This window comes from Silene latifolia, chromosome 1, assembly GCF_048544455.1.
Source record: "Silene latifolia isolate original U9 population chromosome 1, ASM4854445v1, whole genome shotgun sequence".
Taxonomy (NCBI): Eukaryota; Viridiplantae; Streptophyta; class Magnoliopsida; order Caryophyllales; family Caryophyllaceae; genus Silene; species Silene latifolia.
The window spans coordinates 137341180-137413268 of record NC_133526.1 but is presented as its reverse complement, the minus strand read 5'-3'; the positions used below and the strand labels follow the sequence as shown (position 1 = coordinate 137413268).

General features: G+C 39.5%; 2 protein-coding genes and 1 non-coding gene across 3 annotated transcripts; 1 reads left to right on the top strand and 2 right to left on the bottom strand.

Moving 5' to 3' along the window:
* Positions 1-19277: 19277 nt before the first annotated feature.
* LOC141609686 (putative WRKY transcription factor 64) lies at positions 19278-21866 on the bottom strand. The gene is made up of 3 exons (XM_074428576.1): positions 21310-21866; positions 20919-21023; positions 19278-19888 (listed from the first exon to the last, which is right to left on the bottom strand). Exons 1-3 carry the CDS (start codon positions 21696-21698, stop codon positions 19432-19434), a joined length of 951 nt encoding a protein of 316 aa, XP_074284677.1. The 5' UTR covers positions 21699-21866; the 3' UTR covers positions 19278-19431.
* A 2664-nt stretch (positions 21867-24530) lies between these two features.
* Positions 24531-49527, bottom strand: LOC141656761 (uncharacterized). The gene is made up of 5 exons (XM_074463810.1): positions 49445-49527; positions 48841-48990; positions 48343-48751; positions 25442-26422; positions 24531-25349 (listed from the first exon to the last, which is right to left on the bottom strand). The coding sequence occupies exons 1-5, from the start codon at positions 49525-49527 to the stop codon at positions 24531-24533; spliced, it is 2442 nt and encodes an 813-aa protein (XP_074319911.1).
* Positions 49528-58189: 8662 nt separating this feature from the next.
* Positions 58190-58296, top strand: LOC141624537 (small nucleolar RNA R71). The gene has a single exon (XR_012534348.1). It is a non-coding gene; the product is annotated as a small nucleolar RNA R71 (small nucleolar RNA).
* Positions 58297-72089: the final 13793 nt, after the last annotated feature.

Here is a 72089-nt window from a genome sequence, read left to right as displayed (position 1 = left end):
TTTGGTTTTTCAGAAAACAAAGGGTGGAAAACAAGTCACAACGTGACAAGTTTTCACCAAAATGGCAAAAATCAAACCTTGTTTTATAAAAGACCAATGAGTCAAATTGGCATAAAGAGAAAACAATTTGAATTGGTAATTAGCTAAACTCTTTTCTAGAAACTCAATTCTTTGAAGAGAAATCTGAAAGTTTGTTTATAAAATCCGAGTTGCTTTAAAAGAATAAAAAGGATTTTCGAAAAGTGAAAAATGACTTTTAAGTGTTACGGATCATAGTGACAGTCCAGGCTATTGTCACTTTTAAGGATAACAGTAGTCTTAACTGTTACTATTGCTTTTAAGTACTCTACTCCCTAACTTGTACATTAGATGACACAAGTGACTCTATACTTTGGGTGACCAACGATTCAACACGTCTTAATCCAAGCTTGATTTGATCATAAATCCTGAAAAGGTAAACTAAGATAACACACATTAAATGGGCATGTTATCATCAATCAAAGGAACCCAACAAATTCCCCTTTGATGATGACAAGCCCTAAAACGAATGTAAGAAAAGAGAGACCAATTTCAAGATTAATCAAGCAAGATCATATGAGAGAAAGAACTATATTACTTTATGGAGCAAGAACTTATATCAAACTTACCAAGCAAGTTTACATTGCCCCAAAACAAGAGTAAAAGTTGTGAAGGTTAGGCCTAGTTATGAGTTAACCGAATTGCATGGAGATTAAGAACATGAGTTTACCTTTTTCCCCTCTTGACATCATCAAAATGGGCAGGGATGTCAATGGCATTCAAGAGCAAACACGCATAAGAAAACATGAAAAGACACAAACAAACGTGACAAGATAACAAGGTCAACATAAACATACGGTTTAAACATAGTCTAACCATAGTTCACCAAAGGTAAATAGAGTTTAACATACACTACCAACAAAGAAATTAAGAGTGATCATCCGGTAGAGAAACAAGAAAAGAGGCAAGGCAAAATAGGCAAGGGTTAAACGGGTAAAAGGGTTTAAGGACAGGAGGCTTGGTCACCATCTGATTCATCACCCAAGGGGTCCTCATCATCCAGCGGGTCAGCCACGCCATCATCACTATGCTCCTTAGTTGAGACAAGAGTGGAGATGATATCCACTTCACCACAAATCACATCCATAGTGGAGGCAAGAGCCGAGAGAGCCGCATCCTTTTGACTAGCATCTTGTTTCACCCAAGCACTCAAATCAGCAATGGCTTGAAGGATTTCCCATATACTACCCGTTCCAACTTGACTAGAAGACCCACCCTCTGGATCCGACTTGATTTTCACAGAAATTAATTCATCATTATCTACTTTGATAAGCATCTTTCCCATTTGACCGTCACTCAATATATCACACATGTCCAATGACCCCATACTAGAGCTAACTAACACCCCATGTGCCTTAAGCACACTAGTGGAGGGTTTACAGAGTTTGGTCGAGATAAGGTCAAAACGCTTGAACATTAACCCAATTAAATTAACATTTTTATGGGTTGCAATATGATATATGAGATATTGTTGGGCTATGGACAATTTTGCCCGGTCACCCGAAGGGTAAAGGGAACGACAAAGCATGTTAAAGATTAATCGAAGAGGAGGGGGTATGGAAGTATTACTAACAGGGCCACAAGTTCGGCTTTTGGACAGACAACTTTGGCAACAACCAGGGGTGAGGCATAAGGTAATAGGCAACCCAAGTTTCAGCAGGGAGATTGTCATAACCTCCGGTTGGGATTTTAAGAGCAGTAGCAAAATCAGATTGGAAAAGTTTGAGCGGCTTACCATTAAACTTAGCAGTGAGAAAATCACCCGACTTATCCACTCGTACCGTTGCGAAAAACTGAACCACTTCACTGACAAACACGGGTTCACGAAGCTCCAATAGATTTTCCCACCCTTGAGCAGTAATCATGTCTCTTACATTGTGAAATGCGGGAGACTCAAACCAGGACTGTTTATAGACCCGAGGAGAGTGAATTGCTTTAGGCGACATCAATCGTTCAGAATTTTTGTAGATTGAGGTGGGAAGATCCAAGTTTTCAAGTTGTTGCCAAACACGAGCCATATCCCATTTGGAGGTGAGGGACATGGAATCTGATGGTGAAAGGTACACCAGTTTTTTCTTTGAGGGTTTTGATTTTTTGGAAGGAGGTTCAAGAGATGGTTCAACTGGGGGATCAATTGTCGGATTTAGAGTAGCAGATCCGGGGTCAACTTCACTTTGTTCGACACTTTTAGAAATTGGGGGTAAAGATGATGAAGTAGATTTTTCTTTTCTCTTATTGACTTTCTTTGCCGGAGTCGGAGTGGGATCGACAGTCTCAGGCGGATTTTCACTAATATTGGATGGAGAGATTTCCTCGTTTCCATCATCGACCACGATGACTGTTTCAGTGGATGAGCTTGAGACGGCAGTATTCCTTTTACGACCCCCTCGGGTTCGACGCCCAACCATGGTGGAGATCGAAACGCCGTCAGATGGGACCGTGTTTGGGGGAATGACAGTGAGAGGAGTTGAGTGAGGGTTTACATGTTCTGGGTTAGGAGATGTTGATGGATTTGTAATTTTTGAGGTTTTGATGGGGATGGATGTGTTGAAAGAAGTTTTAACCATCTTGGGTAAAAGGGGTTATAAGGTAGGTGAGGGAGAGGAAGAGTGGAAGTGGGACGGTTTTTATGGATTGTGGAGTTTGGACGAAAGGTTTTAGGTGGTATAAAGGCCCAACATAAATGAGGTAAGTGGGAGGTAGTTGGCCAATAAATAGGATTGATCACTTCAAAATTAAAAGCAAGGTAGCATAATATAAACGTAAATTTAGATATGAGGTTGAGAGATTATCGACTCACGAGTATGGTATCAATTTTCGGTCAAAAGATGGTATGAATGCACATAGAACAAGCAATAACATATGCCCATTTTAGTTAATCATTTGGTGAAATTAGTAAGACTTATATTAGAAATCACAAGCAATTAATTAATCCAGTTTCTAGTCTAAATTTCTCAAAATGTTCTCTAGCAAGTGGCTTAGTAAAAATGTCGGCAATTTGATTTTCGGTTTTGCAAAAAACAAGTCTAACATGTCATTTCTCCACATGATCACGAATGAAGTGGTGACGGATGTCAATATGCTTGGTTTTAGAGTGTTGAATAGGATTTTTGGATATATTTATTGCACTCGTATTGTCACACATTATGGGAACGGAGTCATAAATGATACCAAAATCAAGGAGTTGTTGTCTTACCCAAAGGAGTTGAGAGCAACAATGTGCGGCACTAACATACTCACTTTCGGCCGTTGAAAGAGCTACCGTATTTTGTTTCTTTGAGCCCCATGAAATCAAGCAAGGATCCAAGAATGTTGCAATTCCGGAGGTGCTCTTTCGATCTATCGTGCATCCCGCATAGTCCGCATCCGAAAAGCCTATGAGATCAAAAGGACAATGTAAACGATACCATAAGTAGAGATCTTGTGTTCCAATTAAATACCGAAGAATTCGTTTGACGGCTTTAAAGTGGGATTCTTTCGGATTTGCTTGGAACCTATCACATAAACAAACACTAAAGAGAATGTCGGGACGACTTGCGGTTAAGTAGAGAAGTGAGCCTCTCATAGCTCTATACACCTTTTCACTAACGTTCTTAATGAGTTCATCTTTGTCTAACTTGGACCCGGCTACCATAGGTGTATCATGAGACCTACCATTTGTCATTCCAAATTTCTTAAGCATTTCCTTGGTGTACTTTTGTTGATGGATCATAATTCCATCCTTTGATTGTTTGATTTGGAGCCCAAGGAAAAATCCTAGCCCACCCATCATGCTCATTTCAAACTCCGATTTCATTAGTTCCGAAAAATACACATAAAGGAGTTCATTTGTTGCACCAAATATAATGTCATCAACATATACTTGGACAACCAACAGTTCAGCTGACTGTGACTTTAAGAACAAAGTTTTGTCAATGGAGCCTCTTTTAAAACCGTTTTCAATAAGGAATTTGGACAATCTATCATACCAACACCTAGGTGCTTGTTTTAAACCACAAAGGGCTTTGTCTAATTTGTAAACATGGTTAGGCAAATCATTGTCCTTAAATCCCGGTGGTTGCTCCACAAAGACATCCTCTTCCAAATATCCATTTAAGAAAGCGGTTTTAACATCCATTTGGAAAAGTTTAATGCCTTTGTGAGCCGCAAAAGCTATAAGTAATCGTATGGCTTCAAGTCTAGCTACCGGTGCATAGGTTTCATCGTAATCAATACCCTCTTGTTGATTATAACCTTGCACTACTAGTCTAGCCTTGTTCCTTACAATTTCTCCCGAGTCATCAAGCTTATTGCGAAAGACCCATCTAGTACCAATGACGGTACGATTAGATGGTCTAGGGACTAAGTGCCTCGTTTCTCTTGAATTGATTGAGTTCTTCTTACATTGCAAGCATCCAGTCAGCATCAGTCAGAGCGACTGTTATATTGGCAGGTTCGATTTGAGAAAGGAAGGCATTGTGGGAACAATATTTGTCAAGATGAGCAAGATTGTTGAGATATGACCTTGTTCGAATTCCAGAGTTGAGATCGCTTGTGTGATTTGAGAGTGGATGAGAGCTTTGATGTTTCCACTTCTTTGGAACAATGGTTTCTTGTTCCCCCTCAGAAGTATCAGTCTCGGTGACTGTTTCCTTTTGCTTAGAGTGGTCTTCATCAGCACTATTTTGAGTTGATTCAATTCTGGAGGCGGAAGCAAGAGTCGTTGGCCTGGGTCTGTTGCATCCTGAGAGGAAGTAGCAGGTGTACCACATGTTCCCCCTGAATTGTTGATTTCCTTTGAAGGTAACAGTCCATGAGACTGTTGCTGATCAGCGTCATTATTCGTTGCTTCCACTTCCTCAAACACAAAGTCCTTTCGAACAAGACCAATCTCGAACTCATCATCATCATCATCATCATCATCATCGTCTTCTTCCACGTTTTGTACCTGTCCAAGCATACTAGATTCATCAAAAATGACATGAATACTTTCTTCAATTAACATGGTTCGTTTATTATAAACTTTTAGGCCTTGCTATGGTCGGAGTAGCCAATAAACACCCCTTCATCACTACGTGGATCAAACTTACCCAAGTTGTCTTTACCATTGTTGTGAACAAAACATTTGCTTCCAAAGCATCTAAAATATGAAATGTTGGGTTTTCTTCCACGTAGTAATTCATAGGGAGTTTTATTTAAGAGACTCCTTATCATGACACGATTATGAATATAGCAAGCAGTATTTACCGCTTCGGCCCAAAAGTTCTTAGGCAACTTACTACATAATAACATTGTTATAGCCATACTTTCAAGGGTTCTATTCATCCTTTCAACCACACCATTTTGTTGTGGGGTTCTAGGAGCCGAGAAGTTATGATCTACACCATTGTCATCACAATAAGCACCAAATGAAGAGTTTTCGAATTCGGTTCCATGATCGGTTCTTATGGAAACAAGTTTTAAATTAAGTTTATTTTGAATCTTTCTTAACCAAATTAGAAACTCATCAAATGCCTCATTCTTAGAGCTTAAGAAGAGTGCCCAAACGAACCTAGAGTAATCATCAAAAATGACACACACATAACGACTACCACCTCTACTTCTAGTTCTCATAGGTCCACACAAGTCGATATGTAGAAGTTGTAAAGGTTGAAGTGTGCTCACAATTCTTTTGGATTTAAAGGAACTTTTAACATGTTTGCCTCTAGCACATTCATCACACATTCTATCAAAATCAAATTTCATATTGGGAAAACCTTCAACTAAGTCGAGTCTTTTAAGGGTGTTAAGAGTTTTAGTACTAACATGACCAAACCTTTTATGCCACAAGCAAGGATCATTATTCATTACACTTATGCAAGACATGGTATGACTGGATAGGGTGTTCAAATTAGTTAAATACACGTCTTTGACACGTCTTCCTTCGAGAATTAATTCATGAGTAGTGGCATCAATTATTCGACACAAATTAGTACTAAATTCTACAATATTACCCTTATCACAAAGTTGAGAAATACTAAGGAGATTATGCTTCAAACCTTTGATAAGCCACACGTTGTCGACACAAAGTAATGGTGACTTACCAACCTTTCCAATGCCAATTACTTCACCCTTTTTGTTATCACCAAACCTTACCGTGCCACCATTGTACGCTTTAAGTGAGAGAAATTGGCTTCTATCACCCGTCATGTGACGAGAGCATCCACTATCCAAGTACCAATTGCGGCCACCTCTCACCAAGCCCTACACAAGATTAGACTTTGAGTTTAGGAACCCAAACAAACTTGGGTCCCCTTTTGTGATCAACATATCTTACGGTGTCTTTCCTAATCCGTATTTGCTTTATCACTTTGGTATTTTTGTTAATGTCATTAAATCCTTTTCTACAAGTATTGAAGACATGACCATTCTTACCACAATAGTTTCAAATAATGTATTCGGGAAGACCAACGTATTTCCTTCTTCTAAATAAGTTTTACGCTTCTGGATGTAACAGTCTGTCTGACTGTTCCATTTGAAGCCCAAACCAGCAACTTTGCTACATCTCTCGGTTTGACTCGTGAGAAAGTTTAACATAGTTTGACTTTCTTCCCATTTCTCAGTGATGTTTTTGGCATTCACAAGTTCATTAGTCAAGTCATTGACTCTGGAGAGAAGATGCAAATTCTTTTCTTTTTCCCTTTTGAGTTCATCATTGTTCACACTTTCTATAGACAACCTTTTCTCAACTATGAAGTCGTGGGTGTGATTATTGAGTTTAGACACGAGATATCCGATCTTTTATTTGGACTCCTCATACTTAGATGTCACCTCATCGAGACGTTTGTTTAGATTAATGAATTCTTCGGATCATTGATGAGGAGTAGATCTAGAAGTGCTACACTTGGGCATACCCTTTTGAAGAAAGGTAAGCCTTTCATGAAGAACCTCTATTTCTTTCTTGAGACTAACTACCTCACCTTTTAGACACTCGTTTTCATTAACCAAACACTTAATTTTCTCATTGGACTCGTCTAAATATTTGTTGGAAGCAACAGTCCCAGACACTGTTTCTCTTAGGTCTACAATCTCAACCACAAGGTCATAGACTTCATTTTCGAGAGCATCTTTGTCCTTTAAAAGATCATCACGTTCCTTGGTTAGTGAGGAAACTTGCATCACCAAGGTAGTGTTGACATTTTCTAGGTCAGAGACGTTCGTGGGGGTTATCTTAAGATGCTCTAATTCTTTAGTCAAATGTTTGTTCAACTTGTTGACTCTTTTAACTTCATCATAAGCCTCAGAGGTGACAGTGACGTTGTCTGTTGCTTTTAGTTCATTTTTAAGGTTAAAGTTCTCTTGAGCAATTTCCTCAATCTCATTTTGCATTACCTCAAGTTTATCATTTTGAAACCGACACTTATCAAAAAGTTGGTCAAGAAGCTTACATACTTTCTCTTTGGAGTAAGTTCTAGCCTTGGCCTTTAGATGATTTACCTCATTGTCGAAATCGGATTCGGAATCATCGGGATTAGCCATGAGGCATCTTAGGTGTTCATTTTTTGAAGTTTTTGAGACTTTGTCCTTAAGATGACTTGTAAGACACATTTTAGCCTCTAGCTCCTCCTCGATGAGTTCCTCATCTTCCTCGGAGCCGGACATTCCCCAAATAGCACTCATGACTCTATGTTTATAGTCCTTTTTAACTTTATCTCGTCTTTCCTTGGATTTGATCTCCTCCCACTTGGGACATTCCTTAATTTGGTGAGTTTTTTCACCACATTTAAAGCATCCCACGGTGGAATTAGGTCGTTTCTTAGGAAAGCGTTTTTTCGAGTGATTATTAGTGAACCTTTTGTTTCCTTGACCATTGACTAACCCGGCTAGATTCCTTGAGAACATAGCAAACTCGTTTTTCTCCTCATCTTCTCCATCACTTGGAGAGGATGCGAGGGCGAGACTCTTTCCCTTTGAGGACTCACTAGAATGCTTGTCGAAATTAAACTCATGAGCAATTAGTGATCCCATTAGTTCATAATGAGACAGGGTTGACAAATCTTTAGCTTCCTCTATGGCGGTAACTTTGGGTTGCCACTTAGAGGTTAGACTACGAAGGATTTTTCGAATGATGTCCTCGGACTCGAAATTCCTTCCTAGACTCTTTAGCTCATTAATAATACAAGAGAAACGAGAAGAAAAGCTATTTATGGACTCGTCCTTTGACAATTTAAACATCTCATATTGTTGCATGAGAAGGTCAATACGGTGTTTTCTAACTTGGGAAGTTCCCTCATAAGCAAGTACAAGAGAGTCCCAAATAGACTTTGCCGTGGGACATCCAAAGATTCGACTAACTTCCCCATCACCAACACAACGTTGAAGAATCGACATTGCTTTGGAGTTCTTTTCGGCAAGTTTAAAGTCATTTTCATTGTAATCCTTTTCCTCTTTTGTTTTGGTGAAATCGTTTAATATATCGGTTTCCTCAATGACAAGAGGTCCATTTTGGATGATGGTCCAAAATTGATAGTCTATACTTTTAATGTAATGTTCCATTTTGAGTTTCCAGTATCCAAAATTCGCACCGGTAAAGACCGGGATCTTGGAGTGTTTCTCGGAATCCATTACCCACGAATCAAACTCTTAAGGTGATTAGCCTCGATCAAGAGCACGAGGCTCTGATACCAATTGAAGAGTTTATGGATTCAAGTATCTAAGAGGGGGAGGGGGTGAATTAGGTACTATTTAAAAATTTTAACTTAAACTTTATTGAATTAAAGTAAGTTGTTGGACGTAAAGAGACAGAAGAATACTTCGAATAATATTGAGAGATTAAACGAGTATTACAATGGACGTTTGCTAAAGTATAAAGGTAACAATAGTTCTAACTATTGTTATTTGTCTCAGTTTATGGAGTACAGACTGCAGACCAAATGTGAGAGTATGAGGAACTGTTACTTCAAGAGATAAGCAAAGGAAATGCAAACATACTAAAGAGCAGCGGAATAAACAAATAAAATCAAACACGAGATTTTTGAATTGGTTCGCAAGAACTCAAGTGCTTATGTCCAATCTACTTTTTATTGATTAATTTTAGTGATCTACTCCGACTACTAAAAACACGTACAATAAAAAGACCAACAACCTACTCCGGTTGTGACACAAGTTCAAGAACTACTCCGTCCTAGAACAAGGTGACTTGCAACCTACTCCGGTTGCCAAAGAGTTATAGACTACTCCGTCCTAAACTCTACACACTAACTTAGAACTTTATATGGATCAAGTTTCCACAAACTTATTCATGACAAGAATTGATATGGACAACTTTTACAAGATCAAACGGTTCATAAGTGAGAGAGTTTAGTACTTTAAAGTAACAGTGGCTATGATTGTAACCCTTGAAGACTTTTTAAGACTTTGCAAAACAATGACTCGGTTTTAAAACTTTGAAAACAATTTTTGCAAACTTGAATGAATTCTCAGGAAAAAGTCTTGAGGAAATGAAGGGATGAGGCACGCCTTTTATAGGGAGAGCAAGCAAGGTAGGTGTTAGGGTTTTTGAAAGTCAAAGATCATCACATGTGATGTGGTTCAACACTTTCCCAAACTTGCACAAAAGAAGGTACTTCTATTTAGAGGCAAAGCAAGAAAATGGAGTTTGTAATTATCCAAAAGGAGCCTTTGGTTTTTCAGAAAACAAAGGGTGGAAAACAAGTCACAAAGTGACAAGTTTTCACCAAAATGGCAAAAAGCAAACCTTGTTTTATAAAAGACCAAGGAGTCAAATTGGCACAAAGAGGAAACAATTGAATTGGTAATTAGCTAAACTCTTTTCTAGACACCCAATTCTTTGAAGAGAAATCTAAAAGTTTGTTTATAAAATCCGAGTTGCTTTAAAAGAATAAAAAGGATTTTCGAAAAGTGAAAAATGACTTTCAAGTGTTACGGATCATAGTGACAGTCCAGGCTATTGTCACTTTTAAGGATAACAGTAGTCTTAACTGTTACTATTTCTTTTAAGTATTCTACTCCCTAACTTGTACATTATATGACACAAGTGACTCTATACTTTGGGTGACCAACGATTCAACACGTCTTAATCCAAGCTTGATTTGATCATAAATCCTGAAAAGGTAAACTAAGATAACACACATTAAATGGGCATGTTATCATCAATCAAAGGAACCCAACACCTAATAATTTTAACAAAACATACTAATAATTGGTGAGCCGAAGTCATATGCTCCCTAAAATAAGTAATAAAGTCCTATTACCTTAACTATATAGTAGAGGTAAGTCGGGTGTCGAATCCACAGGGAAGGCGATTAATGTATAAAAAGTAAAGAGTACAAGTAACAATAATAAGGGGATTTTGTTGATTGAATAAGCTAATGACTAATAAGACAAAGTAATAAAGATGATTAATTCAGATGATTAAAGGTCTTGGGTCAACAAACATCCACTATCAACAAACCAATTGGTTTTCGACTGTCTGTAACTCAATTACTCTCAAGTACTTTATTGTGGAAATACAAGTTTCCCCTTCCTCTTAAATTTAGTCAACTAACTCGAAACGCGATATTAGAAGACCCTAATTATTGAATAATCTAAGCCAAGCGTCTAGATTTAATCCAACAACAGCATTAACAATCCAAGGAAGCAATAAAGATAACGATCTTTAACACACGCGGTTAATGATTTGAATTATATGTTTAGTCTCTACTTCGTCCTAATAACGATGAAACGCATACAAATTATTAGGGTAAAGTTTGCTACTTTAGTCTAGATTAATTGAACAATTACGGATTCAATTTCTAAACATGCAATAGATTAAAGCAAACAATTACCAATTGATCAGATTAGCAAGAGGAACAATGTGACACCCTCATTTATCGCGGAAAAGTAAACACGTAATTCTAGAATAAAGTTGCATGGATATGTTTGTAATAGGTTCAATTGGGTAAAAACCTGTAATTTTTAAAACCTGAACCTGTTATAAAAATATCCAAATGGGAAGGTGTCAAACATGCAAGGTCCAAAATAAATCTCATGAATGAAACATCGCTAAAGTCGCGAAACAAAGTTATACAACCCAAATATGAGAAAGGGAGACATATGTCCCTAAAATGTATGTGACATAAAAAGTGTTTAAGGGTCACAATAAAATAAAGCCAATCTAGGTTCCAAGGTTACTTTGCTCGTTAGCTCGTCCATGTACCCCATATATGCATCACCTACCTGTCAATCGCATTTTATACAAATACGAAAGCCACAGTCAGTGGGGAGTAACTCCGAGTTCTCCCAGCCACGAAATGTCATAATTAATATAACATGTAAACATAAGAATATGAATATGAATAACACATAGCCTTAGCATATAGATGCTAGACAATCGTGCTTATCATGTGAACAACAATATAACAACACATAGTCCTAGCCTGTGAATACTAGACCGACTCATACTACACTATCATGTGAATCACATAACATCCAGGAATCCAAACTCTATCAACCATAGCCGGCTTGCATCTCACCTTATATGATTCATAGAATCATCAAACAAGAAAGGACAATATATCTAGAGACAGACATAAGTTCTTAGCACGGTCAATAGTCACTTTGTAACTCGAGTCTATACCACGAGGTAGGGAAGGTAATCGGACCGGTATCCTGGCTCAGAGGTTCTATAAAAACATGGCCAAGACACAACACAACCCTAATCCTAAATCACAAGAGACCTAGACATGCGGATACACACCACCGCACCCAAGACCCACAATTTTATAAAACCATGTGAGTACCCTAAGGAGTCCACCAAAGGGTTGGCTAGTACTTAAGCTGACCACTTACTCTCAAAATAAGTAACGAGGTCATGCCCCAACTTGGATATAAACCCACCAAGTCAGGAACACAAAGGCTATTGAGCAGTGAACATTCACTCGTTAAAGGCTATAAAGACCTATCTATGATGAAGACCGAAATACTCACCTAGGACCTAGTCCCAGCTTGAATACTTTAGCCCGCACCACACAAGACAAGTAGGACACCCAATTAACCATAAAAGGGGCAAAGAGTCCAAACTTGTACACACAAAAGATCATACACACCCTAGTATATGAAAGGCTACGCAAGAGCATATTCAGCTGACAATCTAACAATATCTCCAATATCAATAATAACCCAAATTCCAGCTAACCGTTAATCTCATAATTCATGAGAACAAGCTAAAATGGCAACAAGACAAGAAGACTGAAGTATAAGGCAACCAATTCATCCAACAACCAACATGTGAAATGATAATTACAAATATCAAGGCATAACATGAAACCTTCAATAACAACCAATCTCACCTCAAAGACAAACCCTCGACCCGAGTCCCGCGACGGGTCATCGGTCAAATCGAGGCTAACTGGTTTAAACCTAGCTTGACCAAACTCATTTGGTCAATCTGGCCCAGCTCAGAGTCTTGGCCTACTTTGGCCCAAATCACAAATTTTATCGCAATATTATTCTCATGCTATTTCCAATTTCTATCATGTGAAAAACGAAAGTAACACATTAGCAATCACCTAAACACTTAACAAACAACAAGCACAACTTTAACTACTAATGTGACATTAATTCGTCGAGTAACTCGGAATAGTTACCTTACGCTAGCAAAGAGACAAGTAATAACTTGAGAAAGCTTCTAAAACCCAAAATTACTCTTCATCTTCAACCACATATGAGGCACCTAAAATAATTATGTGAAAGGACGATATTAACGAATTATCTTTATATAAAATATGAGACGGAAATTAATTTAATTATATTTTAAATAAACCAAACTAGCGTCAAAACAATTTATAGACACGGCTCTAAAATTATTATGACAACCTCAAACTCGGCCTAACCACCAACTACACATGGCCTCAAACTCGTGACTTAGCTAGGCCCTTTGCCTAGGCCACGGCCAAAGGCCATCGCTAAGCTACGCCCAAAGGCCACAACTAGGCCACTGCAGGCTACGACCAAAACAACCAGCTACTACTCCACCTAATGGACCACCCAACCATAAACAAAGGAAAGGAAGAAAGGGGAAAAACAGGGGTATGAGTACCCCGTGTCCAACCCTACACCACCCCGTTCAACTCTCCCTCCCCACGGGCGCTAAGCGCCCAAAGAACCATCCCTACCAACACCTATTATGGCTGACCTGACAGGCCATTTCTACCGCCTTCCACCATCCCAAAACAGTCCTAGCAATGTATACAACCATCTCCAAGTCTCAACCAATATTCATCCCAAAAAAATCCCTGCATGTCAGTATACACCGTCTTAAATATACCACTTACTAACTAGCATCCCAAATGATCCCTAGAGGTCAGTATACACCGTCTCAATCATCTCCACATATCAGTATACACCGTTTCAACTATACAACTGACTAATTAACATCCATAATGATCCCTATATATAATTATACACCGTCTCAACTATAAAACAGACTAACCAGCTTTCAAAATACACATATTTAACAAGTAACACTGAGTAACCTGTCATCGTTACCTTTTTCCGATTGAACTAATCATTTATGACTAACAAATCTTCTACAAGACCGTCTATCTTAGCATCTACAACCGTCTTATAATAAATAAAGCTGAAAATATAACTTGGGTTTGTAAAAATTCGTAATGAAAATGAATTTTACTTACAATGGATTGACAGGAACGATGGGAGCAGCAATATGGAACGAAAATCATTGATAACGGATGACAAACGGAGTGGCAGGATCAATTTAAAATCTGATAAAAATCAAAACAGAACGAAAAGAAGAAAAAGGAAGGGAGAAGAAGAAATGATACGTGAGAAATGAGGGAGCAGCTAGCTAGCTAGCTATTTATTATACGTACGTTTCTTCGTCGTTAAGAAACTTCGATAGTTATTAAAACCGTTTCGAGTTAAATTTAACGGGTTTAAGAAAGAGTCTCATAAATGAAACAGAATCAATAATAAATAAGTTTAAAGAATGAAAAATAAAATAAACTCAGATAGTTAACGGAAATAATAAGAAATCGGCTTGAAACGGAATTATTAGCGATTTTACTAAATTAGCGGATTTTAACGAAATTTGTTCATTTAGCAAAATAAATTCAAAATGGTTAACTCGATGACTTTTTCCCGGGTCCGAATAAATTAGCCTCATATATGAAAATGTGACGGTCAATAGTTAGACGGAAATTGAGATGGGAATTATTATTATTACGGTCATTATTATCGTCACTATTATTATCCGACCAAAAATACGTATATATATATTATTATATAAATCATGCCTTAAAGATATAATTTAATCGTACGTATTTTTATATAAACGAGCTTTTATATAATACGTTTATAAAAATCGTGTTTGACATAAAATTAATTAAATTGAATAATTCAAAAATATGAAATAAAGTAATTGAACAGTTTAATAAATTTAAAATGTCAAAATGGAAAATTCGCGGGTGTTACAAACAATAATCATAAAATATGAGCAAGAGACATAAACAATACTTGAGACATAAAAGAGAGAAAGAACAATCTCACAATTAATTAGTCAATAGCTTCAATCTGTCGATCCAAGAAAGGGAGGATTAGTTCCTCATAATTTCTAAGTAAAAGTAATTAGGGTTCAAGAGAGTTTTTTCCCAAAATTACACTTATTGAATCAATGAATGATATGAATGATAATATCAACTTAATACTTAACCTAATAATAAAAATAATAATAATAATATCCGTAGCTGAAAGTTGGAAACAAAGGAAATAAAACACGAGTAGAGCTGAGACACGGGCGACCCACGCCTGAACCCGCGACCCGCGCCACTTTCTGGTCCAATTCTCCGTGTTTCTTCTTTTCCTGTTAATTTGCTCTTCCTTTCTATTGTTGGGCCCAAAACATGTTGTCAACACCAAATGTCTTAAATCCAACTCATCACCAAATCACTCCTATGATCCATTACTCAACAATTCCACTTAATTATTCTCAATTATAATCAACATTAAAGCATGAGAATTTATACAATTACTTCTCTAAAACTCCACTTATTCCCAATAATAATCACCCAAATAGGCACTCATATACCGTAATAAACCCGTCTCATCAATAATTGAGAAACAACTAAATTACTTTAGTAATTGTACGATCCATTGTTCAAGTTGTTAGAGGAATTAGATTCGAATTTTAAGGAAAAGGGTAATATAAGAGTTAATTTATTTAGTTTTAGGAAAGAAGGGTATGGCAGATAAAATTAATGAAAAAATGTACGTGAAAGCCTAAAGCCCGTATGTGAAAATGTAACACCCCCATCTACCGGGCCAAGGCATTTGGAAGTATTACCATCTCGGTTTCCCGAGGCAGTAAATCAGAACTATAATTAAGTAACTCTTTATATAATTAACATGTTTAATGAATTACAAATGAATAATACAAGTGAGTCCTCTACACGACTACTACCACATCTACGCCAACTATCGTACGACTAAACAACTCGACTCCAACTCTGTGTCTCTGTAACACCCCCTTCTTACCCGGCCAAAGTAATTGAGAAATGTTATCATCTCGGTTTTCCGAGGCGGTGAAATCGGTGTTGCAATTAAGAAATAATTAATATAAATAAAGTATTCAGTGGATTACATAGCCATAAATGAATAAATGAAATAAAGTAAAGCTCATGACTACTATACTCTTTCTAATGAATATTATCTCATGCCGAGTCGACTCCAAATCTGAAGCTCGTCCCGTCTCCCACGTGAAATCAAAACAACTTGTACTCAACCTGCTCGCCATATGATCGGAAATATCATATGGATCGACACAGGCCACCCCGGAAATAGGCGACAATTACACAGACACACAAACGTCAGTTTCAATAAAAGAATATAGTGTGACTCAACTCAAAGTGTGTGAGTATGCAACATGACTATAACATGAATGAGATGCTATCAAAAAACAACCACTCCGGTACCGAGACACGCCCAGACGTACCCACAACCACCACGGTACCGGGACACGCCCAGACATACCGACAACCACACTGGTACCTGGACACGCCCAGACATACCAACAATCACAAATAGGTATCGGGACACGCCCAGACGTGCCGGGTCCGGAAGCTAACCGGATCCCCTGACAGACGTCGTGTCTCAACCACACGAGTCCCTCCGTAACTCAAGCCATTAATGTGCACATCCCTCTTGGAGTGGGAAGCTCCATGAGGCGACTCAAGCATAAGACGGTTTCCCAACCGTCTTACGTCTCCTCAATAACCAAGTAACACCACCAATGATCTCCAACACAACAAAACAATGACCATACATGAAAAATACAACACGACACCAATTACATGACTCATCATGAACTCAATCCCAACATATCATAGATAAAACTTCCTCAAATACCAACATGTTATATCCCAATTGACTCATACATAAAAATGATGATACAAGACACACAAATATGCACACAAAATATTGAAACCGAGTAGGATAAACCTACCTTTTAGCATTCTTCACAAACAATTCAATTAATAAGCTAGATCCGTCTCATAAGACCGTCTCATCCTACAATAACACACTATAACTATCACAAATCATCCTACACTATATCATACTCCCTCCATACCACACTAATGGTAACATTGAGAATCTTGGCACTATTTATGGTCGTAGGGAATCTTTGATATTATTCTTGATCTATAAAACAAAATATAGTCATGTGAGATCTTGTTTGATTTATCGTCATGAATGCTATAAGAATATCAAATTTTTATAATTTTTAATACTGTGTAACTAAAGATATTCACGTTGCAAAACATGTCTCGACAAGTGTGAAAAAGTCAATGTTACCATTGGTTTGGTATGGAGGGAATACTATGAAACCCCTTATTATTACCCACTAATTACCCTTATTATTCATATTAATTACTAACTAATTAACCCAAGTAGAAACCCCCAAAATTAGGGTTAAAACTTAAACAAAGAGTAATAGGATTCAACTTACAAAGTGTAGATGATGAAGAAAAAGATGAGAGATTACCCTAAAGCAAGATTGGATCCATTGAAGAAGGTGTTTATGGAGTTTTAGAGAGAAGGGAGAGGATTTAGAGTGAGAAGGAAGAAGATAGAATGAATGAGGATAAGATATCCTTATCCCGTGTTCTGATTCAGTGCCACTCGAGCGAGTGCCGAGTCCACTCGGTCGAGTGTCACTCACTCGATCGAGTGCCGAGTCCACTCGGTCGAGTGCAACGTAGTTCTCAACAATGATCAGTTTTCGTAAAACAGTCATATCTCACTCATTTCTTGGTCATTTTGGGCGTGTGACATATCGTTGGAATCGTAAGAGAACAAGCTATCACCTCCAATTGGAATCATATCAATACCATGTCTAGATCTAAAGTTATGACAATTTTAAGACGACCCTTCTATAGGCGTAAATTATAACTACTCCTCTAAGTCTAGTATTTATAGGTTATACTCGGTCCCCTTTATAGTTATAATTCACTCCCGAGTGGTCTCTTATCTAGCTTAAGATCTTTTCATGCATCCCAAGATTTCTTTGCGGGTCCCAAAATATACGGGTATTACAGTCTCGGTCCATGATCCCGCGCGCTACCATATGCAAACCTGTAATCAACTGCTCCACATATGATTGGAAATATCATATGGATCAACACAGACCACCCTGAAAATAGGTGACAATTTACACATAAGCTACACACGTCACTTTCAATATTGTAGCACTAAATATTGCAACTACCCTCCTATACTTGAGCAATGGTTATACACACGTGATTTAATAAGCAGCGCTAAATTACTTATATAATTTAGGGCGAATAATATAAATTTTTTTTTGGTGAAATGTGATTAGTATTATGTCATCAAAAAAATAGTTACATATAGGACTAAGAACTAACTCCTACAAGCAATAAAATCAAACATTACATTCCAAATTTTCTCAACCAACATTTTTATCCAGATTAGGACCAGCCATTAACTTGATTCTTCTTCTAGTTTCCTCTTCTATCTAATTTGCTACCAATTCAGGTCTAAGGAGCATCCCATTAATCCTAGACATGACAAAATTTCGAAAAATTACTATGGGTTTGAAGGGGGTTGTTAGAGAAGATCTCGGTATAGTCGTGATTACCGAGATCGGAATCGTATCTCAATATTAGGAATAATATATTACTCCCTCCATTCAACTCCACTTTGCAGGTTTCTATTTTACACACTATTCACAAGCGGACATTCAAATTCAATTTTCTCTCGATACATAAGTTAAAATATATTCATGTGGGATCTTATTTGATTCGTCTTTAAGAATACATTAAAAATATCTAACTTTTATAATTTTTGCAAATACGTAGCTGAAGATATTTACCGCGTAAAAGTCGCGTTAACAAACGTGATAAAGCTGTAAAGTGGAGTTGAATGGAGGGAGTATGTTATCAACATTAGAATATTCTAGGTTTATGTTTAGATCTACGAAATACTATATATACAGTACTATTATAATTGTCGGAACCAGAATGACTAATACTACTTGAATATTTCCCGAAACTCTCTCTTTTTATTCTTCTCTAACAGTGTTCTAATAGCTCTATTAAGATCATGGACACAAGACAACCCTGGGAGAAGGTTCCTTAAATGCAAGTTTTCAAACCAGAATCTAGTCGTGGATGTGGTTATTTATACTTGGTATTGTGAAGAACGAATGAAATGACAAAAAAATACAATTACTCAATTGATGTCAGAAAAGAGGGTACTCCAATAAGCGGTTATGCTAAAATACAATTACTCAATGCTCATAATAGTACGATATTGTTCGCTTTGGGCCAAGTCCTCACGAATTTATTCTTGGACTCCTTTCCAAAAAGTCTCGTACTATTATATTCTCTAGACACTCATAAAGATGATCTTCCATCTTTATTCTACCGATGTGGGACATGAGTTTGCACCCTAACAAACTTGATGGGCATTTTGATCATTTACACTCAATTTATTCTACTTGTCATTTACTAATTGGCACCCTTTGCTTTCCTTGGTCTTTGTGACAAAACCAAAGGACAGCAAATGACCGAACGGAGAGAGTATAAGGATAGCAGTTTTTTTATAAAAAAGAAAATCTTAGATTGCAGTTGTTAAAGTCGTGTTTATGTGTGGTAACCATTGTCGAACCTTAAAATGTGGGTCAGTGGAGTTTGGAAGAAAAAACATTCGTTAAAGATCAGAAAATTCATTAACAGTGAAGCTAACGCAGCTGTTATTATGTATCATGTACATGGCTGTTCCGCTTAATCTATAAATAAACCCTGGAGAATAAAGTATATGTCTATATGTTACGCACTATAAAATCCAAACTACGCATGTTCAACAATCAAACAGATCATGTAAGACTTCCAAGTCAGTCCACATGGAATCATCTTCAGCTTGATTTTCAGCAGTTGAAACCAAGTCACTTTGTTCAGAAACAATACTTGATGATGAATGTCCAGTTGTAACCGTTTGATCTTGAGATGTGGATTGGTCGGACAGCGGCGGAGAGTTATACTCTTGTTTCATTGCAGGGGAAGCTGAGTTTGGGAACAGTAAAGGGTTAACTTGATTTTTCTGATCAAATCTCAGAACAATGGTAGAAGGATGTTGAATTTCCGAGGAGATATTATGGTCGTCGATTACGATTGGAGATTGGATGAGAAGATTGTAGTTGCAAATGTGATTGCCATGGTAGATGATCCTGTATTTGGTGGGATTGTCTGAAATTTGTTGTACTTGTTTCGTAGCTGGGCATTTCTTGTCAAACTTGTGGGTGCATCTGTAGTAATTCCTGCAAACAAAACCGTTTTTGAATTTTGTAAGTTGATGTCACAAAATAGGTTTTTCGATTTTGTATTCTAGCAAGTTTACAACCTGATATTTGATTAGGTACAACTTTTGAACTGAGAGAGCTTAACATAAAAATAAGGAAAAAACGAAATCCAATCATTAAAATACTCCAGTTTATTATATAGGACGCGACCTGAATCTTATATACTCCGTAGTACGAGAAACATAAGAAACGGGATATCAAATTCCAACACAATGTTTCTATAATTGGTCTCCCTTGTGACGGGTTACCATTTGTGACGGATATTTTGTGAGATAAAATGGTAACAAAATGGGTTAGTGGAGAAAGGGGACCACATGAATAGTGTTGCAGAGAGAGAAAAAGTGAGTACATTGTGAGGTAAAATAGTATCCGTCTTCAGCTTGTGACGGATATGTCATGTCTTCAATGAGAATTTGTGATGTTTCTAAGATAACTATCTTCTTACCAACACAATAACTATGCCCTTCTAGCAGATAGTTATTGGTTTTATTCGATTTTCAGATTTATATTCCTTCAATTTTTGATTTCGTGGTAGACCTTGGACCCTTTAAAGATGATATACTTTCTTGGTGACTCCGTCAATCTTATACCAAGTTGTTCCATCACAAGTTTTGGTGATCTCTATCTATTCAATAAAGTCTCTCTGTCCCAAACATTTATTTACCTTTGACTAAAATACACATCGAATAAAAAGAAAAGTAAAGAAATGATTTGGACGGGTGGTGAACGTGGTGGAGGTGCGACGGCTTGATGGTGGTACGATTCGTGGGTCCCGTGGGTGTTGGGGATGATGAGAATTAAGTGAGGGAAGTAGATACAATAAACATAAAACAAAACAGAGGACATGAGTGATGGACCAATATGCATGTCTCAAAAGGCCAAAAGGTCCACAAACGCACCCAATTATTGTATGTGTACCAATATCCAACTAGTTTAGCCATTATGGGTGCATTAACTAAGTGTACAGATGAACATATGTAGTCCGTACCTTGGATGATTGGCATTAAGAATCACTTTTTGCCCATATTTCCTCCAACCGAATCCATCTTCTCTTAAATCTGTTACCTCCTCTATCCTCCCTTCGTTCATCTTCCTGTGACATCCAATGTTACTCAATTTAAATATCCAACTTATATCTAAATCCAATGCAATGAAAGGTAGGTCAGTTAATCTTGCTTAAGAGGTGAATATCCATCTTAAACTTACGGGTCAAATATCACCTAAGATGGGTATATAAGACAAACTTTTTACCTTTTTAAATGCATTTCGCTTTTGTCTTCATCCACATGGTTATATTTAACCCGTCTTAAACAAGAATTTTTGAAGGTAGAAAGGCTTAAAAAAAAAAAGAAAATCATATACAAGCTAAAAAAGATTACCTCCTTTTGTAGGATCCTCTACCACCCTTGGTATGAGTAGGGTGACTAGGTAGTTCCCCATATAAATGTTGATACTTAATTTGACCACCAACACAGTGATCATGATCTTCATCTACTAATAATTTACGCTTTCCAACAAAATCTCCATTAAAATCACAGCTTCTGATTAAAGAAAGAGAAGTAAGAAATGAGGTCAAAGTCACCCTACAATGATGATCTAATACTTTGAAATAATCATGATCATCACCATCAACATTCAATCTCGGCTTTTCAAGTAGGATATTTCTGAGTATGTCAGTACATTCTTTGCCCTTTTCCATTTCATCAATCACCTTCTCCATGATGGTATTTAATGAGAGTTTAGGAGTTATATTGAGTTGATTTTCCATTTTTGTATATTTCGTTTCCCTCTCTATCTCTAGAATTGTGTGCTTGAGTGAAGTGTTAAGAAGTGGAAGTAGTATGTATATATGGATATGTGTAGGCTTCTAGAGGTGGAATAGAGACAAAAGCTTCTACCAAGCAAATTCAAGGAACCTCGTAGGAAAAATCTCCCTAAAGCTTTGCCTTTCTTTTCTCATTATTTATTTATTTTATTTTGTGATTATTATTATTATTGTTGTTGTTGTTGTTGTTATTATTGTGCGCAAGCGTGAATGTCTTATGTTGAGCCTCTGCTGTATTGGTGTCCACTGTCCATAATAATACAATATTGTCCACTTTGGGTCAAGCCCTCACGGATTTACTCTTGGACTCCTTCCCAAAAAGTCTCGTACTATTATATTTTCTAGACACTTATAAAATGTTCTTTCGCCTTTACACTGACGACCTAGATATGAGTTTGCACTCTAACAATCACCCCTTCAAACAAAGGACCATCATCTTAACTCGGACCTTACCTCAACAGAGGACTCCCACAATCCTTGCAGCCCCAATTTCTAGGCACCTCAAGCATCACCAAGTCTTTATAACATCCCCTTAGCCGGCACACTATGCTACTGCTAGCCATGTCTAGCACTACATGTTACCGCCTGGTCAAGTGAGTGTCCCCACATGCTCGTGAACCTGCATGTCCATGTGCCCTTCTTGGGAACTTGCTACACATGCATATTGAACTTCCTCTACATCCAATATACCCTAGACTGGATCCGCCACTTTAGAAGTCCTAGAACACAAACGGTCTCTAGCATCCAACCTGGAAAGGACCCACCAGACCTGTGGTACCCAACTTGATAAGGGTCCACCTGATTAAAGTTCTAGTACACAAATGGTCTTTTGTCCCATAAGACTTATGATGCATTTTATCCATTTAGCCCTGGACCGGGTTTGCTCAAGGACTCACCCCTAGATAGAAGTTCAATGCCCTACAGTGTAGGTCACCTTCAAGTCTTAACTCGATGCTTCACCAACGTACCACCCATGGACTTCAGATTTGCAAACAGTCTACCGAATCAAGCTCACGTGTCCGTGACTCACGAATGCTATCTGTTCTGCTCTCCAATCTCCACCATTTGTACATTGTAGGACCTAGGCCCAAGTTTAACCTAAGGATCTAATACCAGTTGTTGTGCAGAAGCGTGAATACCTTCTGTTGAGCCTCGCGCCTCTTATAGCACCCCAGGCCAGAACTCAAATGTGTTTGAGTTCGTCTTTCCGCCATTTCATTTCTTATTTGCAATCAATTTTTACCATTTCAAATATTTCAAATCATTTTTATAACAAGTATTTTAACCATGAATTACACCCTTTGTATTTTTTTGGTGAAATGTAAGTTTCCATTAAGCTCAAACAAGGCTATTACAACCTATCCAATTTGCATACAAAACAATTTCATAGAACTAAAGTTCTACTTACATAAACCAGTACTACTCCACCAAATTCTATCAATATCCAGAATCTGATTGCTAACTCCATCTACCCTCATTTTTACAACCTGTTGAATTTGTTTAACAACTACATCAGGATGCAAGAGGACCTGCTCACAACGCACTCGATTCCGCTACTTCTAGATATAGTAATAGAAAGCCAAAAACGAGCATAGGATTACACCCTTCTTAGCTTGAGACCACTTCTGTTGCCATACCCATTGCAAGACATCTCCATTTGGTAAAGATATCTTGCAAAGTTTTGCCATCCCCATAAGGATACGCCTGCTATACAAACACTCCACAAACAGGTGCTTATGAGATTCAGAGGCATTGCCACAAAGTAAACATGTATCATCCTGACAAATACCTAGAGCACATAACTTTTCTTTAATCTGCATTGCCTCTCTAGCCATTAACCAACCCAGAAATCTGTGCTTAGGCACAATCCAAGAATGCCAGATGAACTTATGCCAAGCCACAGCCTGAAATCTTATTCTCAACAGATCATAGCCACTGCACACTGTATATCCTCTAGTATTCAGAGACCACTGTCCATGAGCATATCCTGAACTAAGTTTGTCTTTAGCTCGACAAACATTCTTCCAACCCCAGCTAACATCACCCCTGGGGTTATGATCAGTCCAGCTCTCATTCTTTAAGTAAACCTGGTTGATCCATTTAACCTAAAGCTTGTCAGGGCTACAATAAATCCACCAAACTAACTTACCCACTGTTGCAATACTCCACACTGAACTATCTTTGATCCCTAGACCACCTTAGAGCAAACACTGTCCTAGCTAACAAGAGGGACTCTCATAAACTCCACTTTACCATCCCACAAGAAGTTCCTGCAGATAGCATTAATCCTCTTCAGGACTCCCTTAGGGATAATAAAATGCTCATCCAGTAGTTATACAAGGTTGTAAGGACAAAATTAACCAACACAAGTCTTCCTGCATAAGATAAGTGTCTTGTCCCAAACTTTGTAATTCTAGTAATCACCTTTTCAACAAGAACTTGACGTTGAGCCTTTGTCAGTCTACCTGCAGTAATAGGAACTCCCAGATATTTAAAAGGGAGCCCCCCTTCATGGAAACCAGAAACAAGTAAAATCTCATCCTTTACCCAACCTAGAACCCCTCTGAAATATGCAGTGGTTTTAGAAGGGCTCATTTGCAGACCTGAAGCTTTGGAAAAGGTGGAAAATGCTCTTAATAAAACCATAATAGACCTCACACCCCCTTACTAAACAATAGTAAATCATCAACAAACATCAAATGTGATAATTTAAGCTTACCACACATAGGGTGAAATTTGAAGGGCATATTCTCAGTAACAAAAGCCAACACTCTATTAAGATATTCCATAGCAATGGTAAACAGAAGGAGGGGACAAGGGGTCCCCTTGTCCGAGTCCCTTTATCCCGAAAAAGAAACCAAATATATCACCATTGAGTAATAGAGAGTTGCTGGCACTTCTAACATACTCCATTAGAAGGGCAATAAACTGTGGTAAAGCACCCAACATCTGTTCTAAGAACTCCCAACTAACAGAGTCATACGCTTTCTTCAAGTCAACTTTCAGAAGGAACCTAAGTGAAATAGTTTTCCTGTTATAAAGCCTCATTATATCCTGGCAAATCAGGATATTTTCCACAATGCTCCTTCCCTTAATAAAACCTCCTTGAGTGTCACTTATCACATCAGGCAAGACCTCAGATAATCTGCTACATAGCAACTTAGAAATACACTTATAAAGCACATTGTAACATGAGATGGGTCTGAACTGTGTTACATTCTGAGGTAATGCACACTTAGGGACAAGGGTAATAAGGGTATGATTCAGCTGCTTTAATAGTTTTCTAGACTGGAAGAAATCTTGTATTGCAGAGCACACTGAGTCCCCCACCATATCCCAAGCATCTTTGAAGAAGGCACTGGAATAGCCATCAGGGCCTGCAGCCTTGTGACTAGGAATAGAAAACATGACCTTCTTAATCTCTTCTTTAGACACAGGAGCAAGGAGCAAATAGTGATGTTCACTGGTACACCCCTTCCCCAATTTAACAACAGAAGAGCTAATATTTAAAACAGGCTCAGATGTACCAAGAAGATTCTTATAAAACTCCAGGAAAGCCTCCAGAATAAGCTTTGGATCATCACAACACTTCCCCTTAATATCATCAATTCTGATAACCTTATTCCTGGACTGTCTTCCTTTTATAATATTATGAAAACACTTAAATTATCATCTCCCATATCCACCCAAGTCGCCTTAGACTTTTGAAGTAAGAATGCAGCACAGGCTTTCTCCAGGAATCTAACACTAGCCAAAGCTTCAATTTCTTGGTTAAGAAGATTAGGGTTTAAAAGGTCATGTCGGAGTTTATGTCGAATATAATCTAGATTCATAGTGGCCCTGGTCTTATTATTCACCACATCATCAAAGTTGTACTTGTTCAACTGCTTCAAAGGCCATTTAAGAGCTTTCAACTTCTTAACCACCTTAAACATAGGAGTACCAGGCACATTGTGACTCCAAACCTGTCTCACACAGTCTTTAAACTCCAGTGCCTGACTCCACATATTATAATACTTAAAAGCCCTCCTAGGTTTCTCCATATTATTCTGATCTTGAACTACACATGGAGTATGATCAAACACCCCTTCAGAATAAAAATGAGCATAAGCAAGAGGATTATCTTTCAACCATTCATCATTTACCAGCATTCTATCAAGCCTATTAAACACTCTTGAGGCAGGCTCTTGTTTATTAGTCCAGGTGTACAGGGACCCAATTGCAAGACAATCAGACACCCCACACTCATTAACACACTGCTGAAAATCATCCATTTCCTCAAAAGTAGATTGACCACCCAATCTCTTAGAAGGGACCAAAACAACATTAAAATCGCCACATATGACCCAAGGACCCTTAATATTTCTATTAAAAGCACCAAGCTTAGACCATAGAGCCTTCCTCTCAGTAACATCATTGAAGGCATAAATCATGGTAACATAGAACTGATAGCTTGTGCTTAAATCCTTAACCTCCATGTGGATATATTGAGCTCCATCATCCAAAAAATTAACACAATACATAAAGGGATTCCATAACACCCATATACGTCCTCCTTTATGATAAGTAGTATTAGTAGAAAGACAACAATTTGCACAGAGATTATTTCTGATACTATTTAGAGCCAAAGGTTTCACCTTTGTCTCAAGGAGACCAAATAGTCCAACCTGATAATGATATTACACCATTTGTTCCTTATACCATTGATACGTGCATTTTATATAGTCCTTTTTGGCCTATTTATGCACGTATTTCTATGCTATTATCGTAGTTTTATGCTACGAAATGCCCCGAATATGCTACTTTGGTTTATTTTGTCTTATTTGCAGGAATGGACCAGAAAGTAATGAAAACGAGCCATTTATCGTCCGTTTTGCTTGCATTTGGAGAAAGAGTGAATCTGGAGCGGAATTATAGCCGTCTTGGGATGCGTGAAGCTATTTCGGGAGCTAAAAAGGACAAGTCAAAGCTAAACTAACGGATTTGTGAGCTGCTGAAGTCAAGAAGAACTCGATCGAGTAAAATATTGGTCGATCGAGTGGTTTTAGGTCAAATAATCAGTCGATCGAGTACTTTAGTTGGTCGATCGAACAGTTGCATATATGGGTTTAGTCGATCGAGCGCTTTTACTGGTCGATCGAACGGTTTGAGCCAGGAATTGCTCGATCGAGTGGTTCTAAACCACTCGATCGAGTGGTTTATCCTATGGGCTTGGGCTTTTTAGTTTATTTCCGTCAATTAGGTTAAATAAATCCTATTTTCTTATAAATAGGAAGTTAGGACGTCATTGCAACTCTCTCCTTCTTTTTCCTCTGAACCTCGTCCGGGGGAATCACACGTTACTTTCCTCTGGTTACTGTTTGAATGCTACTTTCTGTTCTGCCTCTTGTTTCCGAATCCTTACTCTGTAACTTTTTCTTCCCTTTTATTCTTCCTTGTTTCTTTATTGCTTTTATTATTTCTCTTTTTAGTTGCCATGTATTATGTTATTAGATTAGCAATTGCTAGTGTAGTATCCCGAGCCATGCGTAGCTAATTCCTTTAATATGTTAGGATTAAGGAAACCGTGGTAGCAATACGTTAGGATCGACATGATTAGATTAGTTTTGCGACAAGAATTGTATTAAGCAATATAATTGTGGTTAGGTTGAATGAATGCATGTAGGAGACCGATTAATTAGTTACCCCCGACCTGGATCGAAAGATTGGAAGGGAAGGCTTGCTTAATTACAATAGGTGATACCTAATTAGGACGAAAGCTAAGTTAGGGAGACCCTAGGGCGATTAGAGACCGAAAGGGTATAATCGTAGGTTTAAGGACCGAAAGGTGACGACCTCGCTCTTCTTATCAATAATTTAATCGACTCAGTTGACCCGATAGTGTAGCTGCCACGGTAGACCGATTCCTAGCATATTTCTCTCTTTTATCTGATTTACCCTTGTATTTCTTCATTATTTTCTCTTATTCATTTCCCTCTTGCTTTAATCTCTTTAGTCTAGTCAAAACATTTCAAACCCCCAATTGTGACATTAGACAGATAGAATAGACAAGTAGATAGTAAACCGCCTCCCTGTGGAGATCGACCCTACTTACCGCTGATTTCTGTTAGTAGTAGCTAGGTATTTATTTTTGGTACAGAAACGACCGTATCAAATTTTGGCGCCGTTGCCGAGGAGGCAACTATTTATTTATTTGTTTAATTCTGTCTGTTTTTAGCCTCAAGGGATTTTTCCCTTGAGGCCGTTCTAATCTTTTCCTTTAGTGCTGTTTTGATAGGCCTTACAGGTTCTACCTAGACAGTTCTAGGTGAAAGATCGTCAAAGGAAAGGCTTGAGTACCTTTGACCCGTCACCTATGTCCCATTATATGGCACAGCAGGTGATTTATTGCGGGAGATGTGGTGCTGCTGAGCACAGTGCAGTTCTTTGTATGGCAGAAAATGACGCGGTCTACGAGTTCAAGCTTTGGGGACGAGTTAGCCATTCCTCTGTAGTTGTGCCGCCACATCCACCCTATCAATGGCCACCGCAACAAGACCCTTCCGATATACAGAAAGAAGAGATTGCGGAGCTGAAGTCTTTATTGGAAACACTTGCATTCCAAGTGCAAGATGATGATAGACGCACTTGTGCGCGATTTGATAAGCTCGAGTCTGAAATTGCTCAGTTAGCTGCTGAGTCGGATAGTTGGCAACCAGAAGAGGTACACTTTACTGAGAGCGGTTTTTCCCCTGAAGAAACCGTGTTGCCCAATGCTGAGGATGATTTTTATGACTCGGATGACGAATTTCTATCATATTTCAATAATTTACACGAGGATTTCAGCACTGTACAGGAAGAATCACTCGATCGAGTGACCTATATTAGTCGATCGAGTGAATTTCCAGAAAAACCGTTCGATCGAGTAGTTCAAATCACTCGATCGAGTGAAAATCAGGAGGAAAGTCCTCGATCGAGTAATAATTCTGCTCGATCGAGTGAGTTGGCCAGTGGGAGCTTTGATTCGTCACTTGGGTTCATTCTAGATGACGATTTTGATGATGATAATGGTTACGGTGAATCACCCCTTTTCAAGGCCGAGTTGGATGCACTTGAGGCTGAGATTTACGGGATGAAATCCACTGAGGAGGTAGACAAAGAAGCAACTGAGTCGGTAATTGCTCCTAGCACGGAAGAGGTAATAAATTCTTTTATCTATGATTCCATCGTTGAGAACAACCAACCGGAGGTAGTTAACGATAATTCCATTATTGTTTGTTTGAATAATATAATGCCTCATACTACTCATGCTTCGTATTTCAATAATATACCCCCTCCCAGATGGTTAATTAATTTAACTGTCTTTCACCGTACTTGTCATGTCAAAATTGCTAATCTGAATCGGGACCTTAATTTATCGTCTATTGCTCCCGCGCTCCTATATTTTGTGGATAAATTTAGGAGCTCTCATAGAAAATTTGTTAGACTTAAACAGTTGAACACTTTTATTTCCTATGCTTGTATTCCACTGTGGTGCTACTTACATTTTTGTGTAGCACATGCGCAGTCGTATGATCTCATGCTGCGCGCTTTGAGCTGTTTTGATTGTAACTAATTAGGGAGCCTCGAAGAAAAGAAGGTCGAGCTGGGACCTGACTGAAGCTAGCGCTACCCGGAAGGAAATCCGGAGATTTATTTTTATTTGTTTTGCATTTTATTTCAATTTAAGTTGTAATAAATGGTCCTCGTACCATAGACTATATCAGCTAGGCTTATTTTTGTTAGTTTGCGGGCTGTTTTCTTTGCGTTTTGCAGGAACACACTGAGGATCACTCGATCGAGTACTTTTTGTACTCGATCAAGCACTTTTGCTGCTAAATCCTCTCGATCGAGCATTTATTTTACTCGATCGAGCACCTGCAAAGAGAGAACTACTCGATCGACCTAATTTCCTTTCGATCGAGCAGTTTTAGACGCCCAGTTCACTCGATCGACTACTGTTCGACTGCTATCGAGTGTTATTGACTTGGATTTGCTTCCTCTGACGATATTTGGGCTATTTAGCGACCTCCCACGTTGCTGGCTGGTTTGGGGAGGTCCCTTATTCGCGCAATCTTGTAAGCTTTCCGTATTTACTCCCTTTCTCTTTTAGTTTGCATTTCCTTTCCACGTTTTGGTACAATGGGGGCATTGTACGGTTTGGTTTGGGGAGGTTATGCATCCATATCTGTGTCTGCATCTTATTTTTATTGCATTTCTGTTGTCACGTTTCATTTCTGTTGTCACGTTTCATTTCTGTTTGTATTGTTGTTTATTTTCTATAAAATCAAAAAATTCTATAAAAATTAGAAAATTGAAAAATTAGAGAATTTCAAAAAAATTTCACGTTTATTTTAGCATGTAGGTTGAGTCGGAACGGTCGATTTCGATGATGAAATTGCACTACTTTTGTCTTTTTGCTTAAGCCTTGCTTTGAACTATATATCCTTTTAGCTTTGTCTTTTGCATATCTACGAGTTAGTGTTGAAATTTAGCTCAACGAATAGACTTGACCTGAAATTTTGGCAACCTACTTATAATTTCTAAGGATTAGAGCCTTATAAACTGGTGTCATTTATGACCGATTTCATGTAGGATTGTGAGTAGTTACTCCTTGCATAGCATGTATCATCAATTTGCACATATATGAAATTCAATTGCTTTTTGCCGTCATACATTCGGGTTAGTGGTTGGTGTCACATGCAGGGAAGTGCTTACAATTTCCCTTTCTTTCATTTTTACCCATTTAACTCCACATTAGCCAAATTTGCCTGTTGAGCCTTAGCTACATTCCAAATTTAGCCTGCCTTGTCAAGCTAGTTTAGTGTATGTTTTGCGGTACATATTTTATTGTGCCAAGTTTGGTTCGTATTCTGTTGATTCGGAGTTGGTAATCTAAGAAGAAAGGGAGGATGATGAAAAAGACGTGAAATAGAAAAAAAAAGAAAAAAAACGGAAAAAAAGGAAGTCGGAAAAGAAAAGAAAAGAAAAAAGAAACCGAAAAAAAATAGAAAGTAAAGAAAAAAAAGAGTTTGTATTGTTGACGGTTTCGCTCCTATGCTTTATTACATTTATTGAGGAGTATTTTCAGCCAGGTTTGGCGAGTTTTGTGCCAATTAAAGGACATTGTGTTTAATTCTATAATTGAGTTGGAAACGGATGTTGTCATATGGTTTTGTTTAGGTATTAGCTTGATCACCTATACCTCCACATTCCCATAAATGTTTTGCCTTTACTTACCCATTGCCTCACTTTACCATATTTTTGTAAGCCCTCGGCTGTGACGGACCTTGTTTGGTTGGAATGTGTGTACGGTAGCTAGAATTGTCTATCATATTAGCTGCATGCATGTTTATGTGGGTCGTAGTCTAGGTGAGCGACTATTTTTCTTTCTCTCTTACATATATATGTTCACCCTTTGCTTCATGAGAGAAGAGTGACCCGAGAGAGTCCATTATTAAAGGTCTTGCAAGGTCGACGGTTCAGCTTTATTATAAACATCTTACAACTCGTTTGCATTCGACTGTTTTGCTATAAGCGTTAGTTGTTTCCATTAAATTGGTTTAAGTGGGCATTTGTAGTTAGCTCTGAGTTATCTTTTCCGTTCCATTAGTTTGCATTTAGTTTACTCGAGGACGAGTAAAGGTTTGGTTTGGGGAGATTTGATACGTGCATTTTATATAGTCCTTTTTGGCCTATTTATGCACGTATTTCTATGCTATTATCGTAGTTTTATGCTACGAAATGCCCCGAATATGCTGCTTTGGTTTATTTTGTCTTATTTGCAGGAATGGACCAGAAAGTAGTGAAAACGAGCCATTTATTGTCCGTTTTGCTTGCATTTGGAGGAAGAGTGAATCTGGAGCGGAATTATAGCCGTCTTGGGATGCGTGAAGCTGTTTCGGGAGCTAAAAAGGACAAGTCAAAGCTAAACTAACGGATTTGTGAGCTGTTGAAGTCAAGAAGCACTCGATCGAGTAAAATATTGGTCGATCGAGTGGTTTTAGGTCAAATAATCAGTCGATCGAGTACTTTAGTTGGTCGATCGAACAGTTGCATATATGGGTTTAGTCGATCGAGCGCTTTTACTGGTCGATCGAACGGTTTGAGCCAGGAATTGCTCGATCGAGTGGTTCTAAACCACTCGATCGAGTGGTTTATCCTACGGGCTTGGGCTTTTTAGTTTATTTCCGTCAATTAGGTTAAATAAATCCTATTTTCTTATAAATAGGAAGTTAGGACATCATTGTAACTCTCTCCTTCTTTTTCCTCTGAACCTCGTCCGGGGGAATCACACGTTACTTTCCTCTGGTTACTGTTTTAATGCTACTTTCTGTTCTGCCTCTTGTTTCCGAATCCTTACTCTGTAACTTTTTCTTCCCTTTTATTCTTCCTTGTTTCTTTATTGCTTTTATTATTTCTCTTTTTAGTTGCCATGTCTTATGTTATTAGATTAGCAATTGCTAGTGTAGTATCCCGAGCCATGCGTAGCTAATTCCTTTAATATGTTAGGATTAGGGAAACCGTGGTAGCAATACGTTAGGATCGACATGATTAGATTAGTTTTGCGACAAAAATTGTATTAAGCAATATAATTGTGGTTAGGTTGAATGAATGCATGCAGGAGACCGATTAATTAGTTACCCCCGACCTGGATCAAAAGATTGGAAGGGAAGGCTTGCTTAATTACAATAGGTGATACCTAATTAGGGCGAAAGCTAAGTTAGGGAGACCCTAGGGCGATTAGAGACCGAAAGGGTATAATCGTAGGTTTAAGGACCGAAAGGTGACGACCTCGCTCTTCTTATCAATAATTTAATCGACTCAATTGACCCGATAGTGTAGCTGCCACGATAGACCGATTCCTAGCATATTTCTCTCTTTTATCTGATTTACCCTTGTATTTCTTCATTATTTTCTCTTATTCATTTCCCTCTTGCTTTAATCTCTTTAGTCTAGTCAAAACATTTCAACCCCCCAGTTGTGACATTAGACAGATAGAATAGACAAGTAGATAGTAAACTGCCTCCCTGTGGAGATCGACCCTAGTTACCGCTGACTTCTGTTAGTAGTAGCTAGGTATTTATTTTTGGTACAGAAACGACCGTATCAACCATGACGGTTTAATCCGTAACTCGTTGATAATATTTGGTTAATTACATTTTTAAAAGATATTTTAAAGCCTTTTTATTCATTTGTTTACATTTGCAAAAGACTATATTAGTCACATGGATAATCATCCTTCGTTCCATATACCATGTCGATTTAACCCGAGTACGATGATAAACTTTGACTAATTACAAAGCAATGAACTTAATATAATTAGTTCATATCAAGCACTTTTTTACACTTTTTCTTACAAAGCAATGTACTTAATATAATTAGTTTATATCAAGCATTTCTACACCCTTTTTACAAAACTATCAATGTCAAGCTTGCAAAACCGAACCCAACATCGAATATTATCAAAACAATGATAATTATTCCGAGTCCCGTTCTTCATATTAGCACAAAGGCGGTCTTAACGATCTTTTCAACAAAGGCGTGTTTTAACACCCTTTTACAAACGATTTTACAAACACTTTCAACAACTAGGGGACACCCCTTTGGGTCGTCACCTAACTCGTGCCTAGATAAGCTCTCTGTTTTCTACATTTTAAACCAGGGCAGGCTCCCTTGCATCGCCAAAAGGCTCGCGCCTCAATGGCTGCATGGCACTGATCATGTCCTATATTCAGCACTCGTCAAGGACGATCCCGACTTCGGTTAATCCGAATACAAGACGGATCAGATTGATGAGTTTGCATTTTACACTTTTCATTCTAAACACCCTTTTTTTAAGACAAATGGATCATGTTAAGCACCATAAACCTAACTTGGTAAGATGTTTAATTTCCGTCTTACATGCAAATCAACATTAAATCCAATTCGACATCAGTTACTTGATACTTGGATAAACAACCGACATAGTAAATCTCACATGTTAGGTTTAAACTTGTGGATGCACATTCATGCATTTATCCGTTTTATCAATTTCTGCACTTAACCAACCAAGATCGATCAGTAGAGGCCGCTACCGCGGACGGGATTGGGTGTTTGATTAAAGTGCTTCCCAATACGTACCCTCACCTCTTACTCAGAAACTTTGGATAGTGGACGACCTTATCCAGGGCGAACGAGAGTCTTCTAGCGATAGGATGCTAAAGAGGGACGATTCCGTATCTTTAGTCCCTATGTCAAGCACCGCTTTTTGCCTTGATTGACCGAGGTATAAAGTGGATTCGAACGGTTTCCAGGAATCCCATAATTGCTTGGTGGCGACTCCGAACATGTCTGCATCATTTTGAGACCTTCACCAAGAGGAAACCGACCGATCTAAAGCGATCCGATCGAAAGCATTTCTACGCCACCGAGCGTGTTTTTCCGACTGCTGCACGTCTACAGATTGGCTTGACGTGTAGGTGGCCCATCCCTAGATGGTGAAACTCGAATGAGGTCTTGGTTGAAGTGCATTAATTGATATTACGGTCATAAGTCGGGTTCCTTGCCCGGGCCCACAACCTAACCTTTATCGACTAATTGGCTCGTCCCGTCGGCGTGAGGCTTCTCATCCCCGCGTTTTGAATCCCAATTGCGTCAAGCATACCATTGGCGTTACACTATTTTATTTCACCAAAGAGCATTCACTTCCCACGTGCACAAGGCTAGGGCACCAACCTTACACAGTTTGTTTGGATTGGCACCCCTTTTGTAATACGGGGATTGATCGTTTCGTGTGTAACCACCCTTACTAAGCCAAAACCCGTGTCAGCATTATGCATAATATAATGAACTGTGAGTGCTTATGTGCTATGTGATCATAAGTCCTTCCGTGTCTTTTGAAAACTTTCAAAAACACCTTTTTGCGCCGTCATAATAGCTATTTCAAGCCTCAATTTTCGCCGACCATTGCAAACCTTTTCCATGCCGTCGTAATGACGATTTTCAAACCCTGTTTTACAACCGTTTCAAAACACCTTTTTGCGCCGTTATAATGGCAATTTTAAACCTCGGTCTTTCGCCGACCGTTGCAAACCTTTTCCAGGCCGTCGTAATGACGATTTTCAAACCCGATTTTTACAACCGTTTTAACAAAAAAATAACCTTTTCATGCCGTCGTAATGACGATTTTGAAACACGGATTTTAAACCGTTTTGCGCCGACATAATGGACTTTTGCGCTGACATACCGGACTTTTGCGCCGGCATAATGGCCCTTTTAAAACCCGTAAATGACACACCATTTTCGAGGACTTTCCAAATACCGAGGACAACACACCGTTCTCGAGACAACAACAATTTCAACCCTTTTTAAATCTCGATATTCAAAACACTTGATTTTGAATTTCAAAAAAACCATCTACGGAAACAACGCATCGTTTACAAAGTCACCGCATTTTTAACTTAAACCGTGTTTTTAAAACAAACCTAGGACGACCCTTTTCAACTAGCCGACTTTTTGAAGATCCCTACTCTTCAAAAGCCGTCCATAAAGCAACAAATGTATCCTTTTGAAAAATTTTATTTTCGAAAATCTCAGTTCATCCCTCCAATTCCGCCTCGTGTCTACAGAGTCAAAGCAAACGTATTTGAAAGATCATAGATCCATATTAGGCTCTCTAATAAAAATTAAATTATCTCATAATATATCATTTAGGTGATCTATATAACATGCATGCTAATATGAAAGCATAAAAATGAAAGTATAAGGAAAAACAATTTCCTTACATTGATTTTGTGGTAAAAAGGGCACAAACTAGTTCACCTTACTAGCTTGTTCTTGAGCTTATACCAAATGGATGATCCTCCTTACAAATCTTCAAAGAGAAGATCTCCTTCTTGTTACACCCAAAAACTTACCCAAAAATAATAACAAGTAATTAACTAGAAACTTGTTATTATTATACCCTTGATAATATGTAAATATTACTAACATCTTAGTAATAAAATTTTGATACTAACTTCTTAGTAAAATGATGCTTATGATTTTTTAGAGAGAAAGACCAATTATTTTTCACATGCAAACACACCAAAACAAGTAGTGTAAAAATGAACAACAATTGGAGTGTTTTATGGGTGAAAGTGGCGGGTGGAACTAGTGGAGTGAGGGAGTGCACTTGTTTTTATTTTTGTCCAATCTTATATCACATGCAAGTGATCATAAGATGACTTATGGAAGAACCAACAAGTAAAGTGAAATGATTATGTCTATAATCATCCACTACACTCCATTTACACGGTCCAATGTCCCATTTACGGGTCCATTTTGGTTCTTATATTTGTCGCACAAATACGTGTAAATTTTATTCAAACATCGTATCATGTTTAAATGCTTCCAATTAATTTCGTCTAAATCACTCCGTAAATATATGTGTACCGCTACACATATAGTTTACGTACCAATAATAATCACATTAGTCAACTAGTACCAATTTAATAATTAACTGCTTAATCATTAATTCCCGTCTCAAATAATTTATTATTCAATTATCGCATAATTAAATAATAATTTCCGTACCTCGAGTTCACAACTCGATATCTCTCTAAATCAATTTAATCGACTAACTCTTAGTCAATTTAATCAAGGGACTAATTTAAATTGTATCTTATACAATTAATTAGCTTTCGTGTTGGGGCTCGTTCCTTTAGGTGTGACCGAAAGGGATCAGCTGAACACCGCCGTCTCACGACAGTAACGTCAAACCCTAGTTGGCCAACCGTTACTGATATACGTTGATCAGCTGACTAGGATCAAATAAATAAATATCTGATGATATTCTTTTAATGAGATTTATTATGTAAACGCACTATTGTGGAGGACACTAACTCCAACAGTATTTATGAGTCTTTACTCATGAGTTGTCTCACCTTGAGACTCGTTCAACGGCGTCACGCCGTCACGTTGAATGCGAGTTAAAGTCTAGTCAACACCGTCGCACCATCAATCGAGTTAGTACCGAGGCACCACACACGGTTGCCCTTGTCTCGTTGAGTCCAAAGTGTCTTTCCGCCGTTTGTGATGTCCGCGTTTAGTTGTTAAACCGTGTCAGATTGGGATGTAACGTGAGCTGTTTTCTGCCTCAGAACCATGACCCCATCTTCAGCTTCGTCCAATAATAACCATGATGACAACAACAGAGACTTCTCAACTGCTCAGCTAGCACTAGTAGAAAAAACCTCTACAGTGGCGGTCGAAAATGACCTTTTATGGCGGTTTTTAAAGGTTTTGGGTGCGTCGTATATCACGGGGTCGTATATACTTTTGCGGCGGTTGTACAACCGCCACTACAGCTCTCATACGGCGTCGGTTGTTAAAAAAACCGCCATTATAGACTTACATAAAACGACGGTTGTTAAACAAGAACCGCCATTATAACTCACCTATAGTGGCGGTTATTGTTTAAAAACCGCCACTATAGCTATATCAATAATATCATTACACCACTACATGTTCTCTATAACAACGGTGGTTGTTACAGAACCGCCATTAAAGGTAATTATAACGTCGGTTGTTTGTACATAACCGCCACTAAAGGTAATTATAACGTCGGTTGTTTGGTGAAGAACCGCCACCATAGGTGGTTGTTTTTTTAAAAAAAAAATTGCTACCAAAATTTTGGTAGCAATAACCTAAAGATTTGACAATCCAAATACCAAAATGAACAAACAATAAATAGAAGTGAATGATAACCAACAAATTTGTGTATCATCTGACCTAACAAATTAGTATTGTTGATGTTAAAAAAAAAACATACTTCCAAGTGTATAAATAATCACATACACGTTTTAGTTAATAAACTAATCAACATTACATGTTCTCTAAACTTTTGATAGCCTACACCTCTTTAACATCTTTGATAGCTTAAGAAGTTCAGAGCATCATCAAGACCATTAATCGCCAAGCGCTTGCTCTGGTTAAGATAATTGTACTCATCGGCCATTCCTATGTTCAATTTACATGCAGTGAAAATGACATTCAAATGATGCCGATAACTACCAAGAACTTGAGATAGACACTAATTACTAATGTCAGGCTGGATAATATTGCAAAGATAGAAATATCAAAATAATAAGGTGAGAGTTCAGAGTTGAGAGTTGACAAACATTACAAAGAGAGAGTGTGAACACATGAAAACCAACAACGATCAAATGCTCATGGTCACAATACTCTATTACACGACGGCGGCGTGAGAAGGAAATGGACGGTTGTCGACGGCGGCGTGAGAAAAGGAAGTTGACGGTTGCCGGAGTTGAATTGCTATTGAATATTGATGATTAAATTTAGAGGATTGAGGTTTTTAGCAGTGGGGAGATCAAGAAGAAAAAGAGGAAACTTAATAATAAGAGAATTCTAAAGTGTTTTTGGAGGTTTTTTTAATTTTTAATTTTTCTATTAAAGTCGGTTGTAGTTAAAACCGACACAAAAATATATAATGGCGGTTTTTTAGCCCAAAAAATTTCACTTTGTATTAACTTTTAGCGTCATTCTTAAACGTCGGTTGTTATTAGAACCGCCACAATTGACCTATGGCGGCGTTTTCTATTAGAAACCGCCATAAAAAGCTTCTATTATCACGTCGGTTCTTACTTAAACCGCCACAATAGCCCCTTTACATACATAAAAATTTCCTTTCCACCAATTTATTGGGCTTTTCGCGTCGTTTCTATTAGAACCGCCACGATAACCGCGTCGTAATAGGGGTTTTTTCTACTAGTGTAGCCAGCCTGCTCACAGCCCATAAGGTCACTATGGACCGTGTCGAGACCCGTATCGACAATATGGAAAACAAAGAAACCAGAGAGCATAACACTCCGCCATTAACCGAAACTGAGAAAAGGCTTAAACTCTTGGAAGAGCAGCTCTTGGCCCGTGGGATCAACTACTTGACAACTTCACCTTGACTAATGTGCCTAAGTTCAAAGGAGTGGAGGACCTACTCAATCACATCCGGGTCTTTAAGGATTACATGTCCATCAAAGGAGTCAAACAAGAGCTCTTTACCTGGATCTTTCCATCGTCCTTGGAGCCAATTCCCCGCCAGTGGTACTATTCCCTCGACCCAAAGAGCATTACCACTTGGGACAAAGTTGCCGTTGAATTCGCTAAGAAATATGCCGACAATGTCGAAATTCAGGCCAACTCCCGCACCCTTGAGGCCCTAACCCAAAATGACAAAGAGGGATTCACCGAATTCCTAACCCGCTGGAGAAGGGCGAGCACCCAATTGGTCAGCAAGCCAAGCGAATCAACCCTGGTGGAGAAATTCGTCAACAATCTCCGTCCGGTTTTTGCCAACCTGCTAAGGTACCAGAACATCAAAACCTTCCAGGATTTGTAGATCCTAGGGACCCGAATCAAGGATGACCTACGCAAGGGCGTCTTGGCCAAAACCACGGGCAAGCAAACAAAATTAACGAGGTCAACAGGCTTGAGCCAACTACAAAGAAAGCCGAACGTCCCCAAAAGACATTCACCAACTGAGGATAGACCTACGCTAGCGCCCTGAAGAGGCTCATGGAACAAGGAAAATTGCAACCAATCGGTTCCACTCCGGGCCCGCCTGAAGGAAATAAAACCTGCTTTTGGAACCCCAACGCCTATTGCCATTATCACCAAGGCAAAGGCTATGACACAGAAACTTGCTTCAAGCTGAAGCACGCTATCCAGGACATGATCGAGAAAGGAGAAATACCCTTACCTCCACCAGCAAAACCAAACAACAAAACGAACCCTTTGGGAATTCACGCCATTTCAGATGACGAACCACCTCTGGATTGCTCGCATCTCATCTTGCCTATTGAGGACGAGATGAAGTCCTTGGGAAAGGACACCCCGGATGGGATGTTCATGTTCAGCGTCGCGTCCATGCTCGCCAAGTTTCAGCAAGTCGAGAAAACCATAATAGCTAGTCTCTAGGAAAGGATCACCCGACTCAAAGATTCTTACCACCGGTTGGTATTCAACCCACCAACACTTGCACCGCGTCCAAGGGAGGGTCCCTCAAACACCTAAAAATCCCACTTCCAGAATGGACTACTTCCGCGACCATTCTGGCATGCACCTCACAACATAAATCACAATAATCACCTTCACAAAAACTACCCGCACCAAAACTTCCCTCACAAAAACTATCCTCCGAGGAATACCCCTTCAAGGTACACTCGCGACCTTGAAATCAATGACATTTGGAGAGATGATGTCTACATTATCTCGGAAAAGGGCAAGCAAACCAAAGAGATTGATCACCTTACTCGATCTGGACGCCCTTACCAGAACCCAAACAACACAACAAAAAATCCACCAGCAATCAATGACCAAATCGTCCCAGACGTTGACATTCAACCTAGGGTTCCCGAGAACTCAATTCTCAGGCAACTGCAGAAGGCTAAGGCCGAGATATCCATTTGGCAACTAATCGCCACATCCTTTGGGCACTGACAGGCTTTGCTTCAAGCCTTGGGGAAGCTGACAGTGCCTTCCACCTCCTCACCCAAAGAAGTTGTAGCCCATATGACCAGTGACGTCCCTGACCTGAACAACCCAATCATCTTCTCCGACGAAGATATCCATCCCTTTAGAGCCAACCACAACTTGGCCCTATACATCACCGTTCAATGCTTGAAAAAGAACACATCTATGGTCTTGGTGGATAATGGATCTGCAGTCAACGCCATTCCTCTCAAAACGGCTTATAAATTAGGGATCAAGGAAGCTGACCTAGTCCCAACCAATCAAGGATTTCGCGCCTACGACGACACTCGTCATAAAGTCGCGGGTCTTATCACCCTAACCATCGCGACATGACCCTTCAAGAGGTAAGCCAATTTCCAAGTAGTCGACATCGACGCAACATTGAACATGCTTCTAGGGCGCCCTTGGATCTATGCTGCTAAAGCCGTCACATCAACCCTTCACCAGAAAATCAGGGTCCCCCTCAAACGGAAAAACAGTCACAATTCCTGCATCCCCAATCAAAGATATCATGAAGAAGGGGATAGCCTCTCAAGTCAATCATGAGATAGACAACGAAATATGGGGATTCCAAGCCGTGAATGTCCTAACCGACGAACCAACACCTTTTGATTGTGATCCGTTCTCAAACCTCACGATCAACCGCATCTTGATGCGCCAGGGGTATTTCCCGAGCATGCCTCTTAACCCACTTAAAAGCACCTTGCCTCCCCTGAAATAGGCCAAGGTCCCCAACATCCCTTTCGGACTAGGCTATGAGCCGACTGATGAATACATCCGGGAGATAGGTCTCCTTGTGATAAAGCGCAAAAAGCAAGGAGTAATCCTCCGTCCATACCACTTGACCCTCAACGGATATCTCATCCTCGATGGAGAGTCTGAACTTTACAACGGTTTTTCAGAGCCTATCTACGACCCCATAACAAATGTCAAACACCCGGGTATAGAAGTCTTTCAAGACTGCTATTTCATCCCCAATAACACCAATGCTGCATCGATCAAATCTGAATCGACCCCTTGCCTAGACGGGAAAGCTGTGAGCCTCCTTTTCGGAGAAGACAACATCATGCACCTCAACTACGAGGACATCATAAACATTGCGCTCAAAGACAACCAGTTCGACCCTACTTCCTTGATCTCTGGTGCTAACCAAGAGAAAGCTATCCAAGATTGGAGGAAGACTTTCAAGTGGACTAATCGTCAGGGCCGCATTCTCAAGATCACAACTGCAGAAGGCCCCATGTTCAAAGAGGGAAGTGAAGACGAGATTGAGTCTGATGACAAGTCTGAGTCAGAGTCTATCTTAGGTCCTAACACTCCCGACACCCCTGGCAAGGTCTCTTTTCCACTATTTTAACACACGCTTGGGGCTGTCTCAGAGGGTGAGTCAACTAAAGTCACCCATACTCCCACAGAAGTTAGCAACCTGGAGCTTGTCCCAGAGGCCACCTCCTCTACTACGTCGCCTCTTACTCCCGATGAGATGTCTGTCTTATCCGAGCTTTTCGCTCAGATCGACTTAATGAATGCTAAGTTTTCTTACGACTCGTCTCAATTTAACTGCAATGCAATTCTGAACGAATATGAGGAATTTGACTTGAATGACTACCCACCTCACGTAACCAAAGATCTCGACAAACGCGAACATAGAACACCCATCATTGAGGAGACCGAACCCATCAACGTAGGGACCGACAATGCACTTCAAGCACTTAGTACCCTTGACCCCTCGGAAAGACAACAAGTCATCGACCTCTTGCACGTATACAAGGACATAATTGCATGGTCCTACAAAGACAAGCCTGGGATTGACAGAGAGATTGCAAAGCACATGATACCCATTAAGCCCGGAACTAAACCCGTGAAGCAAAAGTCACACCGCATGCTCCCTGAGTAGGCCCTGAAAATCAAAGAAGAGGTAGACAAGCAATTCAAAGCCGGATTAATCAAAGTTTCCGAATATTCTGACTGAGTGGCTAACATAGTTCCCGTACCCAAGAAAGACGGGAGAATTCGGGTTTGCGTCGACTTCAGAGACCTGAACAGGGCAAGTCCAAAAGAGGACTTCCCTCGGCCGCACGTTGACATCTTGGTGGATAACACCCCCGAGCACGCCCTAATATCCTTCATGGATGGGTATGCTGGGTACAACCAAATCAAAATCGCTGAAGAAGACATGCACAAAATTGCATTCACTATGCAGTGGGGCAAATATTGCTACACTGTCATGCCCTTCGACCTAATCAACGCCGGAGCAACCTATTAAAGAACCGCCACCTCTCTCCTACACGACATGATGCTCAAGGAAGTGGAGGTATACATCGATGACATGATCATCAAATCAAAAGAGTGAGACGACCACATCAGCGCCCTTTGAAAATTCTTCGCTCGCCTTCGAAAATTCAACGTAAGACTAAATCTTCAGAAGTATGAATTCGGGGTCACCTCCGGAAAACTCTTAGGACATGTCGTCAGCAAAAGAGGCATCGAAATCGATCCCGAGAAAATCAAAGCTCTCCAACAAATGGCTCGGCCTAAGAACGAGAAGGAGATTCGGGGATTTCTTGGTCAAGTCCAATAAATCAGCCGCTTCATAGCCAAACTCACTATGATTTACGAACCTATCTTCAAGAAGCTCCGCGCCACCAATCACACCGATTGGGACGACGATTGCAAAAAACCTTCGACAGGATAAGGAAATCCAGTCCAAACCTCCTGGCCTTATGCCACCTCCGCAGGGAGATCCCTTATCCCTATACTGACCGTCACCGACACGGCCACGGGAGCAATACTAGCACAAATAATCGACGGCTAAGAATGCGCTATCTACTACATCACCAAAAAGTTCACCGAATACGAAACCAAGTACACCCAACTGGAGAAGACATGTCTCGCCCTGGTTTGGTCAACAAAGAAGCTACGACATTATATGTTCAGCTACACGGTTCACATCTACTCCAAGATGGACCCCGTCAAATACATCTTCAAAAAGCCCGTGCTAAACGGAAGGTTGTCCAGGTGGACACTCATGCTATCCGAGTTTGACCTCAAATTCGTACCCCTCAAGGTTATCAAGGAAAGGGCAGTCGCCGATTTCCTAGTAGAAAATCCCGCCAACGAGGATCCAACGATCGACACATGGTCACTCCTTGACGAAGACACCTTTTGTGCCGACACTGACGCATGAGATCTATACTTCGACGGTGCATCATACCTGAGAGGTTTCGGTGTAGAAATCCTTCTAATATCACCAGAAAGAGGACACGTTCCGATCTCAGTCAAACTAGACTTCGCCGTTACCAACAATGCCGCTGAAGCGAGATCCTTGCACCATACCAAGCAAAAAATTAACCAGGAAGACGAATTCTTCGACCAAATCGACGATTTTCACTTGCCACGGGAAGAAGACCAATTTGCCGATGCCTTAGCAAAACTCACTGCACTCGTCAACATACCTGACGACATGACATCCATGCCCTTGTATGTCGAAAGAAGGAGCGAGCCAGCTCACATCTGCGCCAACAACAACGATGAGGAAAACCATGTCGAACCTTGGTACCAAACCATCCTAAACTAAAAAACCAAAAACGAATTTCCTCCTAACTCTTATATAAGAGGACAAAGAGCCATCCGTTTACTTGCCTCACAATTCATGATAAACCAAGAGCAGCTATACAAAAGAACACCTCAGAGGATCCTTATCCTTTGCATTGACCACGACAAAACCAACAAATCCATAGAAGAGGTCCACAACGGAGAATGTGACCCTCAGATGAGTGCAATGATGCTAGCTCAAAAAATCATGTGGTTAGGCTACTACTGGACCATCATGGAAGCCGATTGCAGAAACTACGTCAAACATGGCCACAATTACCAAATCTTCGCCAACAAATAACACATACCATTATCCCTTTTATATACCATGACATCACCCTGGCCTTTCTCGACCTGGAGCATCGACATTATCGGTAAAGTCAATCTAATAGGCACCAAAGGACATTGCTTTGTCCTCGTCGCAATCGACTACTTCACGAAATGGGTGGAAGCACAATCCTATGCAGTCTTGACCGCCAAACAAGTGTCCAAGTTCATCCAAGACAACATCATCTGTAGATATGGGGTACCTCATGAAATCATCAGCGACCAAGGCTCCCACTTCGGGGCCGAAACACAAGCATTGTTTGACAAATACAAAATTAAACGACACCGTTCATCCCCCTATCGACCCCAAACTAACGGAGCGGTAGAGGCATAAAAAAGATGCAGGATTATTACCGCGATAGGCCGAGCAAACTCCCATTCGCACTCTGGGGATACCAAACCTCCATTCGAACACCAACAGGTGCAACACCCTTCTACCTAGCATACGGTACGGAGGCAGTACAACCAGTAGAGTTGGAAGTCCCATCTCTACGCATCCTACTAGAAAGTGAAGTCCCTCCGGCGGAATGGACCCGTCGAAGGTTCGAGCAGCTCACCCTCCTCGAGCTAACCAACGACGTATACAACGGGCATTCAACAAAAAATTCAAACCTAGAAACATCAAAGAAGGCGACTTGGTGCTTAAGTCGGTTCGAGCACCGTTACCCGTCGATTCGAGGGGGAAATTCAAACCCAATTGGGCTCGGCCGTACCTGGTCAAGAAAATCTTTTCAGGGGGAGGGGGGGAGGGAGTGAGATTGAGTGACCTAGACGGGGAAGACTTCACAAATCCAACAAACCTAGATCAACTCAAGAAATACTACCCTTGACCATAGGACCAGCAACCAACGACCTTTCCCTAGTTTCGCAACTAGTGACCGCAATCCCCCTTTCAAGTCAATTCCTCAAAAGTTCTGATTTGAAATTTCATGTTTAATCGAGTCTTAGTTACGGCACCTTGCCATGTTTCTAGTACCCTTTGATCTGTCAAAGGCACCATCCATTTGCACAAGCAAACAAAACACTTGAACTACGAGCATGATTTGATTTCGCCTCTTCAGGTGAATACGTAGGCAGTCCTTTCTTACGTAAGAAGGACACAACCACAACACTCAAACAAAAATGCAAACCCCAACTCAAACAAAACACCTGAACTATGAGCATGGTTTGATTTCACCTCTTCAGGTGAATACATAGGCAATCCTTTCTTACACAAGAAAGATACAACCATCCCCAACCATAAACAACAACCCTTACAAACTTCAAAAAAATACCCCCCCCCCCTTTCCTCACGGAAAAAAAGGCCTTTCTCCCTTCCCACAAAAAACCCCTTAACAAATGTTCACAACATTCTTTTAGCACAAGTAATCCTCTTATTTAATTAATAATAGGAAGGATTACAAACTTGACAAAAATAAAGCTAAACAAGTCCACGACTTACGAAGCTAGGATGTCGACTATGACAATACACATAATAAAACTAACACACACAAACACACAATACAAAACTAATCCAACATAATAAAAACGCACACAAATGCTAATACGACATAATAATAAAGCGGGTAATGGAGGTCTTCACTTTTCCATTATGCCCTTGCCTTTACCTTCAGGATGCATCTTCCCCTTGTTCTTGTTGCTAGCCTGCCTAGCATGGGCTTCCGCCTCGGAACGGATCCTCAATGGATCGATAACGGCAACAACACCCGGGCTCTTACACGACCCTATGCTCGGCCCAAGCCGAGCCCACACGCGGCTCACCACCTTTCCCTAGATAGGCTCTCTTTTTTCTACATTTCAAACCAGGGCAGACTCCCTTGCATCGCCAACAGGCTCGCGCCTCAATGGCTGCATGGCACTGCTTTTGTCCTATTTCAATACTCGTCCAGGACGATCCTAATTTCTATTAATCCGAATACAGGACGGATCAGATTGATGAATTTGCATTTTACACTTTGCATTCTAAAACACCCTTATTTTAAGACAAATGGATCATGTTAAGCACCATAAACCTAATGTGAAACCCCCATACTCCAAGTGCCTTACCAGGACCACTTAGGTATAAGAGCTTCACCATCTCGGTTACCCGAGGCAATGATAATCATAAGATAATGAAGAAACATAATTTAAAAGTAGAAACGGTTTAAGTGAATACATGTTCAAATCCCAAAACTGTTATCTGAAATACATCAAACCAAAACTGTCTACTAATAAAACTGTCACAACTAAAAGACATCGTCTGACACAGCGGAAGACTCTTCTAACTGCCACGTGACGACTCATCCCAGCTATCCCATATGCGTCATGTCATACTTGCTCAACAACTGCTCACCATCCCCGAATGGATCACCACAGTTTTTAAAACAATTAAACGGGGTCAGTACTAATTACACGATACAAACCAATAGAAAGCAAATGCTAAACAGCTCAATCAACACATCAATCCCCAGTCTCAATCATCAATCTCTACACAACTGACAACACACTAAAGTGTGTAGCCCTACCAGAGTACCCATCGCAACAAGTACTCCACGCCGCCAGTGGGGGACCGCAGCCGTACCCACCAAATCCCCGCTCATCAACCACTGAGCGAATAACCCAATTTTCCTTAATATGCACATCCCTCATGTGGCGGGTTCCACAGGAGGCGAACCAAGGGCGTGCAGCCACTCCCGCAAGTGACTCCACTCAGCCAGGGACGCGCCCCGAATATCACAGACAGTTATACAATCAACAATCAACAATATAACTAACAACCGTCACAATCACCAGCAATATAATTAATCCACGATCACAATACAACCACCACACATATCATGTAACTAATACTGAGTAGGGAAAACCCTACCTGGAATACAATCACAAAATCAGACGATCTAAGCAGCTACTCAGAATCTCTCCTCAACAAAGCCTCCTCCTATACATACATACATATAATTACTACCTTAACCACAAGATCATAAAAACCCCCAAATCCCCAAATTAGGGTTTAACCAATATTAACCAAATGCTATACAAAGATATGTAGAACTTACCCACGACGCAAGGTTCACAACGGTACAAAGAACAAAGGAAACCCACACCTCTATCTCCGGGATTGCTAATAATGCGAAGGAATGATTCAACGTAACTTGAAATCTCTCTTGACTGTGATTTTAGGCTTTGTAAAAGTGTTTAAAGAAGATGACGGAATTTAATATATATTAATCCGCATTATTAACAAACCCGTCGCAAAACACCCGATAACCGACTTACTCGATCGAGTGACCCTTACTCGATCGAGTGCCAAGCCTACTCGATCGAGTACCCTACAGGTAGACTACTGTTTCGTATAAAAACATACTTACTGGACAGAGTAAGCCCCACTCGATAGAGTACCCAAAGACTCATAAAACCGTAGTATTACACCTAACTTGGTAAATGGATGTTTAATTTCTGTCTTGCATGCAAATCAACATTAAATCCAACTCGACATCAATTACTTGATACTTGGATAAAAAACCGACATAGCAAATCTCACATATTAGGTTTAAACTTGTGAATGTGCATTCATGCATTTAAACCGTTTTATCAATTTCTGCCCTTAATCAACCATGATCGATCAGTAGAGGCCGCTACCGCGGGCGGGATTGGGTGTTCGATTAAAGACCTTCCCAATACGTACTCTCACCTCTTAGTCAGAAACTCTGGATAGTGGACGACCTTATCTAGGACGAACGAGAGTCATTCTAGCGATATGATGCTAAAGACGGACGATTCCTTATCTTTAGTGCCTATGTCAAGCACCACTTTTTGCCTTGATTGACTGAGGTATAAAGTGGATTCAAACGGTTTCCAGGCATAACATAATTGCTTGGTGGTGACTCCGAACATCTCTGCATCGTTTCAAGACCTTCAGCGAAACGAAACCGACCGATCTAAAGCGATCCGTTCGAAAGCGTTTCTACGCCACTGAGCGTGGCTTTCGGACTGCTGCACGTTCACAGATTGGCTTGGCGTGTAGGTGGCCAATGTCCACAACACTTTTAAAGATGATCTTTCACCTTTACGCTGCCGATGTGGGACATGATTTTGCACCTTAACAATTTTCTCCCTTCTGGTCGTGGCACAAGTTCCCAAGTACGAACTCACTACTAACAATTGCTTCATTATAAGATGATAGTTCTTCAGACTCAATTTCAGCAGCTACCTGTAATGCATAATCAACCATCTCCTCTACATAGCAATTATTGCAACAGACTTTGCGGCCCTCTATCTCCTCAATAAGCATAATAGTATTCTTACTTACACGTTTAGGTAAGACAATAGGATCATTTAGTTGATTAGAAGACTCACCGTGATGAGTTTTCTCTTTAGCTGAAGTAGGAGTAGTCACGGGACTAGAAGTAATTGGTTGGACATCCTCCTCGATCACAACCCATGGTAACATAGATAAAGTTGCAGGAGCCACCTCAAACTCCACGTTTTCCTCGGCACTATTATCCTTTTCAACACCCTTATATACCCCTTTAGAAATAAACATGGAATTTTCATCAAAAGTAACATCCCTGCTAATAATAACACGACCCTCTAAAGGAGCAAATCTTAAACCCTTTTAACTCCATCTCCATATCCTAGAAAGCACCCCTTCCTTAACCTTGGATCTAACTTACTAGATCTTACATGATAATAAGCTACAAATCCAAACAGTTTAAGTGTAGAATAATCCGGTACATTGCCGCTCCATAACTCATAAGAAATATTGCAGTTTATTCCATATGAGGCCCACGATTGATCAAGTAACAAGCTGTAAGAACAGCTTTACACTATTACATTCTAGCAAGACCTACATTAGAGAGCATGCATCTAACTCTCTCTAACAATGTCTGGTTCATTCGTTCGGCTACACCATTCAAGTGTGGTATACCCCTGATGGTAGAGCTGTCAAACGTGGTGGGCTAGCCCGGGTGTGTGGGTAAAAAAATGTCAGCTCGGTCAGCCCACAGCCTAGCCCGGCCCAGCCAGCAAAGCCCCTAGTGTCGGGCTAGTGCCTCGATTTCCTCGGCCCGACCCGGTCCAAACACAAATAAAAAAGATATATAACGCCCAGCCCGACCCGGCACTGGCCCGCCACTAAGTAGGTCGGGTTAGTGCCAGACAAAACTGGCCCAGCACTAGCCCGGTCCCCATGTAGTGTCGTGCCCGGGCTCCACTTCCCCAGCCCGGCCCGCCCTCTAGCTCGGCCCACCGCATACCTATACCTGATGGAATGATGCCTTCCTATACCCTCATTCTTAAAAAACTCATTGGATTCTCCTAAACAGAATTCCAAATCATTGTCCATTCGTAGCGTCTTGATCTTCTTACCTTTCTTATTTTACACCAAAGTCTTCCAGTGCACAAAGACTTTGAAAGCCTCACTCTTCTGCTTAAGCAACTTAAGCCATGTGTACCTGGAATAGTAATCAATAAATGTAACAAAAGAATAATAACCTCTCATACCTTCAACTCGAGCAGGCCCCCAACAATCTGAATGGATATAATCAAGGACTTCATTTGTTGTATGAACACTCTAGATAAATTATGATCTGTGTTTCTTACCAAACACACATTGTTAACAAAACTCAAGGTTCCTCACCTTGACACCGTTAATAAGATCTCTCTTGGACAATAGTTGTATCCCTCTCTCACCCATATGATCAAGTCTCTTATGCGAAAGCTTAGTCATCTCTCTGTGATCTACGGATGCACAAAATGCATAACTAGTCAGTGTTTCACCTTGAAATACATACAAGGTATTTTGTTTGACACCTTTCAGCACCAAACGAGAACCCTTTATGATGAACAAAATCTTCCCTTTACCATGTAACTCATATCCTAAATCACTTAATGAACCAAGTGACATAATATTTTTCCCCAAATCTGGAACATGTCTCACATTAGTCAAAGTACACTTCTTACCCTCAATAGTCATCAACTTGATCGATCCAGTACCCACTACCTCACAAGTATCATTGCGACCAACAACAACGTGACCTCCATTAAAGGACTCATAAGTACTAAACCAATGCTTGTGTGGGTGGACAAATATGATAAGAACACCAGGAATCTAGAATCCACCGATTTATAAGGCGAACAGAATCAACCGCAAGTACATAGTCTGCCTCAGAATCGTACTCCACATTCTTACTCTGAACTACAGTCTTATATGACTTAGCTTTTAACTTAGGACAACTAAGTCTTTTAAGCCCGGGTTCTTTACGTAGAAAATAGATAACAGAATTATTGGCAGTATTGGTGTCCGGAACATCAGCTTTAGCCTTTTTCTTCCGAGTGCCACCCTTTTCAGCATTATTAACAACTAAAACTGCTCCTGGTCTGTCTCCTAAGTCAACAGATGCTTTTTGTCGCAAGTCCCTAGTGCAAAGTGCTGACTTCACTTTCTCTAAGGTCAATGTTTATTTACCAAGAACAAAAGAATCCACAAAATTCTCATACGATGTAGGTAAAGAAACCAACAGAATTAAAGCAGCGTCTTCATCCTCAATATTACCATCTATATTACGCAGATCTAGTAATATAGTATTATATTTGTCTAGATGATCACAAAGTGACAAACCTATTTGCATCTTGAAAGAGAACAAACATTGTTTATAACACACCCTTCTTACCCGGCCAAGGTAATCAGGAGATGTCACAATCTCGGTTTCTCGAGGCAGTGAGATCGAAATTATAATTAAGAAACATTTATATAAATAACATATTTAGTGGATTACAAACTAATAAATGAATAGCAAATGGAAGCTATACATCATAAAACTCGACTATCGTCTGTGTCGTCTATCATATAGCAATTGGCCGGGACTACTAAATCTTTTCGGTAACTTGTCATTAGGAGCACCTAGACCAAAACACAATTTATAACTTCACAAACAACTCTACATTTAGTAAAGAGGCAAGTAAAGGTCGGATCCCAAGGGACGGGAATTGAGATGAGATTTCTATTGCAACTAGTGGTGTCTTAGGGGTGTCACAATTTGGGTTGATGTAGAAAGTCACTAAACAAAATAGCAATGAAAGTAAACAAGCAAGATGAATTAAAAGGGTTGTAAACAATTGATAAAAAGCACTAGGGTGTCATGGGGTCATAGGGGAATCATGGGAATTGATCATACAAACATGTTCTCAAATTATAAGCAAGCAATTATTGTTGTGATGGATTGAGTTGGGTTATATCTTACAATCCTAGGAAAGGTTGGGTCCCGGAGGCGAATCGATTAGATTGTACAACACCTACAAGTCGACTTAATCTTCCCTACTCAACAACATGCATGGTCTAATGAGACTCGAGTTGGTTTATGTCTTACAAGTCTCATTGAAAAGATAGGTGATGGGTAAAAAATGCAAGGATTCATAGGCTCGCATTTCATCAAACATAACATGTGCATGAGTTGAGATCAAAACAAGCAAGCAAATAAACCATGAAAGCATATTAATTTAAGCATGAATCATTCCCCATGTTGGTTTCCCCTAATTACCCATTAACCCTAGCTAGGTGACTACTCACTCATTATCATGTTGATCATGCTAGCAAGGTTGTCAATCATACCAACAAAGTAAAACATGATGAATAAATGAAAGTAATTAACAATAATTAAAAAGGGATTAAGAGGATTATACCTACTAATGTTTCCAATAATAAAGCAAGAATAAAAGAAGTACTTGATGCTTGATTGAGAGGTTGTCAATCTCCCAATGATAACCCAAATAATCTTCAATTACCCAAAATAAAGGATGAACAAAAGAGAGATTAAGGAAATAAAACTTGTATTAAAACTTGATTAATTGTTGATTACAAAACTAAAGAGAGATTTGATTGATATTAACTACTCTAAGAATTGATAAGAAGAACATGCTCTTCTAATTAGACTAATGGGGTATTTATAGTGGAAATTAGGTGGATGCATTAGGGTTAACTAAGGGCTAAACTAGTAATTACACTTTTTAGATTTGAGCAGGGAAACGCCGGTATTTTTCGAAGGAAGGGCATCTTTCTTTGAAGCTTGAAGAAACGGATTTGTGCTGGACTGGAATCCGTGCGTCTTAGGGACGGGACGGCCGGATTTGTGAAGCTCTGCCCGAGCGTCTTCAAGGGAATCCGGGCGTCTTCTGGGCTTGCTGCCCGGGCGTCTTTAGGAGAAGACGGCCGGATTGTGGAGGTGGAGGACGGGCGTCTTCCAGTCAATCCGCACGGATTGCTGGACAGCTTCACTTCTTTCTTCTTTTCTTCCTTTCCTTCATAAAATCCTTGGGGATTTCCTCGGGGATGCAAGGATCTTTCCTCAACATTGCTCATCTACTATAATATGTACAAAGGCCTTCTAATCTTGTCTCTCTTTGATGCTTGGTCATTGAATTCAATCAATTTAGTCTCATTTTGCCATGAAAATGCAAGGTTTGCACTCCTTTCCTACCAAGGACACAAAACCTCAAAGAATATGCAAAACAAAGAACTAAAGACAATAAATGACCCAAATATACACTAAAAAGCATGGGAACAAGGCTAATTCGGGGACTAAATATGCGCTAATTATGGTCACATCAAATATCCCCAAACCGAACCTTTGCTCGTCCCGAGTAAAGAGGTGACAAAGACTAGGACCATTATTTAAACTATCCTAATAACATAGCCGATATGAGACAATTAGCGGGTCTCACTCCGCCCCTTCAACTCACAACAAGACAACCATGAGGTAGGATGCCTTCTTGCAAGGCAAGGTGGGTCTTGCCAAAATGGCGACACATCCAAACATTAAGCACACAAAATCAAATAATGGATGCATATACAAAAGGAATAGCCACTTCCTCATCAAGTGGAGGAGGCACTAAAGTGGAACAAATTTAAGAGCATATAATCCTTCACAAATACTAGTTCAACAAATTACTAAGGCTAAGAGGATGGCACTAAATCACCTCCAAATGGTGTTAAACTAGACTACTTTCGTCCTCAATTTCCAAATGCTTTCGTCAAGAGCGATCAGATGGTATGGAATGATGATCCCTATGATTCTAGTAGCATATGACATGACAAGTCTCGAATTCTCTACAAAAGTAAAGGTCATGGATCGTCCCAAGCTCGACAAAGTGGCTTGACAAAATGGCTTTTTGGGAATGAAATGCTCAAATCGTTATAAACAAAGGGTGGATATGACTAGTATTCAAAAATTGACCTCTTTTAACTTTCACATTTCAAAAATTTAAGATGGGGTTTGTCCCTTCCGGGCTAGTGTCCTTTGCTTTCGCCAATCGCTTATTAGGCAACCGGTTAACCTCTAGACAATAGCTTTTCGGGGTGATAGTCACTCTGTCTCTGGGCGGTTGAATTCACAACCATGTGGGGGCCCAATTCAATGGATCCCTCTCCAAAGCACATCGAAGTGGTACGCCTCCATCAAAACAACTAAATTTCTCAATATTTCAACATTTCATAACAATTGAGGTTTCCTTGGCAATAAATTACTTCCACATGACAAAATTTTCGAAATAAGCACTTCAAACTTATTGATAGAAAGTATTTTTGGGTTGCCTTACCACAAGGTCAATCAAGGTCACCTAGACAAGTTAACCAAGTCCACATCGCATCACGGGGTTGGAATAGGTGACTCACATGCAAACCTTTGACTAGGCTTTGGGTCATGGGTCAAAAGACACTAGTATGACACAATTTAGGGTGTTTTACAACCATTCTAGTAGGCAAAGGCTTAAGTTGAAAAAGTATTTGTAATGGCTTAGTTGCTCTTGTCAAAGTTCTCAATTAGGCATTTTTCAAAACATTTTATCTAAATGCAACTATATGCCATGATGCAACTATTATATACATCCTAATGCAAGTGATTCTACCAACTAATATGACATATAAACTAAATGCAAGTCCTAAGTTCACATTGTTATACCGCATCAATCAAAATAAAGCCACATAGTCATTAACATAAAGAGGAAAAAGGAGATTGGAAAGATCATACCATGCGGTCTTCAATATCCTCATGTCTCGGATGTGGCGTAGTCGATCAATGTGAACAAGGATAGAACAAACACAATATATAGAATAATATATACAAGACTACACTACAAAAGAAATAAACTTGTTTTTGGTTTTTTAATTTTCAAATTTTTATGATTTTTCGAAATTTTTCAATTTTTTGGATTTTTGAATAAAAGTTAAGTTAGAATTCCCCATCCGCACACTAATATGGGCATTGTCCTCAATGGCCAAAATGATGGGAAATTATGCAAACATGATGCATGATTTCTACACTAAATGCTAGCTACACTAATCTACACTACATGATGCATGGTTTTTTTTTATGACGGAGAGGATAATTTAGATTACCTACCGTTGTGTATGCATTGACTTCCCCAAACCAAGTTAGACATTATTGCTAATGTCCTAAGGATGGGTGTAGTTCATGCACACACTATGCAATGCATGAAACTAATTTGTCATTTTGGATTTTGAAAGGTGGGAACAATAAAATGAGTACACCTCAATGGGACCGAGGTGTGAGTCCTCTATGGTGCTAGGACTACTCCAACAATGATCAAGATAAATAATTAAAACAAAGAAAGAAGTAGAACAAACCTCGAGAGGGTAGGAGCCTCCAAAGCTTGCTAATCTTCCATCATTTCATCACTATCATCATTTTCCTTACTAGAAGTGGTCTCATCACCACTTTCTTCTTCACTTTATTCTTCACCTTTCTCATCATCCTCTTCTCCTTCTTCATTAGCTTCCTCATCAATGTTATCATCAACCTCTTCATTACCGACAACCTCATTATCACCCGAAAGTGATGATTAAACCAAGAAAAGAGTGAAAAATCTTCAATTAGTAGTGTACCCAATCGATTTAAAGATGAAAGGCTTTGCCTTTATGAATTCAAAAATCGACTCAAAGGTTGAAGATTTTATGCTTGGTTTTGATTTTTATTGAAAAAGGAGTGATTGATTTGTTGTTAAAAGGATGGTTTGATTTGATTTTGGTGAATGTTGTTGAGGAATCTTGTTTTTTTGTGATGGAGAGGATGAGGGTTTTGGAGTTATGGGGTTTATGGGTAGTGTCATGAATGAAGAAATGAAGAAATGAATGTGGGAGGGGGTTTATAATAAACCCGAAAAATTTGAAATGCAGGGGGAAGACGGGCGGATTTCCTTCGGGACGCCCGGATTCTGCCTTTTCTGGGTTTCAAAATTCTCGCCTAAAGACGGGCGGATTTGAACAAAGACGGGCGGATTTGAAAATGCGGGACGGGCGTCTTTCAGAGAAGACAGGCGGATTCCTTTACAGGGATTTTTCTTGTTTTCCTCAGCCAAAAAGATGGGCGTCTTTCAGTGAAGACGGACGACTTTTTGAAGACGGGCGAATTCTAATGCAGGACGCCCGGATTTGCTGTCAGTCACAAAATTTCAAAAGTTCAGCTCAGAGGGACGGGCGTCTTCTGCCCAATATGCCCGGATTGCCTGAAGACGGGCGGATTCTCTTGAATCCGCTCAGATTCTACCCCTTTGTACCCGGATTCAGTTCCATCCTTGTATTATGCATATCCCTTGTCATTTTTCATTATTCTTCAAAATCTCGTGTTCTTCATTGTGGGGGCACTACTAAGGCATGGATAGCCTAGGCAATTGCTATCCCCACACTAAGCTAAAGCACTACACATTAATTGAAATCATTAGTCCCTCCCTCACTTCTCTCAAACATGACAATTATCTTGATCAAAGTATAAAAATCCAAAAATAACAAAAATGCAATACAAGAATTGAAATGCGAGTTAGGGAGTTAGAAATATTTACAAATGGTGGTTTAGGGAGGACTCCACCAAACTCTCATTCTTGATGAGATGTCAAGGGGGCATGTCCAAGGTGTTGTTGATGTGCTCAACACCTTGAAAAAGTAATCAAAAGCTTGTTCATTATCGTGATAAAGATCTTCAATAGACCTTGGCCCTTGTTGTCGGTCTTGATCGATGGCATTACCATTGTAAGGATTAAAAATCCCTTCGAATTCGTCGTCCCAAAGACCACAAACTTCATTACGTTGATCATTAAAAATCTCTTGATTTGATGGAGACAACTCTCCCATTTTCTTTTCTTGGCCAATAAGGCCATCTTCTTCATTGCTTGACTTTGGTGAGCTTTGCAAGCTCTCTTTGTTACAATTCACTTGCTCTTTCAATGGAGCATCTTCAATTTTCTTCTTCCATTGGAGTTCCAACTTCTTCCTATCATCCTTCCGGCTATAATGATCAATCATGAAACATGGTTCATGCAATCGGGGAGCTCTCATAGTCTTGTCAAGATTAAAAATTATGCTTTGATCTTCCACTTCTAGAGTGAGCTCACCATGTTTCACATCAATCACCGCACCCGCGGTGTGTAAGAAATGTCTTCCTAGGATGATTGGAATGTTGGAGTCTTCTTCCATATCAACAATGACAAAGTCCACCGGGATGAAAAACTTCCCAATTCGTACGGGAACATCTTCCCATATCCCTAATGGTGTCTTCGTCGATCTATCGGCTATTTGGAGTGTGATATTGGTGCATTTAAGCTCTCCCATCCCCAACCTTTTACTCACCGAGTACGGCATAACACTCACACTAGCCCCTAGATCACATAAGGCTTTGTTGATCGTGGTGTCGCCAATGGTACACGGTAATGAGAAGCTTCCCGGATCCGTTAGTTTTGGAGGTGAACTCCCTTGAAGTATTGCACTACTCACCTTAGTGAAGGCGATAGTCTCAAGCTTCCGGATCGACTTCTTCTTTGTGAGGATGTCTTTCATGTATTTTGCATAGGCCGGCACGTGATTGATTAATTCCATGAAAGGAATCGAGACTTCCAAATTCTTCACAATTTCCATAAACTTTCCAAGTTGGTCATCAAATTTGGGCTTGGCTTGACGACTTGGAAAAGGAAGTCTAATCACAATGGGATTCTTCTCCTTGACCTTGTCTTCATTTTTCTTTGAAATCTCTTCTTTTGATGGTTCTCCATCCTTGGAGTTTTGCACAATTTCACTAGCTTCCACAACTTCATCCTCAACTTGCTTCTTCGGTGCTTCATACCTTGTACCACTTATCAACTGAATGGAACTAACCATTTCATGTCTTTGGGGATTACTTTGAGGTGGTAATTGCCCCTTTTGTCTTTGTGAGCTTGAAGATGCTAGTTGAGTTAATTGGGTTTCCAACATCTTGGTGTGAGCTAGGATGTTGTTGATGGTGGTTTCCTTTGCTTGACTATCTTTTTGCATTTGAGTGAAAAATTCTTGTTGATTCTTTTGCATTTGGAGGACCGCTTTTTGAACATCAAAACCTTGGTCATTTTGGTGATTGTATGGATTTTGATTTTGGTACCCTTGGTTTTGGTTGTAAAAGGGTCTTTGATTTTGGTTTCTCATGGGAGGTGGGGTGTATGTTGTTTGAGGGTTTTGAACATTTTGGCTTTTGTATGAGAGATTTGGATGGAATTTGGTGTTTTCATTGTAATAGTTAGAATAAGGGGTACCACTCTTGTATGCTTGGAAAGCATTCACTTGTTCATTTATTCCCCTACATTCACTTTGGTCATGTCCCAAAGTTCCACAATTCTCACATATCCCACTTGGGATTGATGAAGATGCCGTCATGGCATTAACATGATGCTTCGGTGATTTTGAGGCTTCTTCAAGTCTAGCCATTGCTTTTTCAAACTTCAAATTGATTGTGTCAATGTGAGCACTAAGTTGAGCACCCAATTGAGTAACGAAGTTCACTTCATGCTTTCCTCCTCTAATAGCCTTGCGGGGTCTACTATATTGTGAGTTATGGACCGCCATTTCCTCAATTTTGTTCCATGTTTGATTGTCATCAACTTCGGTGAACATTCCATTTGATCCCATGTTGAGAATGTTCCTTGAATCTTCATATAGACCGTTCCAAAATTGTTGTACCAAGAACCACTCGCTAAGTCCATGATGAGGACATGAGCGACAAATTCCCTTGAACCGCTCCCAAGCTTCATACAAAGATTCTTCATCCCTTTGGTTAAAACCCGTAATTTGAGCTCTTAGCATGTTAGTTTTTTCCGGTGGGTAGAATTTTTTGTAGAAAGCTAGAGCCAATTTTTTCCAAGAATCAATTCTGAGAGTGGCCTTATCAAGGCCCTTCAACCATTGTTTCGCGGTGCCAATTAGAGAAAAACGAAATAAGACCCATTGAATTTGGTCTTGAGTTACACCGGTTTGAGAAATCGCATCACAATAGTCACAAAAGGTTTCCATATGAGAATGAGGGTCTTCACTAGGCATCCCCCCAAATTGGCTCCTTTCGACTAATTGGATAAAGGCGGATTTGGCAATAAAATTTTCGGTTAGATGTTGTGGTGTGGGAGTACCATTGGGTAGGTTCTCCTCGGTGGGTACGGAATGTGATGAAAACTTAGGCATTGTGGGTTGATTTTGTGTTGTATTTTGTGTTGGGTTCTCCTCACCTTCTCTTGCAAAAGGGTTGATGAACTCAATAGTTGGTTGAATATCTAATACCTCACCAATACCTCTCAAATTTCTCCTAGCAAGTCTTCTATTGGTTGTCAAAGTTCTTTCAATTTCACGATCAAAAGGTAACAAATCACCTTGTGACCTTCTAGACATGCAAAATATCAAACAACTCGAAAACAATTAGAACAAACCTTGAGGAGTTTTACTTCCCCAAGGCAAAGAAAGACACAACTAATAACAATATAAGAAAATCTAAATCAAGATAACACCGTCCCCGGCAACGGCGCCATTTTTGGCCGGACACTACTAAATCTTTTCGGTAACTTGTCGTTAGGAGCACCTAGACCAAAACACAATTTATAACTTCACAAACAACTCTACAATTAGTAAAGAGGCAAGTAAAGGTCGGATCCCAAGGGACGGGAATTGAGATGAGATTTCTATTGCAACTAGTGGTGTCTTAGGGGTGTCACAATTTGGGTTGATGTAGAAGGTCACTAAACTAAATAGCAATGAAAGTAAACAAGCAAGATGAATTAAAAGGGTTGTAAACAATTGATAAAAAGAACTAGGGTGTTATGGGGTCATATGGGAATCATGGGAATTGATCATACAAACATGTTCTCAAATTATAAGCAAGCAATTATTGTTGTGATGGATTGAGTTGGGTTATATCTTACAATCCTAGGAAAGTTTGGGTCCCGGAGCCGAATCGATTAGATTGTACAACACCTACAAGTCGACTTAATCTTCCCTACTCAACAACATGCATGGTCTAATGAGACTCGAGTTGGTTTATGTCTTACAAGTCTCATTGAAAAGATAGGTGATGGGTAAAAAATGCAAGGATTCATAGGCTTGCATTTCATCAAATATAACATGTGCATGAGTTGAGATCAAAACAAGCAAGCAAATAAACCATGAAAGCATATTAATTTAAGCATGAATCATTCCCCATGTTGGTTTCCCCTAATTACCCATTAACCCTAGCTAGGTGACTACTCACTCATTATCATGTTGATCATGCTAGCAAGGTTGTCAATCATACCAACAAAGTAAAACATGATGAATAAATGAAAGTAATTAACAATAATTAAAAAGGGATTAAGAGGATTATACCTACTAATGATTCCAATAATAAAGCAAGAATAAAAGAAGTACTTGATGCTTGATTGAGAGGTTGTCAATCTCCCAATGGTAACCCAAATAATCTTCAATTACCCAAAATAAAGGATGAACAAAGGAGAGATTAAGGAAATAAAACTTGTATTAAAACTTGATTAATTGTTGATTACAAAACTAAAGAGAGATTTGATTGATATTAACTACTCTAAGAATTGATAAGAAGAACATGCTATTCTAATTAGACTAATGAGGTATTTATAGTGGAAATTAGGTGGATGCATTAGGGTTAACTAAGGGCTAAACTAGTAATTACACTTTTTAGATTTGAGCAGGGAAACGCCGGTATTTTTCGAAGGAAGGGCATCTTTCTTTGAAGCTTGAAGAAACGGATTTGTGCTGGACTGGAATCCGTGCGTCTTAGGGACGGGACGGCCGGATTTGTGAAGCTCTGCCCGGGCGTCTTCAAGGGAATTCGGGCGTCTTCTGGGCTTGCTGCCTGGGTGTCTTTAGGAGAAGACGGCCGGATTGTGGAGGTGGAGGACGGGCGTCTTCCAGTCAATCCGCACGGATTGCTGGACAGCTTCACTTCTTTCTTCTTTTCTTCCTTTCCTTCATAAAATCCTTGGGGATTTCCTCGGGGATGCAAGGATCTTTCCTCAACATTGCTCATCTACTATAATATGTACAAAGGCCTTCTAATCTTGTCTCTCCTTGATGCTTGGTCATTGAATTCAATCAATTTAGTCTCATTTTGCCATGAAAATGCAAGGTTTGCACTCCTTTCCTACCAAGGACACAAAACCTCAAAGAATATGCAAAATAAAGAACTAAAGACAATAAATGACCCAAATATACACTAAAAAGCATGGGAACAAGGCTAATTCGGGGACTAAATATGCGCTAATTATGGTCACATCAGCAATGCAACTGGACTCCAAGTCCCAAAGCTCATCTCGTCTCCCGCGTGATACCCAAAATAAAACCTGTATACAAACTGCTCCCCATATGATCGGAAATATCATATGGATCAACACAGGCTACCCTCGAAAATAGGGGACAATTACAAACAACTAACATACGTCAGTTTCAATAATATAAATACTTAAACACGACATAAATGTATAAATATGCAACACGACATAGAATACACAAGACACGATTCCTTATTCATGATAATTACACAATTACCTCACCGATACCAGGGACGCACCCACAGTACCACAACCAGTGATGGCACCGCCCACCAAACATCCGGACCGCAGTCCGTAAAAGAGGGTACTCGGGACACACCCGTGGTACTGAGTCTGGGTCCTAACCGAACCCCTTTTAGGCGTCGTGACACCACACGAGCCCCTCCATAACTTAAGCCATTAAAGTGCATGCCTCCCTTGGAGTGGGAAGCTCCAAGAGGTGATCCAAGCGTAAGACGGTCTCCCAACCGCCTTACGTCTCCTTAACAACAACAACTACATCTCCACCTCATTCTCCAACATATACGATAGTTACAATGAATGCAATATGGAACATCATATGCCAATATACAACTCATCACGAGACACATTCCCGTTATGCCATAAATACCAATTTCTCACTTACCCGGACTCTTTGAGTCGTCATAATCCAATACCATGCTAATATGCTTTTCCGACAACACATACGACTCACAACAACTCCAATATCATAATATGATACAAACCGAAACATACCATGAGGACACGAATAATAAGCAGACAAACAATAATTCTTATTACTAAAACCGAGTAGCGTAAACCTACCTTTTAGCATACTCGATAAGCAATCCGAGACAAGCAAGATCCGTCTCACCAAAACCATCTTATCCTACATAATTTACATAATAACTATCACAATAAATCTTTAATTGTAACAACCCGAATTATAAAACAAAGAAAAAATGTATATTAAATGATTTATCAGAGTATAACAACAATAATAGGGTCAAGGTGGTGGAAACACCTGACCAAATCCGAATCGATACTAAAACCAAAACCAAATCTAATACATTATTAAGCTCATATCACACATTCCCCAAGCAAACATCAACCAGTCAGCAAATCACCTGAACAACCTGAGAATGGGTGGTCGACTATCAGTCGGGAGTAACTAGACGCTCTCCAGTCATGTTTACAACAATTGAATATAACCAACAATCATTAACAATTAAAATGCAAAACAGTACACATGTGAGATCATCTATGCTCATGTAACCCAACACAACTTACCATAACTTTACCAACCTTAGACGGACACAATCATGCAAACCTAGACCATATGCAACCACTAGACCATGTACACTTACTACGAAAGTAGCACACGACCCATAACAACTTAAGGCACGATGCTAGCATCAAGCCATAACGAATATGGTAACACATGATCCACAGCAATAGAAGGTATAAAGCTAGCAACAAAGCATAGAAAATAGAGCGAATGCCTGTTAGAGCGTATAACCACTGCCTCTAACTTGCCAGAGCGTATAACCACCGCCTCTAGCTAACGGAGGATATAACCATTGTCTCCATCGGTGTGGAGCGTATAACCACTGCCTCCACGGTACTATGTATAGCGTATAACCACTGCTTATATGTCTAAGACCTGGCCAGACTCTCGGTCCAATAACTGTACACCGAATGACACTCGGGAACCAGAGCATATAACCACTGCCTCTGGCTAGTTCCGAACATAGACCAAAATAAAATCCACATAAATGGGTGGCGTTAGTTCATTCTAATAGTATAACTGACTGTACAAATATGCATGAACAACATCACGACTCAACTTATAGGATAGTATAACTGACTAGCTATCCTACTTATCATATGAACAAGGATACCCAATGACATATGAAAACATACCATTATATAATAACTACTGAACATCACATAACATAGGAAACAAGTATTACCGATCAAAGTTATAGTAACCTTAATCGTATTACCGACTATAGATGTGAGGTTATACTAACCTTGACTATGACTTCGATATATAACACTGAGGTCATACTAACCTCAACCATAACCTTGACACGAAACTCAAAGTTATACTAATTCCAACCATAGCTTTGAGCAATAATCTCAGGGTTACGTTAGTTTCAGCTATAACCTTACCCCGTAGTCCAAAGTTATAGTAGCTTCGGCTATAACCTTGGTTCATATTTCGAAGGTTATACCCCAAACAGCCATAACTTGATTCATAACGTAAAGTTGTACTAGCTTCAGCCATAACTTTGAGTCATATTCTCAAGGTTATACCAACTTCAGCTATAACCATACGTACCACTCTTGGCCGCACAGTCAAGCCACCTCTAGGGTTTCACTCGTGAACCGTAGCCGCATACAAGACACCCATATTAACGCATAAACATTATACGACACGTAGTTAAGACATTAAAATATATACAAACATATGAAACATAATAAATCATGACAATAAACAATCTAACAAGTACCAATTATACAAATCAATCATTAAATCATGTAAATTACATCAACTGCCATAAGCACGATTAAAAGAGAAATACCGACCAACAAAGCCTTGTCTCCAACACGTGTCAACGTCCCCAAAAATTAACTTTAAGGAATACTCGAATCCAAATCCATGAAAGCACCATAAAAGACTATTCTTCTTCTTTACCCATTAAAAAATAAGAGACCTTAAAGGTAGGTCTAAAGGCACATACAAATAATCTCCATAAAAATATTTGGAGATAAATATATTGTAAAGATAAGAGTAAGGATTGTGAAAATATAATTTGTCTTTGAGTTTGGTAGAAGAAAAGATGCACAACAATGGAGTTCAAAGGGAGAAAAGAGATCAAAAGAGAGAAAAGGAGGAGGGAGGCGTGGCATGGTCTCACGCAAAAGAAAAGAGGAAGCAACCCAGTTGCTAGCTTAGGGTTTATTCTTATTTATAAGGAGATTAACTAATGGGCTTTGGATTCATTATCTCATACAATGGATTATCTGATTTCCAATTGGATTGGACCATATTAAAATGCAAGGATAGCTTATAATAAAAAGATAATCATTAAATTAAAATGGTTAAATCGTGTCCAGACATTTTAACCCATCCGAAAGTAGGTCAAGACGAGAATTAATAAAATATAGAATGGAAGCGATAAATATAAAAATTCAAAATACATTATTAAATTCCGAAATAATCAATTTAATAAAATACTTTTATAATAAAATATTATTATAAAATACGGGGTGTTATATTAATACTCTTACCATGTAAAACCCCTTATTATTACCCATTAATCACCCCTAATAATCATAATAATCTCTAATTAACAATTCCCATAAAAACCCCCAAAAGTTAGGCTTAAAATAGAAAAAAGAGGAGAAGGTAGATCTCAACTTACAAGGTAAAAGAAAGAAGGATACGATGTGCACTCTTCTAATCCAAGCTTGAATCCCATGAGGAAGTGTTAAGGGAGGTTTTAGAGAGAAAAGAGAGGATTTAGAGTGATAGAGAGAAAAATGGAAATTAATTAGGGTTAGGTGGATTAGGAGTCACGAGTTGATTATAACGCGGTCTGGTACAGTGCACTCGGTCGAGTGCCAGACCACACGGCGGAGTGCCTCTAACTCGGTCGAGTAATACATGTACTCGGCCGAGTGGCACCTACTCGGTCCACAACCACCTTCACTCGGTCCACTGCACACTCACTAGGTCCAGTCTATGTCATACTTGGTCTAGTGTACGGACATCCCTTTCTCTTGAGTAGCTTCTCGTTAAGCACAAGGGTCCTCTCACGCATCCCGAGGTTCCTTTAGAAGTTTCGAAGGATCTGGGTATTACAATCTCCCCCCCTTAAAATGAACTTCGTCCCCGAAGTTTGCCTCGACTTTCCTTTCACCCCCAATTATTCATGTCTCATTATCGGCTCTCATACACTTCCCTTACTTTCCCGTAATATTCCTATATCCGTATACACTCTTGTTCTCATCATACCATCTCATGCTTGCTATATTACCTTGAATTCCCAATTGTTACATCCACTCCCTCTAAAAGGAACTTTGTCCCAAAGTTCACCGTTCGACTTTCATGATAACACTCTCAATACCTACGTAATAGGATCCATAATTAGTAGCTTCCGGGTTTATCACACTTCTTTGCCAACCTAATTCTCACAGTTGAATCTCATCTAACCATCATGCCGTCTATCCCACTTTTATCATACGGTCCCCCACAAGTTAAAGAATAAGGTCCAAGTCAAAGTTTAACGCTCTAATCTCATAGGCCAATTCTGACTCGTGGTATTAATCTCATGCAACCCTCGTGATATACACATCTGTGTGCGCGTATATATGTAATGAAATTCATATCATTTTGACAAAATATTATTATTTTATAAAGAAAATTGGAAAAATGGCCACATAATACTCGTATTGGGACTCAATTACTCCAATATCCTCAATTTCATATTCATCATGCCACGTGCGTACCGCGTCAAAACCATCACACATGATCACACATGTTCCTCCATCCATCATAAACCCTTCCGTTTATAGAGAACTATCAAACGTCTATCATGCATGTAAGGACCACTATATAACACGTAAATGAAACTCATCACGTAATATGGAAATCTTTACAAAATAATATCATGGTGAATAATATGTATCATACAAGTTATTTTGTCATTTTGTTGTTAAATTAGTCACGTCACATAAATAATTGCAAATTAGGCACATTAAAATGGTAAAACATCAAGTCATATTGTCAAATGTAAACAATTCACAAGGAATCCGATCACATGAGGTTACTTGTAACAACCCCTTCTTACCCGACCAAGGTAATGGGTGGATGTTACCATCTCGATTTCCCGAGGCGCTGAAATTGGAGTTGCAATTAAAAAACAATTAAATAAATAATAAGTTTAGTGATTTACAAATAAATGAATAATAAATGTGAACTAGACATAATACAACTTGTCTACCATCTAAGATAACTATATATGCTACTCAACTCCAAGTATGATGCTAGTCGCGTCTCCTACGTGATATCAAAACAGCATGTACTTAACCTGCTCCCCATATGATCGGAAATATCATATGGATCGACACAGGCCTCCCCAAAAATAGGTGACAATTACACAGACACACAACACGTCAGTTTCAATAAACAACTTTAAGACACAACATGATAATTAAATATGCAACATGCCAATGATATGAATGAGATACGATTATACAATCACCATGCCAGTACCGGGACACACCCAGACATACTCATGACCACTGGTGCTAGGGACACGCCCACGAAACTATTTCTCATACAAAGGTACCAGGACACGCCCAGACGTACCGGGTGCGGAAGCCAACCGGATCCCCTTCCAGACGTCGTGCCTCAACCACACGAGTCCCTCTGTACTCAATCCATTAATGTGCACATCCCTCTTGGAGTGGGAAGTTCCAAGAGGTGACTCAAGCGTAAGACGGTCTCCCAACCGTCTTACGTGTCCTCAACAACAAGTATCACCATACCATCAACAATTTCCAACTATCACTTGTATCACTAAATGCATCACAATATGCCAATATGCCCATTTTACAATGAATATGCATACTTGTTTCCAATTATGCCTTTTTCTCATATGTCATGAATGCCAATCATACCACATACCCATGTATACCAACAACCACATGTTATAATGCAATCGAACAATATAAGAGACTCACCAAGATCCTCAACCATTACCATATGATGCAATACAACTAATGAGATGCAAATGATACAAATGACACACAAATATACACACACATTATTGAAACCGAGTAGGATTAACCTACCTTTTAGCAATCTTTACAAGCTACTCGAATTCGACCAGATTCTGTCTCATCAAACCGTCTCATCCTATACAAACTACACAATACTATCACAAATACACCCTACACTATTATACACAAAAAACCCCCTTATTATCACCTATAATTACCCATTTTATATAACCTAATTACTAATTAATTACCCACCACAAAACCCCCAAAATCTAGGGTTTAAACTAATTAAAGAAGGATGATGGCCTTGATTTATCAGATATGTGAGGAATAATTGTAGAGTGGAACAAGTTGTATGACATCCAAACTTGGTACTGAAGCATGTGAAGCAACAAGTTCAGATGAGGGCTCGTATGGAAATTTGGTCTATAACATATAAGATAGATACCGATTGGTGTACGAGAATTATTTGTTTGTAATAGGAGGTTCAAAGCTTTGGGGTAGATTGTAAGAGGTTGTCAGTGGAAGGTGATGTAAACTGGTGAAATGATGTAATGTTTTGATTTATCATTACTGCAATTTAACATTCCACCAAAAAAAAAAAAAAATTAACTTACAAAACAAGAGGAAGGAAGATGAACAATCCACCAAATCAAGCTTGAATCCTATGAGAGTGTTTGTGAGGGTTTTAGAGAAAAGGGAGAGAGTTTAGAGTAAGAAGGAAGAAGGAGGAAATGATTTGGATAAGATAAGGTGTAATCCTGAAATTGGTGTTTATCGGGTATTGCACGGTGGCACTCGGTCGAGTGCCACTCACTCGGTCGAGTGCTCCCCCACTCGACCGAGTGTCAGCCACTCGATCAAGTAAACCCTCAACTCGGTTCACTTTAGTCCCACTAGGTTACACTAGGTCTAGTGTGCACTCACTCAGTCCATCCACTATTCCACTAGGTCCACTATAGGTCTCTCATGCATCCTGAGGTACTTCTGCGGGTCTCAAAGAATCCGGGTATTATAATCTTCCCCCCTTAAAATGTACTTCATCCCCGAAGTTCGCCTCACTCTCTCTTTCCCACCGTTCTCTTAAGTCTCTTTCTCCATTTCGTTACCAACTCTCGGGGCTCCTCTCTTTCTGAAGCCCTTACCGTATTTACTCTCTTACGTACAAACGTTTCTCAACTCAAGGTTTCCTTGATATTGTCGCTCTCATAACGCTTGGTTTCTTTCTTTTACTTCCTAATTGTTACATTCACTCTCCCTAAAAGAGAACTTCATCCTGAAGTTCAATGCTCGAACACATGGATAAACTCATAAGCTACCTACGAGCATATAACAAAGAACGAAATGATGGGCACCACGTTATAGATTACGTATTCTAGTAGAACTCAATTACCATCCCCGTGTCACGCATATATCGCGTCAAATGTATCACATGATCGCACATGTATTTGTGTCTATTTTCACTTCATGCAAGCATTACGTCTATAACCATCACAAGGTTCGTTGGTGTAACAAGCAACTATCATGGAATTCACAAATGACACTCACTATAAAATCATGGCATCATCATATCTTATATAAGATTATCACATGTCTTCGTCATCCATTTAGTCATGTCGTAGTGCTATTAATTAATTGAATACGCCTTGAATAATGACACTTTAAATAATCACAACATCTCAAGTAATAATAACACATTAAGTAATATGGCAAACATAAACAATTCACGAAGGTCGATCATATAAATTCTTTTATGCCTATCTAATCCATCAAGAGACCACTATGGTAACTAAACATGGGTATCTACTAAATACTTGGTCTAAAATATGCAAAACAGGGTATACACAGGTCACTCGGTCGAGTGGAAAGGGACACTCGGCCAACTAAGGGAGCACTCGGTCGAGTGAATAGAGCACTCGGCCGAGTAACGCTGGGCAGCCTCGAGCTTAAAGAAATGGTCTCCAATTTCCACCTAGTTCATCATATAAAAGCAAATAACATCAATGGTGACTACCACACCATTGACTATCTCAAAAGTAACCACATTTTGTCCTTATGACATTATTACATACCAAGAAATAAAATTGTTCAAGTCTCATTCGAGACAAATGTTAAGCTAGTCCGACTCAAAACAACCAAATCTAATCGGAGGACTTCCTCCTCTTACCAAGTCTCTTTGCCCACCGGATCAAGGCTCCTTCTTTATTCACCGGCAATTTCTCCCTTCGAGTGCTACGATCCTCGCTCCTTGTTTCTTCCGAGATGTCCGTTTTCGCATGCTCAACCACCACATTACCATAGCCACCATCATGATCCATAGGTCCCGATGCCCAACCTGTTGCTCCTCCTCTGCTCCCACTTCTTTGGTAAACACCGCCTCCCCCTTCTTGGTAAGCACCGCTTTCACCTCCTTGATAAGCATCGCGAAAGAAACTTCCGGTGGTATAGTGAGGTCCCGCCCAAGGACCAAACAAGTGTCCTTCATTGTGAGGGATTCTAGTACCCCAATCCGATGAATGGATACCATAAGCCTTGAAAACTTCCGAAGTATTCTCATCCCCTGACAAAAAGCTAGGACGCTGAGTGGGTCTCACACCTTAGTTGTAGGCAAATTCATGCATGTCCCTTAGGACTAGGAAGTGGTTCATCGATTGATAAGGTCCGCCATAGGGTATTGGTGATCGTAGGCCGGTTAGGGTTGGGTATGTTCCCCGGTATGCGATGGCATGTGCATAGAATGTCTAGGAGCGTCACGAGTGGTAAAGGCACGTTCATGTAAGACGACGACGGGGGCATAAATAGAATGGCCGAGGCGCTCGTAGGGCGGTGAAGGCATTGGCATATATGAAGGCGATGGATCATGCATCGAGTGATAAGGGAGCAAATGGGTTATTATCGGTGAATGAGCTTGTTCTACTTCTTCATCACTAAGGGCATTGGTAAGCTCAACCGGAATGAGATAAGATTGGGCCGAAGGACGAGGTGGTGTCATCTCGGGTAGGTGTGAGGTTGCATGTACAAGCTCGTGTTCACTTTCCACGAGTACCCATCCTTGTCCTTCCTATACACAAGCCAAAACATGTTCTTCATATAGGCGATGTCAAAGTAAGGCACCGTCGCACTCATAGGCCTATCAATATCCCCCGTTTCATAACCCAAAGGGTTCTTGGCTAATATAATCACTAGGGCGCCGCAATCAAAAGAGCACTTGTCGGATTTGTTCATCCTCTCAAATGCTAGGCTCACCATGGTCACAGGGCTAAAGTAGAAACGTTTTTCAAAACGTGGGTTGAGGTAGGAGCTCAAAAGTAATACTTCCATGGAGTTAAGCTTGCTAGGATCTTTCCTCCCATAAAGGATATTGGTCATGAGGAGATTGAAAACTTTCAAAACGGGGTGTTCCACATCATTTATTTTCATTGCACTCACATTGGTATATTGGTTACCCGTATAAAGATCAATGTACCTCGTGGCTTTCATATCCTTTGCTACCTTGTCATAGGTAAAGTTAGTAATCTCCCCTACACCTAAATGTTCAGCAAAGACATCACTGGATAGGTTGAAGGAGGTGTTCTTGAGTTGGAAACTCACGGAATGGTCTCTCTTATTGTAGGCAAAATAGCTCAAGAACTCAAGGGTGAAGTTGCGGTAGCTTATCTCCGCCCAGTTATATAGTCCCTCCATGCCAAGGACGCTAAAAATGTCATGCACTTGCACCTTTATTCCCAAGGTTTCCAGGGCACTCTCCGACAAACACCTAGTGGCACTCATTCGCCTTTGGAAATAGGCTAGGAAGGAATTTTTATGGGGTTCACTTTCAAACTCTATTCCCGGATATCCCGGAAGGGTAATGGCGGGTTGTGCCTCCGGTTCAGTTTGGGGTTGACGGTTTCTCCTTCCACGGGTGCTCCTTGTGTTCCTTGACATGCTACAAAATGAAACCACGCAACAAGATATAGAATGGGAAAGGTAAAAATTGAGGCCAACTTTGGATATGAATGAAAATTTTTCCCAACTTCTTTAATTTATAAGTGGCAAATTAGAAGAAATTTTAGTATATGTCCCTTTGTACTTCAAGTAAACCAAAATTTTCTCATGTTACAATTTTTTTCGGAAATTGAAATTTTGTGAATTTATGCAACATTTAAAGTCTAATTGGGGACAATAAAAGACAAAATGATCACGTTTTTGACACCACTAAACCAATTATGAAGCATAGAAACCGAAAATTCCACACACTTAGCTTATGCTTTGGAAAATTTTGGTGGAAACTTGGAAACAATTTACCCATTTAAAATGGCATGTTACTCTACTAATCAAGGGTTAAAGTTTTGTAACACAATTAGTTTCATATTCAATCTTAAAAATCGATGACTAATACATGAATTGTCAAGAACTTAGTTAAAATTTTAAGACGGAAGTTTTTGACTTAAACTATATTGTAGCAAAACTCATGAAATTATAGCCTTGTAATGTCATCAAACCATGTTTAAGAAATAAAATCAAATTTTGGTCATACACCTAATCATTCTCGAAATTTTGGGTCAAGATTTTGAGACGAAATTCCGTTTTAAGACAATGCATAGGGTCATTAACATATAAGGTAGTCTTTTAATACAATTAAACCAAGTTTTACACATGAAAAATCAAAATTTGGGCATGACACCTTATATTTCGAAAGTTTAGGACGAAGTTTTAAGACGAAATTTTCACATAAAACACAAGATCCAACATTAACAACAAAGGTCAGGCTTTTGTTGTCGAACTAAACCCAACAACAACAAAAGAAAATCAAATTAAGGCTCACTACTAAGCATTTTCGTGTTCTTCAATAGTGGACAAGATTTCAACTTAAAAATTTGATTTTTAGTAACAATAATGATGAGAAATGCTAATTACTAACATGAATTAAACAAAAACATGCAAACAAATCATAAAACTAGGGTAATTTAGTGTAGATCTTAGAAAAATAGATTTGGGGAAAAATTAGAGGAAGAATGAATCACTTACATGCTAATTAGGAAGATTAGTGAATAGTTATGGAGTAAGAATTCTTGAATCTAACAACAATGTGATGAAAATGGAGTATGAGAATTAATTTTTGAGAGTTTTGAGTGATGAGGTTATGAGGTGAAGATGAGATATGAAGAATATAAGAAAGGAGAATAAAGGATTATACCCGTGTAAACCGCAGCTCGAGTAGTCACTCGGTCGAGCCCGAGTCCACTCGGTCGAATGAATCTTCACTTGGTCAAGTGGCCGAGTTCACTTGGTCGAGTGTTCAATTTCAGAATGTTTCCAGGTCCTGATTGAACCAACTCGGTCGAGTAGAACGGTCCACTCGCTCAAGTGATATGTCACTCGGTCAAGTGCTAACTCGTGCTCACTCGAGTGACTCCTTTCGCCTTGCAATTTCGTATAAGGTTTGATGGACGGTATCCCTGCAACAAAGAGGAAGTTCGGGAGTACACCGGCTATCGTGACCTGATACTGTCGTTTTGT

Bases quoted from the DNA above. Each gene is read 5' to 3' on its own strand.
- LOC141609686 (XM_074428576.1), bottom strand. From the start codon at position 21,698: ATGGAAAATCAACTCAATATAACTCCTAAACTCTCATTAAATACCATC. The intron at 21,024-21,309 runs GTAATCTTTTTT...TGGATGTCACAG, and splicing joins AGAGGATCCTACAAAAGGAG to GAAGATGAACGAAGGGAGGA. The intron at 19,889-20,918 runs GTACGGACTACA...TTTTGTTTGCAG, and splicing joins CTTAATGCCAATCATCCAAG to GAATTACTACAGATGCACCC.
- LOC141656761 (XM_074463810.1), bottom strand. From the start codon at position 49,527: ATGGACAATGATTTGGAATTCTGTTTAGGAGAATCCAATGAGTTTTTT. The intron at 48,752-48,840 runs GTTAAGGAAGGG...TATTATTAGCAG, and splicing joins TCTAGTAAGTTAGATCCAAG to GGATGTTACTTTTGATGAAA. The intron at 26,423-48,342 runs GTTAGTAGTGAG...TATCATTATCAG, and splicing joins CATCTTATAATGAAGCAATT to GTTGGACTATTTGGTCTCCT.